The 72,089-nt window shown below is 44.0% G+C and overlaps 2 protein-coding genes across 2 annotated transcripts; both read left to right on the top strand.

Moving 5' to 3' along the window:
- Positions 1-13,711: 13,711 nt before the first annotated feature.
- LOC138074471 (protein BEX2-like) lies at positions 13,712-14,095 on the top strand. Its single transcript, XM_068966619.1, has one exon. It carries the CDS (start codon positions 13,712-13,714, stop codon positions 14,093-14,095), a length of 384 nt encoding a protein of 127 aa, XP_068822720.1.
- A 16,290-nt stretch (positions 14,096-30,385) lies between these two features.
- LRRC52 (leucine rich repeat containing 52) lies at positions 30,386-51,611 on the top strand. The gene is made up of 2 exons (XM_068962555.1): positions 30,386-31,007; positions 51,286-51,611. The coding sequence occupies exons 1-2, from the start codon at positions 30,386-30,388 to the stop codon at positions 51,609-51,611; spliced, it is 948 nt and encodes a 315-aa protein (XP_068818656.1).
- The last annotated feature ends 20,478 nt before the right edge of the window (positions 51,612-72,089 follow it).

The raw sequence follows: 72,089 nt of genomic DNA, 5'->3' as shown, positions 1-72,089 counted from the left end.
TCTGATAGACAGAGTGCCTGATGAACTATGGACAGAGGTTTGTGACATTGTACAGGAGATGGGAATCAAGACCATCCCCAAGAAAAAGAAATGTAAGAAATGCAAAATGGCTGTCTGGGGAGGCCTTACAAATAGCTGTGAAAAGAAGAGAAGTGAAAAGCAAAGGAGAAAAGGAAAGATATTCCCATTAGAATGCAGAGTTCCAAACAATAGCAAGGAGAGATAAGAAAGCCTTCCTTAGGGATCAATGCAAAGAAACAGAGGAAAACAATAAAATGGGAAAGACTTGAGATCTCTTCAAGAAAATTAGAGATGCCAAGGGAACATTTCATGCAAAGATGGGCTCAATAAAGGACAAAAATGGTATGGACCTAACAGAAACATAGGATATTAAGAAGAGGTAGCAAGAATACACAGAAGAACTGCACAAAAACAAATCTTCACGACCCAGATAATCACAATGGTGTGATCACTCACCTAGAGCCAGACATTCTGGAATGTGATGCTTAGAAAGCATCACTACGAACAAAGCTAGTGGAGGTAATGGAATTCCAGTTGAGCTGTTTCAAATCCTGAAAGATGATGCTGTGAAAGTGCTGCACTCAATATGCCAGCAAAGTTGGAGAACTCAGCAGAGGCCACAGGACTGGAAAAGGTCAGTTTTCTTTCCAGTCCCAAAGAAAGGCAATACCAAAGAATGCTCCAACCACCGCACAACTGCACTCATCTCACACACTAGTAAAGTAATGCTCAAAATTCTCCAAGCCAGGCTTCAGCAATACTTGAACTGTGAACTTCCAGATGTTCAAGCTGGTTTTAGAAAAGGTAGAGAAACAAGAGATCAAATTGCAAACATCCTCTGGATCATGGAAAAAGGAAGAGAGTTCCAGAAAAACATCTATTTCTGCTTCATTGACTATGCCAAAGCCTTTGACTGTGTGGGTCACAGTAAACTGTGGAAAATTCTGAAGGAGATGGGAATACCAGACCACCTGACCTGCCTCTTGAGAAACCTGTATGCAGGTCAGGAAGCAACAGTTAGAACTGGACATGGAACGGCAGACTGGTTCCAAATAGGAAAAGGAGTATGTCAAGGCTGTATATTGTACCCTGCTTATTTAACTTATATGCAGACTACATCATGGGAAATGCTGGACTGAATGAAGTACAATCTGGAATCAAGATTGCTGGGAGAAATATCAATAACCTCAGATGTGCAGATGACACCATCCTTATGGCAGAAAGTGAAGAAGAACTAAAGAGACTCTTGATGTAAGTGAAAGAGGAGAGTGAAGAAGTTGGCTTAAAGCTCAATATTCAGAAAACTAAGATCATGACATCCAGGCCCATCACTTCATGGCAAATAGATGGGGAAAGAGTGGCTGACTTTATTTTTCTGGGCTCCAAAATCACTGCAGATTGTGATTGCAGCCATGAAATTAAAAGATGCTTACTCCTTGGAAGGAAAGTTATGACCAACCTAGATAGCATATTAAAAAGCAGAGACATTACTTTGTCAACAAAGGCCTGTCTAGTCAACGCTATTGTTTTTCCACTGGCCATGTATGGATGTGAGAGTTGGACTATAAAGAAAGCTGAGTGCCGAAGAATTGATGCTTTTGAACTGTGGTGTTGGAGAAGACTCTTGAGAGTCCTTTGGACTGCAAGGAGATCCAACCAGTCCATCCTAAAGGAGATCAGTCCTGGGTGTTCATTGGAAGGACTGATGTTGAAGCTGAAACTCCAATACTTTGGCTACCTGATGTGAAGAGCTGACTCATTTGAAAAGACCCTGATGCTGGGAAAGATTGAGGGCAGGAGGAGAAGGGGACGACAGAGGATGAGATGCTTCGATGGCATCACCGACTCAATGGACATGGGTTTGGGTGGACTCTGGGAGTTGGTGATGGACAGGGAAGCCTGGTGTGCTGTGATTCATGGGGTCGCAAAGAGTCGGACACGACTGAGTGACTGAACTGAACTGAGGCACAGCATTTAGCTTACCCTGACAAATACACTAAGTATCTACCCTGTCAAAGTAAACTGATTTTTAGATAACTAGTGAATTCCTTGGAATGATATGTTTTATGTGAAAATATATTTTATACAACTGCTGGCAATTTCAGAAAAAAGGCTATAAGAACAAATAAGTAAAATTTTATGTATTCTCTAACTCATACAACATTGAGAGACTCATATGTTACTTTACCAATATCTACCTCTTTGGGGCTCCTGGCAAAACTCCTGGGATTTGTGCTCTTAATTAAACATGGTATAGTACAATGGAAAGTGCCTTGTATTTGTAATAGGAAGACCAATATTCCAGCTTCTGAGATGCTACTGATCAGTCATGTGGCCTCAGAAAGCATTTTACCCTTTTGATGTCATTTTTTTTAATCTATAAAGGAGGGATACTAGTACCAATCTTCAAGGGTAGAGGATTACACTGTGAGGATTATGTAAAGCAATATTTGTGTGGTAGATTGCTGTAATCTCACCAGTGCTTTTCCCTTCCCTGTATCTATACCTTTTGCCAGATGACTCTATTAATACAGCTCCTCCAACAAAAGGAGTGAAGTGCATTTCCCCATACTTGACACTGAGTTCAGCCACGTGACTTCCTTTCACCAGTATCGGAAACCTAGCACGCTTCTGCCTACTCTTATGCTTCTTGCGTCAGCTCTTCCATCACCATGAGAACACACCTGGGTTAGCTCGAAGGAAGGAGGAGAAGTGGATCAGATCTGAGTTATCCAAGTCTTCACAGCGGAGGCCATTCTAGGTCAACTGACAGCCAGCTCATCTCTGGCTATATGACCAGTATAGCCGGACAAGATCAGCAGAGCCGCCTAGCAAACCTCCAGACACGTGAGCCGTAAATACTTATGGTTGTATGCCACTGAGATGTCACATTTGTTTGTTACACAGCATCATTGTGGCAGCAAGTAACCAACAGAGTGTGAAATTAGGCTCCTACAAACTGTAAACTACTGCACAGATGAAAATTATTTAAGTTCATGGGAGAAACCATATATACGGGGCTTCCCCAGTGGCTCAGCAGTAAGGAATCTGCCTGCAGTGTAAGAGCTGCAGAAGATGCGGGTTCTATCCCTGGATTGGTATGATCCCCTGGAGGGCATAGCAACCCACTCCAGTATTCTTGCCTGGAGAATTTCATGGACAGAGGAGCCTGGCCGGCTATAGTCCAAAGGGTTGCACAGAGTTGGACACAACTGAAGTGATTTAGTATGCACAGCACATATATAAATACACATATATATATATATATGTGGAGTCCTGCCCCAAAGCCACAGGTGTGAGACCTTGTACCAAGGCCACAGAAGCTGAGTCCAGAACCAAGGTCACCTCCAAAGTTGACTGAGCCCTTTGTAACTGTTGCCAAAAGCCCCCTGACCATCACCAGCAGGCTTTCTGACCCCAAATTAGGCAAAAATGCCCACTCCAGTAGGCACCCTATAGCGCCCATAAAGTGAAGTGAAGTCACTCAGTCGTGTCCGACTCTTTGCGACCCCGTGGACTGTAGCCTACCAGGTTCCTCTGCCCGTGGGATTTTCCAGGCAAGAATATTGGAGCCCTAACCAATCACCTAATGCTACCCTTCCAGCAGGAATTTTCTTTGTCTCAGGGTTATAAAAATTGGCTACTAACCCATGAAAAGCATCAACTCTCCCCGGTCTGTGAGAAAGTCGGCCCACTGTGCTTGCAGCGTCCTATAACAGAGATAATAGTATTCTTTGTTCTAAATAAACTCACTCCCTTCTGAAATGCTATGTCTGGAAATTGTTTTCCAACTCGAGTTTGGACTGCCCCAACATATATATATATTTAATATGTATACATATATGTCTCCAAGGACTCCCTTGGTCTATGAGATATTAGAGCCTGTGAAGAAATCTCACTGAGTCCTGATTCAGAGTCGTGAGATCAAAGTCTGAGTAGGGCAGAACCTTGAAAGTGAAAGTGTTAACCACTCAGCTGTGTCTCGCTCCTTGTCACCCCATGGACTGTAGCCTACCAGGCTCCTCTGTCCATGAAATGCTCCAGACAAGAATACTGGAATGGTTTGCCATTTCCTTCTTGAGGGGATCTTCCTGAATCAAGGATTGAACCTAGGTCTCTTGCACTGCAGGCAGATTCTTTACCCTCTGAGCCACCAGGGAAGACAGAACCTTGAAAATGGTCTAATCTACCCTCTGCCTGTGTATCTAGCCTCCTGTTTTCTCAGCCACATTGATTCTCTTTTGTACATACTACAAGCAGGTTTGTTACTTCTAGCACTTTTATGCTCTAGCAGTTACAAAAAGTTCACCTTTAAATCTTGCCCTCTCTCTAGCAGTCCCTGTGTTAGACAAGCCAGGAGGCTGGGTCCAGTTCCATTCTTCTCAGTTCACCATTTCTCTGCCTTGGCCTCTGTTGGTTATGCTCTGATCATGCTGTGAGTTACAATTTTTTCAGATGCCTTCGACATGCAGCCACTTTACAGACTAGAAGCTGCTAATGCTGTTTCATTTATCGTGTTTTCCAGCATATTGCATTAATCTTAAATATCCAGCTTAATGCACACAAGAACACCCTCTCTTAATATAGGAGGGCTGGTCTACAAAAGCCCATAAAATAAGCATCCTCCTAGCTTCCAAAGGAATGAAAAACCACAAGAATAAATTGGAAGAGAAACCAAGCAAGCTGTTTTTTATTTTCTAGAGGAAGGAAGAAATTATTCAGCCTGACTCAGGCCTCTTTCAGGCACCTCACACATTATTATCGCTGAACATTTGTTATTATTTTTTATTATTTTCTCTTAACAATCAGGTAATCTGAGATGGACCTTTTCTTCCCTAAAAGGAATAAGGAATATTTCCAGGTCTATTTCTGCATCCTAAATGGTATCTTTACCTTACCAGCTGAAGGATCATTTTTTTCCTCTGAGAAGAAGGCAGGAGGCAGAGTGCCTGTCTAGAAAGTGACAAATCAGACATGACATACATACAGACCCATTACTTCTGTCATATTTCTCCTCTTAACTTTTCTCAGCAATTAAGGTTTCCATGAGCCTCCCACTCCTTTTCAAATCCTGCTCGTGAGGCAGTTGTAATTAAATCCCTTGATTTCCCAATGCTTTTTTATAAAGTAACTTTATATTAGAAAAGTTCTCTTTTAAATTTCCCCAAACACCCTTTCCTGACTCAGACTGTGATGGGCAACAAAAACCTCTTCCTCCTTCTCTTTCATGTCTAAATTCAGGTCAAGCATTGTCTCCTCCAGGAAGTCTTCCTTGATAACCTAACCCAGCCTCATTTTAATGCTCTTTCTCTGGACTCCCATGCCCCCTATACTTGCCACTATCATAATATTTACTACACTGTCTTACAGTCTTCAATGTCCTTATTGTCTCCCACACTTTGCATTCATGGAGCTAGTTTTGGCAGTAGAATTCTAGAGTAGGAACACTGACCAGTTGTTTATCAACCCTCACAGCAACTGTTCTGTTCCCCTCTGAAAGTATTCTCAATGTGGTAAGCCTAAACCCAGCATTGCCTTTGTTTCTGCCTTATTTGCATCACAGCGAGAATAAGATTATGATGCTTTACCTGGAAATGAGCTTCATGGGATCTTCTGAAATCATCATATTAACAAATAAACTTTGGGACCACATTTGTACTGGGCTCTGTGGTGGGCGATCGGGGGAAGGTAATGTATGGATGTGAGAGTTGGACTGTGAAGAAAACTGAGCACTGAAGAATTGATGCTTTTGAACTGTGGTGTTGGAGAAGACTCTTGAGAGTCCCTTGGACTGCAAGGAGATCCAACCAGTCCATTCTAAAGGAGATCAGTCCTGGGTGTTCTTTGGAGGGAATGATGCTAAAGCTGAAACTCTAGTACTTTGGCCACCTCATGCGAAGAGTTGACTCATTGGAAAAGATTCTGATGCTGGGAGGGATTGGGGGCGGGAGGAGGAGGGGACAACCGAGGATGAGATGGCTGGATGGCATCACTGACTCAATGAACGTGAATTTGAGTGAACTCCGGGAGGTGGTGATGGACAGGGAGGCCTGGTGTGCTGCGATTCATGGGGTCGCAAAGAGTCGGACACGACTGAGCGATTGAACTGAACTGAGTTGAATAAGGAAATACAAAACTAGGTCTCAGACAACCAGAAATATATTATCTACTTGGAGATATAAGTATATGTATATAAAACACTAATTAACATGAGGGTAAATGAGTGCCAAACAAGTCACATAGATACAATAGCTAAGGGAGAAATTCAGATAGAAGGAGATTACTGGAATAAGGGGGGCTTCCCTGGTGGCTCAGTGGTAAAGAATTCGCCTGCCAAGCAGGAGACACAGGTTCGATCCCTGGGTTGGGAAGATCGCCTGGAGAAGGAAATGGCAACCCACTCCAGTATTCTTGCCAAGGAAATCCCATGGACATAGGAGCCTGGCAGGCTACAGCCCATTGGGTCACAAGAGTCAGATACAACTTAGCAACTAAACAACAACGACTGGGAAGGGAGGAAAGTTGGAAGTGTTTTCAACGCAGCTTTACAAAAGAAGCTATAATTGGGTCTTGAAGGAACAGCATAAATGCAGGCACAGGGGTGGAATCTGCACTGTTTAGATTTAGACAATAATAAATAGACTTTTTTGGCTAGTATAAAGGCCTTGTGATGAGGAACAATGCGAAATTAGGTTCCAAAGCCAGATCATATTATTTTCATTTTTCCCCCACTAAAAGAACTGTCCAAGTCACCTACTTTTAAGAGGCCCCATCAAATCCATGTCCTGAACAGGAAATGTGTATTTAGCAGGCTGCACATTATTACATAACTCAGCCACCGCCAATGACTCTTCAAGAGCACCATGTTAACTCTTGGTTAACCAAAAGCTATTTTTCTAGTCTATGCTGTACCTAATTCAACCAACCAGCAGAGATTGCACACCCACTAAGTTCTACTTTCTGAACTGAACTCCCTAAACCACTAAAAACTGAAGGAGAAAGAATTCCTAACTTCAAAGAACATACTTTTGTCTTATTTTTCTTTTTCCATACTTGTCTATCTTCCACCATTTCTTACGGATAGTATTCTTTTAGGCATTTCATCAAATTTCAGACCTACTGCAGCCCTTCCCTGTTAAACACATTGTAATTACACTGGTAGATTTTAAAAGAGAGGAAGGAAGGAAACAAGAAATGCTTTGGTTTTGGAAATGAAATGGTTACATTCAGAGAGCCTTCTTTATGATGCTAAATCTATGGCTATTCCCTCCTCAGCGGTTAAGAATTGGCTCTATCTGCCAGAAAACTGTTTTTGCATCTCTCTCTGATGAGAAATAAGACATCTCTTTTGTTGTCTAAATGAAGAATTGAAATTGTGGCCAGGCCAAGATAACAGTGTCCAGCTCATCCTTCTGAGCTTAGCTTCTTCTAGCCCCTGAGCCAGCTCCAAGGCAGCATAGCATGCCTGGAAAACCCTCCTTTTCACCGCGCCAAGCCATGTGTCTCTTATCATTTCAGGAATTCCTCAAATTCCACCCTCTCTGTGGTCCTTAAGACTTCAAGAATGACCAAGTGCTTCCCATCAACAGAAACTGCCTATTCATGCAAGCCATTGGCCACTTTCCCTGACTGATCACCACTCCAATCCCAGCCCTTCCCACCTCATCCCTAAACATATGTGCCCTTGAACTGGCCTTACTAGAAACAGCCTACATTTGAACTCATCTGTGGCATCATGAAACCTTTCTGTGGGTCTAAGTAGTCCTAGGTTTGTTTGGATGTAGGGAGCTAGCCCTGTGGGGGTTTGTTTTCAAAAGGCATTCGGAGAAGACTACACCAAACAAGCAAGCACCCATTCACACAGTATTTTCTTATAAAACTAGAAAAAAATAGCCTTTCTATAGTATTTATAAAATGCTTTCATATCTATGACCTTAGTTTTTGCTTCAACCTAACTCTTCAAGTTAGGATGTATCTTATCATCTCTTAATAAGGAAATGGGAGTTAAAAGAGGTTAAGAAGAGAAAAAAAGAGGTTTAAAAAAAAAGAAAAAAAGAGGTTAAGTTATTTGCCTTTAATCAAGTAGTAAATGGTTCTAGGAAAACTATTTGGGACTAATATCATCTAGACCCTTCACCTGACACCATAAAGCAAAATAAATCTCAGATGGATTAAAGAATTAAACATAAAAAAGTAAAACTATTAACAAAAAGATAAAATGTAGTTGAAGATTTGCCTAATCTCTGGATGAAGAAAGATTTTTCAGGCATAAAAACACTGGAAGAGATGGCAAAAAGAAAAAATTTAATACATCAGTCGACATAAAAATGTAAAACTTTTACTTGTCAAAAAATCAAATAAAAAAGCAAATAACAATCTGAGGGGAAATGGTCAGGCTATTGTGGCACAACCTTGCTCAGTCTCAGCTGGAGCCACCTCAAAGTCCAGGAGGGACTTCCTGGTGGTCCAGTGCTTAAGAATCTGCCTGCCAATGCAGGGGATATGAGTTCAATCCCTGGTGCAGGAAGAGCCCGAACTAAGCCCAAAACCACAACTAGTGAGCCCACGGGCTGCAACTACTGAAATCCGCGTACCCTGGAGCCTGTGCGCCACAAAAAAGAAGGCACCACAGTGAGAAGCCTGCACATTACAACCAGAGAGTAGCCCCAGCTCTCCACAACTAGAGAAAGACTCTGGAGCAGTGGAGATCCAGCACAGTACAAAATTTAATTAATTTAAAAAAAAAAGAACACAAGAATGTTGACACAAATGCTGAGGCCAGTTCCCAAAGAAGTAATAGCTGGACGCCAGGTCTCTCATGAAGGGAAGATGTGAGTAGCACATCCACACGGAAAAAAGACTGGCCATGCACTGAAATGTTGACAGTAGTTATGGAATTGCACATTATTTTTGTTTTCTTCTTTATCTTTTCCATATTTTCCATAATTTGGCAAAAAAAAAAACCCACAATAATCAGGGGGAAGAAAAGGTGTTATATTCAGGAAAATACGGCTTTTTGTTTTAAAATGAGGATCATCAAGGGATTTCTGTTTTCCTTGATCTCTTGTTCTTATCGCCACACATCTTTTGAAGGTGATAGTCTAATATATCCATAGTTTGCCTGGAGACGTTTGTGTCAGGACACGACCAAGCTTTAAATTACACACGTATACACATAGCAGTGTCTTCGGTTCACTGTCTGAGGTCTTTGTTTCCTTCAAGGTTTATATGAAGTTCCAATTTCTATCTTGAAACAACTGCCTTGGGAGGAAGATAAAGAACTTGGGGTTGAGGAGCAAAGGAGTTCACGATTACAGTCTGCTGTACGCAGGGCTGGGGCAGGGGTTCCCAGCACTAGCACCGCGTATCTGGGGTAAGTTATATCATCGCCACCCTACAAAAACCAAGGTTCAGAGTCCAGTCTATAGCCACACATCTAGCGACAGCTGAAGATGGGATTCACTCCAGGTCTGGCCCCAAATCTTTGCTCATTCATCTATGCCTCACTCCCTTCAATCAAGGTATATCTGCATCCTGCAGCTCAGCAAATCTAGGGGAGCTGAGCATTGGAAATGCCTTGGCAGGCAATTTGGAATTTTGTTGAGAGTGGGCTGAGAGTCAAGGGATTGTCTTCTAAGAATGACCACAAACAAGGTGCCAGATGACTTTGGACAAATCTGTCTTCCTGCCCATAGAAGGAGTAGTTGGAAATAGTAGTTGCAAGAAGGCTTTCCTGTTCCTCACCTCTGGCTCCCTTAACACTCATTTATCTATGTGTGAGTGGTGTGTCAGCAAGCCAAGGCTACTCATCGAGCTGCAGGGGAAAACAGAGGGCTTGAAACAGTTCCCTGTGAGTGCCTCACGAAAAACTGCCAACGAAGTCAACCACATGCCAGCAAAAGAATAGCAACAATCCAGATGCCAATGGACGGAGGACTGGTTAAATAAGTGATGTTATAGCCGTACAATGGAATGCAATGCAAATATGAAAAGGAATTGGGGGAGTTATCTGGCACCATCTATGCTGGGCTTCCAGAATGCCAGACTCATGTTTTTCTCCTTTCTCCGTAGTTATCCCATTTCAGTCTCTGTAGCTGGTGTAGCTGGCCTCCCCTCTTCCCAACCTCTGAATATTAGGGCAACCCAAGAATCAGTTTCAGCTTTCTCTTTACATTCTCTGAATTCAATCCCTGATGGCTATCTGGGCCCAAAGTTTAAAATATCTAATGACACCCAAATTTCTATCTCCAGCCCTAACCTAAGCTGTGCCCCCCAGACTCATACATCCTACCGGGACAGGAAACAGCCACCCTGAATATAGCCCTCCTAAGCCAGAAAATGGCAGTCCCCACCTTACTGGCCCCTTTACCCCCGTGCCCCTCATTTTAGTAAATGGAGAACGTTCACCCAGTCGCTCAGGTCACTTTGATTGCTTTCTCTCACACCTCGTATTCCGCAGGCTCTACTCTCAAAATATAAATCTACTATTACCACCCTAGCCCAAGCCACTGTCACCTGCTTCCTGATTACAGCAACAGCCACCTGGTCTTCATCAATTCCACTCCTGCCCCTTGACAGTCTGTTCACCACACAGAAGGCAGAGGATCTTTTTAAAGCATACCAGCTATTCTCCCACCCCCCAGCCACCCAGTGGATTGACATATCCCTTAGGGCCTCGTGGGCTGCGTCCCTGATGGCCTCTGTGACCCTTTTGGCCGTCACACCCCCATCTCACTCTGTCCCAGCCGCAGCAGCCTCCTCCTGTCCCTCTAACAAGCTAGACACAAGTTCATCCTCTTCCTCTGTATATTTCTGCCCACCTGGCAAACTTGGCATGCTTATGCCTCTCTTTTATGTCATCTCCCCAGACTGGCCTTCTTACCTAAAAGAGACCCTAGCAAGTCTATCCTTACACTGCTTTTATTTTCCTTCACGGCACTTCTCCCTACCTGACCTCATATTACATAATTACTGTTTGCTTGTGCATCTTCTGGTATTGTCAATAGAATGTCAAGGAGACTGGAGAGCTTGTCGTGCTTTTGTACTGCTATATATTCAGGGCCTAGAACAGTCTGCACCTCAGAAGACTCTCAAAGTTATGTCTAAATAATTAATGAATGTGTATGCGTGCCCGGCTACAGTCCAAAGGGCGGCAAGAGGCAGATATGACTGAGCGACTAAGCACGCACATGCTGTGACAGGACAATCTCTAACATGTACGTTACATAAAGCCAAGTGAGGATAACACCCAGAGTACTTCTAGAAGGACACACAAATTGTAAAAGATGGTTGTCTCTGTGAATGAAGACTGAAGGTCAAGAGTAGAAAGGAAATGCATTTTTCACTGATAATTATTGGACTGTCTGAATTATTTCCCATGTGCATTAACTACCTTCTCAATGAAAAAAAGGAAAATCCTCTTGTGTCCGGCCACTTATTGCGCTAACTGGACACATTTTTTGATAGGACACCGCAGCCTCCCTTGTTGTCCTACCAGGGTCCTCAGACACCTCCAGTTCACCGTGATTTCTCCAAATGGACCACCACACCCTCCAAGTTTCGTTTTAGTTTAGTTTTGTTTTGCAGGGGGAGGTTCCCTGACACAAGACCAGAGACCAGAATGTGATCTCACACACATACACTATTCTGACGGGCCCCACTCTCCTCCCAGGGACTCTCAGAGCTCTGCTGTGTGCAAATTACACATCCCCTGCTCTCCCAGTGGCTCCTGGCTGTCCCACACCTCGAGACTGCCAATTCTAGACCGCACCAGCCTCAGAATCACATGTTGTCAGCTTGGACCACACTACTTGTAAAGGACAGCTGGGATGCGTCTTTCAGTAGGAAGGGAAGGGGCTGTTTCCTGCCCTGATGCTTGTCCCCAGCCTAGGTCCACAGAACCTGAGACCCGAGCCCATAGTGCCTGTATTTCTCAGATGATCAACCAAAGCCTAGAGTGTGGCACTTGCCCAAGATTTCATGGTGAGTTAATGAAGCACCAGGACTAAATTCAGGTCCCAAATTCCCAGTTCTAAGCTCTTTCCAGTCAGATTGCCATCAGGGTGGATCCCAATTAGACTACCCCTCAGCTCCACGCTTGGCTTTTAGGGGAATTGAAAGATGGGGAGGGAGGAGAGCACGGCCTCATCCAGAGCAGCTCCAGGAGGCTCTGAAGGAGCACTGGCCTCTTATGGATTTTACCAGGGCTGGGGGCCAGCTCCTGAACACACTTAGGCCTTATAGGGACGTGTTAGTAATGTCCTCTGACCTCAGCCTCCTTCACAGACCACAATACACAAGTAGTATCCCTTTCAGTCTCCAAAATCAGGTAGACTTTAAGTTGACTGCAGAAACCTCTTACCTTTAAAGAGAGAAAGAAAATAAAGTATTGCAAAAGCAGAGGGTGTTAAACAAAACTGCTCTTTCTCCTGGTAATGCCTAATCAAAGAAGAATGTTTAAGAAAACACCAAAGACATGGGATTCCATTTGTAATGGGTTTATCCATCAGAGATTACACCCTCACACATGCTCTCATGGTCAAAATAAGTGATAAGCTTTGGGGGTTGCAGGTCTGCTAGGGAAAGAGTCAAGAAGCAGCTTCAGGTGTAGGCTTCATGTAATGCTCCCAAGAAAGTTAGTCGTCAGGAGTTTCCCATCCAGTGCGGGGGGTGGTGATCTCAAACAACCCAGGGTCGTGTGCAAAGAGATCACCTGCATTTTGTGTGCTCTGTGAGACTGTGCTGAAAGTCTATAGCCACCCAGCCTCCTAACACACACTTGGCCTGCTTATTTGGTCCCCTAGCCTTGCCTGCTAATCTTGCTGTGCTCAGAACCACAGATTATCTGAGCATCTTCTCTCTGGGGGATGGCCTTAGCTGAGCAGTTCTTCTGGAATTCTTTTGAGACTTGTTCTAACCTCTAAGTGTTAAACAGCTACTAATGACAAACTAAATTCTAATGTACCAGCAAACTAGTAATTATTACTGCAATTGCTATTTCTTTGGGGGAACTTACATTATTGTATTTTTATATATTGCTATAGTACATTTTATCAATAACTAATAATAGTTCTAAAGTCAAACAAAGATAATAGCTACTACCTTTTCTGAACACTGTCCTATATGTCAGGTACCCTATTAACTACATGGCTGAATACCTCAAAACGGCTGTAGGAATGGCTAAAGTATAGTTATGCCCATTGTACAGATAACAAAACTGGCAAGCAGTTCAGTGAGCTGCCAATCACACAGCTAAGCTGTATCTGCTTGACTCCAAATTTCATGTTTTAACCACCACGTTATATGACCTCCCATTACTAAGCATTTATAAGACACTATTAGCATCACAGAGCAAGTGATTCTTTGGTGACCTCTAAGTTTGACCTTTCTACCCATTAACCAAAGAAGTATCAGTGAACTGTAGTTTTAGCTTCCTGCTACTGCTGCCAATATGAAAAGATGATTTCCTTCCACAGGACACATCATATGCAGCACCGCAGAAAAGACCAGGGTCACAGTCACTTCAAAAATCTTTATGGATCAGCTCCCCGCTGCCCTGAGCTCAGCGGGCTGGCATCGGGCCTGCAGCAAGCAGAGTAAGTCTGTGGGTCTACGCGTCAAGTGTTGCAGCAACTCACTTTGCAGCAGGAGTTGGGAGGAGGAGGAGACAGCAAGGATAGGCTCAGGAACAATGATGCCCAAAGAGAAACAAGTGCTGAAAAATCTCACCATGGAAAATGCCAATGAAGAAAATGAAAAAAAGGATGAAAAAGAGCAAGATGCTAATAAAGGAGAGCCTTTGGCCCTCTCCTTGGGAGCTGGTGAATATTGTATACCTAGAGGAAATCACAGATGGTTCTGTGTTAGGCAGCCCATTCTACATTATAGATGGGACATGACTCAGAGGCTTGGAAAGCCACGGGCAAGGATGAAAGAAGAGAATATAGAAAGGATTGGGGAAGAGATGAGACAACTCATGCAAAAGCTGAGGGAAAAGCAGTTGAGTCACAGTTTGCGGGCAGTTAGCACTGACGCCCCTCACCATGAACATAATGATTTTTGCCTTATGCCTTAAATCCTGATGTTAACAGGGAGACACGCTTGCTTCCTAAACTTACATGTTCATGATGTACCTTTGGCATAAACCTTTTGATGCCACTCATTTCTGGTGGGTCTCAGATTACCAGCTTCTAGCTGAATGTTTTGACCCAGTCTGTAAGATGTTGTTAACAGGATAATTTTACCGTTTCATGGCAAGATGCTCACAGCAGGATCTTCTATGACCCACCTCCCAGAATATTGGAAATAAAAGCGAAAAGAAACAAATGGGACCTAATTAAAATTAAAATCTTCTGTACAACAAAGGAAACTATAAGCAAGGTGAAAAGACAGCCTTCAGAATGGGAGAAAATAATAGCAAATGAAGCAACTGACAAAGAGTTAATCTCAAAAATGTATAAGCAACCCCTGCAGCTCAATTCTAGAAAAATAAATGACCCAATCAAAAAATGGGCCAAAGAACTAAACAGACATTTCTCCAAAGAAGACATACAGATGGCTAACAAACACATGAAAAGATGCTCAACATCACTCATGATCAGAGAAATGCAAATCAAAACCACAATGAGGTACCGTTTCATGCCAGGCAGAGTGGGGCTGCTATCCAAAAGTCTACAAGCAGGAAATGCTGCAGAGGGGTGTGGAGAAAAGGGAACCCTCTTACACTGTTGGTGCAAATGCAAACTAGTACAGCCACTATGGAGAACAGTGTGGAGATTCCTTAAAAAACTGGAAATAGAACTGCCATACGACCCAGCAATCCCACTGCTGGGCATACACATCAAAGAAACCAGAACTGAAAGAGACACGTGTACCCCAATGTTCATCACAGCATTGTTTATAATAGCCAGGACATGGAAGCAACCTAGATGTCCATCAGCAGATGAATGGGTAAGAAAGCTGTGGTACTTATACACAATGGAGTATTACTCAGCCACTAAAAAGAATACATTTGAATCAGTCCTAAGGAGGTGGATGAAACTGGAGCCTATTATACAGAGTGAAGTAAGCCAGAAAGAAAAACACCAATACAGTATACTAATGCATATATATGGAATTCAGAAAGATGGTAATGATAACCCTGCATGCAAGACAGCAAAAGAGACACAGATGTATAGAACAGTCTTTTGGACTCTGTGGGAGAGGGCGAGGGTGGGATGATTTGGGAGAATGGTATTGAAACATGCATATTATGCATGCATATTATGTGAAATGAATCGCCAATCCAGGTTCGATGCATGAGACAGGATGCTCAGGGCTGGTGCACTGGGATGACCCAGAGGGATGGTACGGGGAGGGAGGTGGAAAGGGAGTTCAGGATGGGGAACACGTGTACACCCATGGCGGATTCATGTTGATGAATGGCAAAACCAATACAATATTGTAAAGTAATTAGCCTCCAATTAAAATAAATAAATTTGTATTAAAAAAGATTTTAAAAAATCTTTATGACATCATAATGCTGCATATGAATTTCAATGCTATTTAATTAAATCCTAAATTTAAACCTAAATCCAGCAGCGCAGTATCGTGAACTTAGTTTCCTTCAACAAGTGTTGGGCGTTACACGAATATACAAATATTTACGCAATGAACAGGTCCCTGGGTCCCAAGGAGCTCACAATCCAGTGGGGAAATGCATAATTATGGTGCATTGTGATGAGAATTGTCATAAAGTGCAAAATTCAAGAAACTCTAGGGTAATTGCATCTGGAGGAATCCAAAGAGGTCTAGCATGTAAGCTAGAAGGAGGAAATTTGAACTGGGTTTTGAAGAGTGAACAGGAACTTGCAAAGCCAAGAGCATACGCAAAAAAGAGCCCAAAGAGTTAATAATGTAAAGAGACCAGGGAGCACTGTGTCAGCGGTTGCCAGCAAGCACCTAAGGGTCTAGCGGTAACAAACGAGCTTAGGAAGGAGGTTGGCTCAGATCCTAGAAGGTCTGGACTCACACGTGTCAGGAAGATTGACCGTCACCTGCCCACAGGACAATGGTGAGCCGTTAAAAGTTTCTGAGCAGAGGAGTAGAGCAATTAGAACAGTGTCCTGACCAAGAAGGATCACTCTGGAGGCTTTGTGGCCAACAGATTAATAGGTATCTGGGTCTGAGTAGATTTGATGGTCCTGAATATTTAATTAAATGAATTTCCTAAACACAAAAAGTATGATACATTTTAATGTGTTTTTGTCTCTCTCTCTCTCTCTATGGCAACTAATCTTAATTATCTTAGAACTCCTAGGTCAGGAAGATATCTCACCTGTTTATCTTCAGAGGGAACAAACCAAGGGTTTACTCTGAGTATTAAATGTCCATTTTTATAGGTTTAGGATTTAATTAAATAGCATTGAAATTCATATGCAGGTTATTGAAAGTGAAAGTACCTGGAAATGATAGAGGGGAAAATATTTAAAAGTTGCCACATTGAAACAGTATTATTAAAAGAACAGAAAACTCTTGTTAAAAACCAACTCATTGTACCCTGGTGTCTTAATCTGTTCGGGTTGCTATAAAAAAAATTTGCTACAGACCGAGTGTCTTACAATAGGGATTTATTGCTCACGTTCTAAAGGCTGGAAGTCCATGATTAAGATGCTAGAATATGTGAACAAGGGCCCTCTTCCAGGCTTCAAGCTTCTTACACCCACACATGGTGGGAGGGGCCTCTTTTATAAGGTGTTAATTCCACTCATGAGGGCTCCACCCACATTACCTAATCGCCTCCCAAAGACCCTGCCTCCTATCATAATCACATTGATCCTTAGGCTTTAACCATAGCACCCGGATTGCTTTTGGTACATGTAAATTCATGTCCTTTGGGATCTTACAGCATCTTTCCCCATTAGAAAGAAAATCTGTGAAGGAAATATGATCCAACCTCTACCTGCCAGTCCCTCCACACCTGCTCCCACTCACCCCTTCTCCCCCACCACATCCAGGGGCATACACCCAACACACGTTATAATCCCATCCACCACTGTGATTTAGCTGAATCCAAAAGTTTAAAGAAGTCATCCCAAAGCAAAATAAATTGTGGTAATCATCCAGGACAGCAGACAGGTGGAAGAGGAAGAAATCTCAGTAGCGTCTAGCAAAAAGAGTGGAGCCTGCATCCCAGGTGACTCTGTGGTAAAGAGCCTGCCTGCCAATGCAGGAGACGCAGACGATGGGGGAAAGATCCCCCGGAGGAGGAAATGACAACCCATTCCAGTGTTCTTGCCTGGAGAAGTCCATGGACAGAGAAACCTGGTGGGCTGTAGCCCATGGGACTGCAAAAAGTAGGACACAACTGAGCAACTGAACACTGCATTATGTATAGCAGGATATGTAACCGATTGTCATCAGTTCATTCAGGAATCAGCGCAAGTGGCACCTGCCCAGCTCTGGCCCAGGCACTGGAAATGCTAAGAGGAACAGCTGTCTATCTCTTGTGATGCGTACTGCAATTCCATAATGGCTTAAGCATTCAGAGGGAAGCTGAGGCTCAGAGACGCCAATGCACTTCAAGACCAAGGATCCCAGCTTGGGAGTGGAAGGCAGGGGTGGCGGCAACAAGGCAAAAGACCGGAGTGAAAGCTGCACGCTGAGCCACTAAGTCTGAGCACAATGTCAGAACACAAATCACAGAAGGAGCTCCCAGGCAAGGGGCCAGATTTACACACAGGGACCCCAGACGAGGGGAAAGAGCTCTGTCTAAGCAAGAAGCCACACAAACCATTATGTTCCCCAAAGACCAACTTCACACTAAAAGCACGTATAGATGAGTAGGTGATAGATAGACAGACAGACAGATAGATAGGCAGATAAATTGAAAAGGACTGAGTTCTTAGCTGCAGTCAAGAGGTTTAGGAGTCAGTGGGTATAGTGGTAAACTATGCAGCCTCTGGAAACACAATGACCTCAGATCCCATCTGGACTACCTAATAGCTGCAAGCAGGTTACTTAATCTTGCCATGTGTTAACAGTACTTATCTCAAGGACTTGTGAGAATTACAAGAAATAATGCATTTCCTGTGCCTCATATAGTTCCTGGCACTCAGTGAGAATCAATAAAAGTGAGTTAGGCCACTTCAAATTCAACAGGCCCAAAAATGAAATCATTGGTTGTTTTTACAACCAGTTCCTTCTGCACCTGGATTCACCAAAATCAGGAGTCATTCTCAATTCCATTTCTCAAAACTTTCCCCTTTCTCCACCATCTTCTTCAACACAGCCAACATGTTCAATGAATTTCTATGTTCAGTGAATATGTTCATATTTCTGTGATGCCAAGTGCCATAGAAAATCTTTAACTGAGCAGAGAATCCCTTATGAGGAAGGTACTGTCATCATGTCCATTTTGCGTTTGGGGAAATTGAGACTTAGGTTAAGAAACTTGTCCATGCTCATACAGCTGGCTCCATTAGACTAATTTCAAAACCCATATGCTTAAACATTGCACTGTATTGCTGGAACCAGAAACAGCAGATTCCAGTTTCTGAGAAAAACATCTCAGGCAAACATCTTACTGTTCAGGCCATGTGCTCTTCGGGACGTGTGCAAGCCTTAAAACGACCTTGCTTGGTAAAGATTCACCCATATTTCTCCGAGGCAGCTTGAGGACCTGAATCTGTCCGCTTTGTACTGGTCGTGGGCATTCCATTTCTTCTGTTGTATGCAAAATGAATGTTCACAACTATCTGAAAAAGCTACTAAAATTCCCCTCCCTTAATCTCTGTAGCAGCTAGCGGTGGCTGCCTGGTGCTGGAGCGGTGAGCAGCTGAGAAGAGCTACCCCACGTCCAAGGTCAGTAGCGGCTGTGAGGAGCTACCCCAGGTCCAAGGTAAGAGAAACCCCAGCAAGACAGAAGGTGTTGAGAGACAGCATCAGAGGGCAGACAGACTGAAGCCACAATCACAGACAACTAGCCAATCTGATCACATGGACCACAGCCTTGTCTAGCTCAATGAAACTAAGCCATGCCCTGTGGGGCAACCCAAGACAGATGGGTCATGGTGGAGAGGTCTGACAGAATGTGGTCCACTGGAGAAGGGAATGGCAAACCACTTCAGTATTCTTGCCTTGAGAACCCGATGAACAGTATGAAAAGGCAAAATGATAGGACGCTAAAAGATGAACTCCCCAGGTCATTAGGTGCCCAATATGCTACTGGAGGTCAGTGGAGAAATAACTCCAGAAAGAATGAAGGGATGGAGCCAAAGCAAAAACAACACCCAATTGTGGATGTGACTGGTGATAGAAGCAAGGTCCGATGCTGTAAAGAGCAATATTGCATAGGAACCTGGAATGTTAGATCCATGAATCAAGGCAAGTTAGAAGGGGTCAAATAGATGGCAACAGTGAATGTCAACATCCTAGGAATCAGCAAACTAAAATGGACTGGAATGGGTGAATTTAATTCAGATGACCATTATATCTACTACTGTGGGCAAGAATCCCTTAGAAGAAATGGAACAGCCATCATGGTCAACAAAAGAGTCCAAAATGCAGTGCTTGGATGCAATCTCAAAAATGACAGAATGATCTCTGTTCATTTCCAAGGCAAACCATTCAATATCACGGTAATTCAAGTCTATGCCCCAACCAGTAAATGCTGAAGAAGCTGAAGTTGAACGGTTTTATGAAGACCTACAAGACCTTTTAGAACTACCACCAAAAAGAGATGTCCTTTTCATTATAGGGGACTGGAATGCAAAAGTAGGAAGTCAAGAAACACCCAGAGTAACAGGCAACTTTGGCCTTGGAATACGGAATGAAGCAGGGAAAGGCTAATAGAGTTTTGTCAAGAGAACACACTGGTCATACCAAACACCCTCTTCCAACAACACAAGAGAAGACTCTACACATGGACATCACCAGATGGCTAACACTGAAATCAGATTGTTTATATTCTTTGCAATCGAAGTTAGAGAAGCTCTATACAGTCAGTAAAAGCAAGATCAGGAGCAGACTGTGGCTCAGATCATGAACTCCTTATTGTCAAATTCAGACTTAAACTGAAAAAATTAGGGAAAACAACTAGACCATTCAGGTATGACCTAAATCAAATCCCTTATGACTATACAGTGGAAGTGAGAAATAGATTTAAGGGACTAGATCTGATAGAGTGCCTGATGAACTATGGACAGGGGTTCGTGACATTGTCCAGGAGACAGGAAATACAGACCATCTCCAAGAAAAAGAAATGTAAAAAAAGCAAAACGGCTGTCCGAGGAGGCCTTACAAATAGCTGTGAAAAGAAGAAAAGAGTAAAGCAAAGGAGAAAAGGAAAGATATACCCATTTGAATGCAGAGTTCCAAAGAATAGCAAGGAGGGATAAGACAGCCTTCCTCAGTGATCAGTGTAAAGAAATAGAGGAAAACAACAGAATGGGAAAGACTTGAGATCTCTTCAAGAAAATTAGAGATACCAAGGGAACATTTCATGCAAAGATGGGCTCAAAAAAGGACAAAAATGGTATGGACCAAACAGAAGCAGAAGATATTAAGAAGAGGTAGCAAGAATACACAGAAGAACTGTACAAAAAATCTTCAAGACCCAGATAATCATGAGGTGTGATCACTTACCTAGAGCCAGACATCCTGGAATGTGAACTCAAGTGGACCTTAGGAAGCATCACTATGAACAAAGCTAGTGGAGGTGATGGAATTCCAGTTGAGCTGTTTCAAATCCTGAAAGATGATGCTGTGAAAGTGCTGCACTCAATAAGCCAGCAAATTTGGAAAACTCAGCAGTGGCCACAGGAATGGAAAAGGTCGATTTTCATTCCAGTCCCAAAGAAAGGCAATGTCAAAGAATGCTCAAACTACCACACAATTGAACTCATCTCACATGCTAGTAAAGTAGTGCTCAAAATTCTCCAAGCTAGGCTTCAGCAATACGTGAACCATGAACTTCCTGATGTTGAAGCTGGTTTTAGAAAAGGCAGAGGATCCAGAGATCAAATTGCCAACATTCGCTGGATCATCGAAAAGAGAATTCTAGAAAAACATCTATTTCTGCTTCATTGACTATGCCAAAGCCTTTGACTGTGTGAATCACAATAAACTGTGGAAAATTCTGAAAGAGATGGAAATACCAGACCACCTGACCTGCCTCTTGAGAAATCTGTGTGCAAGTCAGGAAGCAACAGTTAGAACTGGACATCAAACAACAGACTGGTTCCAAATAAGACAAGGAGTACGTCAAGGCTGTGTATTGTCACCCTGCTTATTTAACTTATATGCAGAGTACATCATGAGAATCACTGGGCTGGATGAAGCATAAGCTGGAATCAAGATTGCTGGGAGAAACATCAATAACTTCAGATGTGCAGATGACACCACCCTTATGGCAGAAAGTGAAGAAGAACTAAAAAGCCTCTTGATGAAAGTGAAAGAGGAGAGTGAAGAAGTTGGCTTAAAGCTCAACCTTCAGAAAACTAAGATCATGGCATCTGGTCCCATACTTCATGGCAAATAGATGGGGAAACAGTGGCTGACTTTATTTTTCTGGGCTCCAAAATCACTGCAGATGGTGATTGCAGCCATGAAATTAAAAAACACTCATAGGAAGGAGAGTTATGACCAACCTAGATAGCATATTGAAAAGCAGAGGCATTACTTTGCCAACAAAGGTTCGTCTAGTCAAGGCTATGGTTTTTCCAGTGTTCATGTATGGATGTGAGCGTTGGACTGTGAAGAAAGCTGAGCGCTGAAGAATTGATGCTTTTGAACTGTGGTGTTGGAGAAGACTCTTGAGAGTCCCTTGGACTGCAAGGAGGTCCAACCAGTCCATCCAAAAGGAGATCAGTCCTGGGTGTTCATTGGAAGGACTGATGTTGAAGCTGAAACTCCAATACTTTGATCACCTGATGCAAAGAGCTGACTCAATTGAAAAGACCTTGATGCTGGGAAAGGCTGAGGGCAGGAGGAGAAGGGGACGACCGAGGATAAGATGGCTGGATGGCATCACCGACTCAATGGACATGAGTTTGGGTAAACTCCGAGAGCTGGTGATGGACATGGAGACCTGGCGTGCTGAGTCCGTGGGGTTGCAAAGAGTCAGACACGACTGAAGGACTGAACTGAACTGAACTGTATTGCCTCCCACCCAGCCAGTCCCTAGATAAGCCCCATGGATTCTCCTTGTTTAGTTCCTCTTGGATCTATTTCTTGACACTGCCCTACAGCCACAGTGTGCTCTGCTGAAGCCCAGGTAGTGCTGTGGGTTTTAGGAATGGAGGCATGGGAATGTTTAAATGCCAGCTGATGGAGACATTGACCAATGCTGAGTCTCTGAGCCTGAGAAAGGGTGTTGCTGAGCCAGAAGCAGCCCCCGTGGAAAGGGTGGGCAGGGCACCGAGGCCAGGGAGGAGAAGAGTACATTATGTGTGAGGTACACGGGGCCTGAAGTGAGGGGGTGGGAGTGGAAATGAAAAGAAAGCCTGGATGCGACAGACATTACCTCACCAGCATAAATACTCCTGAGGCTAGAACATGGTTTAATAATTCTGTTACTAGGGCAACAGCAAAAGAATCTATCTCAGAAGGAACCCAGCGTGGACTGTTTCTGCACAGGAGTGTGGCAGCTCTAAGCTGAGAAAACAGAGATGAAGGCTAGTGGCCTGATGACACAGCAGAATGTATGGCCTAGGATTTTCTCATAGGCATTTTCCTGACCTTTCATTCCTCTACAGTTGGGAAGATACATGTGAAGCAAGCTCTCCAGGAAGGAAGATAGCAAGGTCATGATGCAGAGGCTATTTAAGCCCCATAACAGACTAGAGACTCTGCTCCTGAAACTTAGATTAATCCCCACCACAAAGGGAGGGCCATGCCTTGCCTACATCTGCTGTTTCGGTAAAACTGAGCATGACCCCGTGGGGCTCCGCTCATAGAAGCCTTTCTGTGTCCCCCATTCCTTGTTTGTAGGGGACAGACTCCAGGCTCCATGACCTTCCCTGACTCCAAAGGGCATCAAACAGTTGCCAATAAGGAAAAGGAAGGGCTGCAGAGGCAAGAGAGAAGTAGGCGAGAAACAATAGTGCAGCCTTAGGGCAGGGTCCTGGTTCCCCCTCAAGGGACACACATAACAGTGTCTTCTGAGCTCTTTATAGAACTAAAACCCCCCCAATAAATGGAAGATGTCAGCATTCTTCACGCCAGAGAAGACCACCTGAGGCCAGATTAAAAGGAGTACGGGCCCTGCACACATCCTGATCTTATCAGAAAACCTGCCCTTGACCTATTACTATAAAGTGAAGTGAAGTGAAGTGGCTCAGTCGTGTCCGACTCTGCGACCCCATAGACTGTAGCTTACCAGGCTCCTCTGTCCATGGGATTTTCCAGGTAACAGTACGGGAGTGGATTGCCATTTCCTTCTCCAGGGGATCTTCTCAACCCAGGGCTTGAACCCAGGTCTCCCGCATTGTAGACAGACGCTTTACCGTCTGAGCCACCAGGGAAGTCCTCACCAAATCCTCCCAGGTTGGGACACACAGCTTTTAGGGCAGGAGCCCACTGTGTCCCCCTTTGACTGGCAAAGCAATAAAGCTTTGCTACTTCACCCGATACTCTCTCTCTGAGGTTCATTTTGGCACCGGTGCACACAGGCCAAGCTTTTGGCATCAACAAAAGCTCTCATGGAAAAGAGCTCAGGCCTGGCAATGGAGGCAAAAGCAGTTATCACAAAGTTAGCCTGCTACTCAGCTATTTACTTCCTATGAATTGGTATCACTGGGACTACGGCCAGGCCTTAAAGGTCATCTTTTTCAGTCTGTCCAGGAAGTGAAATGCTAGGAGGACCCTGCCCATGGGAGTGGGTCTGTGAGCTCCGAAAGGAAGTACTAATGCTCCTTGCAAGGCTCCCAGTATAGTCGGCTTTCTTCCTATGAGCTCCCTGCTTCTCCCCCTCCCCTTTATGATCTGCCCTTGCAGAAACAGCATGATGAGATACTCATGACATTCCACTTAGCTCTGACAAGAACTTACAGCCTTTGAAAAATACTAGGAAAGCTTTGAGACTTAGAGACATTCTTGCCAGCCTCACTCAGGTTGAGTGCCATGCTTTTCAATTTCCAGGCCAAATACCAAGTCGATCACTCTACACAACATCAGGTAGAAAAGTTGGTAGCACTTGTGCTCAAAGTTTTTACCTCCCATATTACAGATTTTCTTGAAAATCTGTCCACAAGGAATGCTGAAAAAGAAATAGGACTCCATTTCCTTCAGTCCTCCTCCTGACTTCCCATGAGCCTATGGGAAGTGTAGATTAAGAAGCCACTAAAGGCTTTCACTGTATTAGAATTTCAGTGTCGTTGAGTCACTAGGCTGTGTCTGACTCTTCTGCAGCCCCATGGAATGTGGCCTGCCAGGTTCTTCCGTCCATGAGATTTCCCAGGCAAGAATACTGAAGTGAGTTGCTATTTCCTTCTCTGCTAGTTTCTTGGGATCTTCCCAACCCAGGGATCAAACCCAAGTCTCCTGCATTGGCAGGTGGATTCTTTACTTCTGAGCCACCAGGGAAGCCCACTAGAATTTCAGCATAAAATAGTAAAAAAGCAGGCAAGGAGGTAGGGTTAGCCACACTTGATTATGAAGAGAGATTTCAGCTAGAGTAGTTTTGTACTATCAGAGGCTTCGAAAAGTATTCATTGCCCAGTGGTTTGTAGCATGTTCCACATTATATTCAAAGGAATTCCTTCTCATGAGAATAGCTATATGGGGAATTCAATTCACCTCAGGAGTTGATGAGTCAGCTGCTGCAGGCTTTGTCACTCATTTTTTGAGTAAGCCTAGGCAAGCTTTTCTCCCCTTTTAGCATATTTGCCTGAGGAAAAAAAATGTATACAAAACAATCTCAATCTTTCGTATAAGAATTTAAAGTGAAAAGTCATAGCCTTCTGAAAGACAAGAAACCCCGAAGCATATATAAATTCTATGGCAATAGTGGTTTTGATATTGTCCGAAGTCAAGGTACCATTTGGCGCTAGGAGGTGACAATTTATTCCATGGAGTCAGTAAAAACAATCATGACTATTTTGAGACATTTGTTCATGATGTAACTGTACGTTTAGTAATTAAGGGCTTGCACTCAGGAGTAAAACTTTCTGAAACAAATTCCGCCTCCATCACTCACCACCTCTGTGACCTTAGACAAATGCTACCTCCTAGAGCTTCTTTCTGGAGAAGGAAACGGCAACCCACTCCAGTACTCTTGCCTAGAAAATCCCACGGAAGGAGGAGCTTGGTGCAAGCTACTGTCCATGGGGTCCCAAAGAGTCGGGCACGACTGAGCAGAAAAAGAGAGAGAAGGAGAGAGCTTCTTTGTCTTCATCTATAAGATGTGGGTCATGCTGTGTGACTCACTGGGTTGCTGGGAGGATCACGTGCTTGACACAAGGGGATAGTGAATGGTAGATACTGTGTTATATTAAATCACATGCAATCTTTCTAAGAACCCCGGAAAAGCAATATTTGTCATCCCTATTTTACCAAAAAGGAAACTAATACCCCTAGAAACTAAGGTATTTGCACAAAGTCATTCAATGAAGAGTCTTCTCATCTCAGAACTCACACTATACTACATACAGTTGTCTCTCCCATGCTGAAATCTACAAAAAGATCCCTTATTTTCCTCCCATATCAATGGGCTCAGGCAAATCACAATGTGAGTTTCAGGCATAAGGACTATCACACAAGACTAGCCTTGGGCAACAGTGTATAGATTTGTTACAAGCTGAAAATGTGATCTTATCCCTCCCAAAACAGTATGCAATTCTGAGGCTTCCCCTTGGATTCCTCTAGATAATGAATGCTGCAGAAGCGTGTAATGTGGTGAAAGCCTAAAAACAAAGGCATCCCTGGGGAACACAGCAATTGGAGTGATTTTCTCTGGCCTGGACTCTGTAAGGGTCCAAGGTTCCTGAGTGGGAACTCAGGCATCCTGAAGGGAAAAGATAAATATAGTTCATACCAGCTGATGCTAAAAACAGACCCAAGGCTCATTATAGATAGGTAGGTGTACATATTTGACCCTTAGGCCCCAGGCTTCCCAGCTTATCTTGGGAGTTTTTTTTTTTTTCTTCTAGTCTGACTCATTAATTTTTTGTCTGCTTTCCATAGGATTTGCCCCAACCCTCATACCCACTGAGATGAACTTGCTGAAAAGGGCTCAGATGATGTCCTCAGTCTGGAGTGAATTGAATACCATCAGCAGCTCCTATAGAAATGTCCTTGAAATTTTGACATTCTTCAGACCTCAGCTCACTAAATTTCCTGCCCAGGAAGCAGGGCAAAATACTAACTTGTGTGCCCCTAGATCCTAAACCCATGCAAGTACAAAATTGAACACATGAGCAGTTTTACCTTAATGACATATGTATTATTTTCTGCTATTTTTCTCCTGAGCAAATTAATGTATGTCAAAGTTCAGCACTTGTACCCACGCCTCCAGGTGGAGTTATTTCCTGGCTACATGGACAGACTTTCTCACACTGTGCCGAGCGCTGGGCGGTTGCTTGAACCTCTGTCCCTAGTGTGTGAGTCTTAAAATTCTTAAGCATCTGTCCTCTTCCTGCACAGGCTTGGTCTTTATAGAATTTCACATTTGGAAGGGCCCTTAAGAGACCATCCTGTCTTATTTCACAGAAAGGAGATCAAGGTCCTGGGAGTCACATAGTCATACTGCTTCACAGTGAGAGAAATCCAAGTGCCTCGGCTGAGTCCACGTTTCTCTAGGTCACCCTGTTCTTTCCTTTTATAATTCCAAGGGCCTTTTGGAACGTGAGAGAGCTGTTTGGAGGCACATGGGCCCCTGAACACAATCGTTAAGCTGGGAAGTCAGTGTCTGTAACAGATACAGCTAACAATAGGAGCCCGACCAAGACCAGTTGCAGTGAGAGAGACTGTACTGGTACCAGGGCTTCTCAGTGTGGCCACCTGATATTCCACCTGTGCTACTGGAAGGATGGCCACTCCAGTCGCCTAGGGGCCAGAGGAGGGCTCATAAAATAGCTGTTCATACAAAGGACAACCTAGCTGCAGCGGAAGCTGCTAGAGTAGCTCACTGAGAAGAGCAAATTCTGTCTTTGCAGCCTCCTGACATCGAACCACATGGTGTGATTAAAAGGAATAGGAAGTCTTTTATCTTCGCCCCGAAATTCTTCCCTACTAGTTCACTGGGTGGTGCCTGAAACCTTTCCATTATGAAGGAGTTTGGAAGTCCTAAGGGAATATGGAAATGGCAACCCACTCCAGTGTTCTTGCCTGGAGAATCCCAGGGACGGGGGAGCTTGGTGGGCTGCCATCTATGGGGTCACACAGAGTCGGACACGACTGAAGTGACTTAGCAGCAGGAGCAGTAGCAGCAGGAGAAGGGAATATGGAAATTACCTTGTCACCTTTCTGAATATATAGATGAAAAAAATAAAGCTTCAGAGCCTTTACACTGTTCTACCCAGGGCAAACAGCCTCGTCCAGAATCTCTCGAAGCAGGATCCCTGAAAAAGTAGTTTAACAAGATGTTCCTTGAAAAAAGAATCTTTAAGTTTCTGAGATCAGGTAGTCTTGGAAAGACTACACTCTCAACTCCTTTGTCTCATTCAGGCATCCTCTATTTAACACTTATTTACGCAGTCTCAAAACAAAGCAAACAGTTTAGGGATCTGGTCTAAGCTGGCAATGCCGAAACTAGCCTGTGGATACTTAGACTTCAGGACCAAAACACACACAACTAGCTCAAGCCAAAAGACTATTCCTTGAGGTTAACCACTCATAAAACTTTGTTAAAAGGTCAGTATTCCAAAGAGAGACACAGCTGTTGTGTGTTGGTCAATAAACTGTTTTATTCATCCAAGTCTTTTCTAAGAGACAGCACTTGAATCACGTGGCCACACAGGTAAGCCTGAGCCAGAGGCGACCATCTTGAGAAAGTGAATCTACACAAGGGGGCTGAAATTCAACAGGACAACCAGGAGACCCTGGTTCCCTGAGAAAAAGGAGTCTCAAAAAGAGAAAGTCACTGAAGAAGAGGTGGACGTCCCTGAGTATGTCAGTCTTTGGACCCATTCACGTTGCTGCAAATGGCATTATTTCATTCTTCTTCATGACTGAGTCAGATTCTGCTGTACATATGTACACTTCTTCTGCTTCCATGAACTGGCTAGGGTAAATAGTGCTGCAATGAACACTGGACTGCCTGTTTTTCGAATTATGGTTTTCTCTGGATATATACCCAGGAGTGGAATTGCTGGATCTTATGGTAGCTTGGGAAACTGAGATTGATATATACACACTACTATATGTAAAATAGATAACTAATAAGGACCTGCTATATGGCACAGGGAACTCTACTCAGTACACTGTAATGACATATAGGGGAAAAGAATCTGAAAATGGTGGATATATGTGTTACACACTAATACACTGTGCAGCACAGCAGAAACTAACACAAAATTATAAATCAACTTTACTCCAATAAAAAGTTTTAAAATAAAAAAAGCATTGAGAAGATTTTTTTTTTAAAGAAAGAAAGAATAGATGGAACATCAATTAAAACACTCCACTCAATGAGCCTTGATAGGCCACTCAGCGGTCATCTCCCATTAAAAGGAAACACAACACACACAGCCCCAGCTGAAAAAAGCATCCCCACCACACACCACCATCAAGCTACACCTTTGCCCCAGCCCCCAAAAGAAACAACCACTTTGGAAATTAATTCTTCTCCGTAGACTTCATGTACTGAATTCCTCTCCTGGGCAATCACGTAAAATCTAGCCAGGATTTTTTTTTTTTTTTAATTATAAAGAGAGGGTGATGCTTCTATCAATAAACTCCTGCCTCAATTAGTACAATTATCATCTGGGTTATTATTTTAAGTGTTTGAAATTTCTGCTTCAATAAGGTCACTTTCAATTCAGTAAACACACCAAAGTCATCATCTTAATTCATGGCCAGTCACCCCGGAAATGCTGAGTAAGTAAACACAATCAAGCATTAGGTAACCAGCCACAGATCCACTTGAGTTTATTAATTTCTTTCTTGGCAGAGAAACAAGAAAAGGAAGCAGACCATCAGAGACATTCACGCATCATTCATTCAATAAATATTTATTACATACCAGGTGCCAGGCACTGTTCTAAGCTAAATATAGATTTCATTGCCTTATTAATATTCAAGCTATGTTATATATGAATGTTTTAGAGAATGAGATTCCTTCTTCTCCAAAATAAAAATTTTAATTCCTGAGATGCTTCCTTTGTTTCTGCCCAGTGTGCCTACTTCTGTAGAGTGGATGATACATCCTAACTCTTAAGCTTCAGGCTCTCCATCCCTCCCTTTTAAAGAGCCCCTACCATCACCCCTCAAGTAACTAATGGATATAAACTCACACTAGAGCATTAGTGACACCCTATTTTAGAATATAAATATAAATGGTAAGAAAAGTTTATATCATTACATTCAGATTTTTTTATACATTTGGGTGTTTCAGGGGGATTATTTATACTTGCTCAAAAGGCTTTTAATACTAGTACACATATATATTCCAAATGCAGACAGAATCGTATGCAAACTGGGAATACAGCCTTATCAGGGAACTTCCCTTGCCTCATTTCAAAGGAGTCCCCCTGCTTCCTGACCTTTCCCATTTTCTGACAACACCGCCAAAAATGGCACCTAGCCAAACTCAATACCCAGGGAAGAGACCCATGGTGAGAACTGACCTCAAACAGGTCACTTTTCACAGCAGTAAAAAAGGGAGTTGCATTGGAGATTTCTGTGATCCCGCTATGGCCTGTGGATTAGGGGATCCAATCCAGTCTAATCCACTGCATCTCCTTGGGGAGCTGATAGGGAGCTCCCCCCCTCCTCCCATGCTTCAGGCACCCACTCCCCCAAGGACAGCCAGCTTCCCAAGTTACACAAAACACCCCCACACAACCCAGAAGAGTCAGGACTCTCCCTCTCTCCCCCGGGCAGTCTCCGGAAGCTGCTGACATCACAAAGGTGTCAGCTGGCAACTTCATTGCCACGTGGCTCTCCCCTGGCTCCCCTTCACTTGCAAACGCAGGCAAGCAGGCAGGCTTCCAGCAGCAGTCTGGGAGTGAGCAACCAGCAGAGCCACCAAGCCGGGTGGTGGGGCACCCGGCCTGGCGTTTCAACTTCTGTTCAGTTCTCCTGTAATGGAAAATTGCTTTGCACAAAGCTAGAGTGTTACAGTTCTTTCCAGCGCCCTTCCCCCGCCCCACCCCGCCGCTCGCAGCCTTCTGATCAGAGGGATAGCGCCTGCTGGAAAGTGGAAGGAGGGTAGTCGCTGCGACTTACTATGTCCCTTGCTTCAGGCCCTGGGCCGGGGTGGTTACTCTTTTCCTTCGGAATGGTACTGGTATCGGGGTCAAAATGTCCAAATAATTGTCATTGTCAAGACCAAGAAGTGATCTGCACAGGGATCCAGTTAACTGAATACCCCTCTGACATACCCCTGAACACCCGGAGGCTGTACCTGAATGATAACAAGATCCGTTTCTTGCCAGCGATGAACTTAGGACTCCTCAGTGACCTTGTTTACTTGGACTGCCAGAAGAACAGGATTCAGGAGGTGATGGACTATACCTTTGTCGGGGTCTTCAGGCTCATCTACCTTGACCTCAGCTTCAACAATCTAACCTTCATCTCCCCATACAGTTTCTCCATGCTCAGCAACCTGCTGCAGCTGAATATCTCCAACAACCCTCACCTGTTATCACTTAACAAGTACACCTTTGCCAACACCAGCTCTTTGAGATACCTGGACCTCAGAAATACCGGCTTGCAGACCTTGGATGAAGCTGCCTTCCAAAACCTCATAACACTCCAGACTCTGTATCTGAGTGGAAACCCCTGGAAATGCAACTGCTTTTTCCTGGACTTCACCGTCTACTTAATAGTGTCCCATCTGAACTATCCAGGTGAGGGCTTGATTGCGTGTGGGGACGAGGATATGATGGCATAGGAGGGACTGGTTCCAGGAAAGGTGAAGTCGAGAGGTGGTTAGTGTGGGAGAGAAATCTGGGTAAAACTGATTGAAAGTATTCTTATTGCTCTGCAGAATCCTTGGGTTGACTGGAGAGGCAATAAGGATCAATAGAAAATGTTCTAGAATAGTTATCCAAAGGGCTGAGTTCTGCTCCCACACTCAGCCCTTACTACTCAGCTGCTGCTGGGGAAGTCTCACTTTCTCTGAGCCTCAGTTTCTTGATCCATAAAGTGGGGACAATAATATTACCAAACATACAGAGTGTCCTTTCAATATGAGATGATATGAGTGGAAATGATAATGTACTATAACTGCAAAGTGACAAAGTAATACAAAGACACTGAATTCCCTTGGTAAATTATTTTAATCTGTTTAATTCAGTGACGGACTTTTCCAGGATCTAAAAGTAAATGCAGTCATTCCTAACCAGGAGAAAAATCCAGTGGTAGGATACATAGAAAGGAAAGTTCGATAGAGATGGAGGAGGGACAGTTGAGCCACCTGGACATGAATGAGAGAGGGAGGAGAAGAGAAGGCTTTGATATCTCCTTTGTGTTCAGATGCTAACATGCAAGGAAGGAGAGAACAGCATGAATGAGTGGAGAATGGGCCACCAACGCCCATGTGTCAAGCAGAGAGATTCCGAACTCACAGGCAGACTCTCAAGTCTTACTTGGTAGAGTTCCAAGCCAGTTGCTGCCACTCTGTCCACTGTCCCCACGGCTCTGCCATGGTCCCTGGGGCACTCTGGTGCCTCATCCCTTCTTCTTTTCAGTGACTTTAGAGTCCCCTTCTCATTCTTCAATTCCCCACACCACCAATATCACATTGACCCAGGGAAGCCAGAGCTTTGGATAAGTGTGAAATAATGAGCCCCTCACAGAAAGCTTGGAGCCACTGATGTAATTAAACTCAATCAGAACCATGTCTTCTCTGCCTTCCCTGTGTGTGTGTTTTTGAAAATAATTTCATACACCAGCTTCACAAATGTCCCACTGAAGTTTCCACCCTTAAGTCCAAGTGGCAATATTCTAGAAAGATTCCTGACCAAAATGCCAAGCTTTAAGGGGCACTGAGGGAGAAGGAACTGGGTGATGAGAGCAAGTAAAAATGTGTCCTCCTGGCTTTCTAAGTGGGTCTGTTGCTAAATGTCTTCCAGGTAGGGGCTGGACTATGATGGGGCAAGTGATGCAAAACTGGGGCTCCCAGGATGTAAAGTTGAAGATGGCACCAAGAGAAAGTATCTCCTTCAATTTTGTGCCTGAGGCACCTGGCCCTGCTGCCAGGCACTTCAACTCGAATTGTGCGTGTCACTCAGTCATGTCCAACTCTGCAGCCCCATGGGGTGTAGCCCGCCAGGCTCCTCCGTCCCTGGGATTCTCTAGGCCAGAATGCTGGAGTGGGTTCCATTCCTTCTCCAGGGGATCCTCCTGACCCCAGGTTTCCTGCCTTGCAGGCAGACCCTTTACCATCTAAGCCAACTCAAGTTAGAATGAATCAAAACGAACAAGCTTGGCCAGACCATTTTCTTAACAGTACTGATCATAAAAGAACACAGGAGCAGTTTCTTGGGTCGCTTGCCTTGCCTCTCCAGAGATGATGTCTTCTGCTTTTCTCAAGACGGGTGCTGTGGTGGTTTCTAGAAAGCTCTCTAAAAGAAGGGCAATATTAATTATTCTCATACATTAAATGTGGTTCCCAGATGGGATTCTTCCTGTCAGTGTTCGTGTAACTAGCCTGTGGACCAGCATCGTCTTCTCTTGCTCCCTCCCCACCATTCATACACATTTTTCTTGAGCAGAAATTGCCAATTTGCCAGGAGGACCCCCTGCTGAAAAGTGTGAAGGAGCTTGGCTTCTCCCCAAGTCCCAAAGCCTTTCACTTCACCTCCTAGGTATCTCCCTTAATCAGAATTTTAGCTTTTAAAGTTGTATCTTCTCAGAATTTTCAGACTAACTACTTTGGACTCTAACTGAATTCAATCCAGGATTGAACAGGATTATAAACTGAATCTGTTTCACTACATGTTTTCAAAAACATCAGAAGCTGGTGTCTATCTTGTCAAGCTCATAAGCTTCTCATGAATGAAGAGTCTGTCCTTTGAGGTAGACAAATCTTTCATCCACTCTCCAGTGGAAGTCTCCGACCCAGCACACACACACACACACACACACACATGCAAACTGCAAATCTGCTCATCTCACTCTGCTGTTTGGTTAGATCACTTCATGCAGAAATATAGTCCTACTGCCCCAATTCACTATTATTATTTCTTAAAGGTATCAGTGAACCCCAGGCCAGGCATAGAAGAATTTAGCTTTGTATCAGGTTTTGCAGCTACTGAAGTTTTTAACATATGCAGTTTCATTTTCTTTTCTTTGAGTTTCATACCAGCTCTTAGATTTTGTGCCCTAAAACTATGGAAAGAGACTAGAATAGGTATTTTTGACCCTATCCATGGTTGAGAAGATAGATTGGTTCACCCAAAGTCACACAGCTACTAAATGTCAGGAAAGTGGTTTGAACTTCCTGATTTCAAATTCAAGTCTTTTTCTATATGACTGCTATCTCTTAAGTCCTCAAATTATATAACTACAATCCAATAAGTCACTTTAGTTATAAATAAATAAGCCATGCCATAAGCATACGGCCACAGCACCTAAATTTCACCTTCATGTCTTGTCTACATTTGGAACTCACACAAGATCACTTTCATGGGATAAGCAGCCCAAGCCATCATAGATTCATTACAATATGCCTGCACTTCCCTTCCAATCCAAGGTTTCACCCCAATCTACCCAAACTCTAAAAGAATAAACCTGACTTCAGGGTTTGCTCTCCTTTGCACCTTATTCAGTCTGGTTCTCCCTTCCCATGCACACACACACACATACACACACACACACGTGCAAACACATACATTCATGCGCGTATGCAAACACAAAACTGTATCTACACAAACCTGCATACATGTATATACATACTCTCTCAACCACATATTACATATGCATGACACACACACACGTATAAAAATGCACAGATACACACCAACACATGAACAAACACAGACACATAGAGTTGAAAACACACACAGTAGAATTCACTGGATGCTCCACTCGTCCTTTAGCCAGACCTCAACGTAATGGAAGACATTTATTTATGTGACTCTCATATGATGATTCATGGCTCTCTTAGGTGAAAGTATCTTTGCTGTTTACAAACACTCTAGTTGAACTCTCGACTTTTAGCCCACCTATTACACCACATTTTCTATCAAAATGGTAATCTTTGACATGCTCTTGAATGGTATCACATCTCTTCCCCAGGTGCCCAAATTTTAGGATATAGGAAAAATTTCTATGAAATAAGCTGGATGACCTGGTTGTTTATAAAGGAGAATCAAACTTAAAGATGGGTTTCATTTTAGACGCCGAGAGAATACCAAACCTTACTGTTGGAGATTTTGCCTGCAGTACAGTATTGAGGTCACTATGACAGCAGAATTACAGTATGTGGACCATTTGACGGAGAAGGCCATGGCACCCCACTCCAGTATTCTTGCCTGGAAAATCCCATGGACGGAGGAGCCTGGTGGGCTGTAGTCCATGGGGTCGCTGAGAGTCAGGCACAACTGAGCGACTTCACTTTCACTTCTCACTTTCATGCATTGGAGAAGGAAATGGCAACCCACTCCTGTGTTCTTGCCTGGAGAATCCCAGGGACGGGGGAGCCTGGTGGGCCGCCATCTGTGGGGTTGCACAGAGTCAGACATGACTGAAGTGACTTATTAAAAAGACCATTTGAAGAGCATGGCAGTGAAGCAAGGAGCTTCCATGCTACCACTCAGCTCATCCTTTCATTCATTTAAATATTTATTATGTCCCAAACAAGTGCTCACGGAGATAACTAGCCAAAAAGCCTGGAACTATGTACAGAGACTTGTGTGACTATGAGCCACCTGCACATATGCGTCCCATGGTCCAATGGGACACCAGAACTAAAATCACTGGACAGAGCAGGACAAAGAAGGCAAGCATGTGCCTTTTAGGGTAGAACAAGCGCTTGGGACAGTCTCAGCTGCAGGTGGTGAAGGATGGCCACAGTGCAGGCAGGAAAGCCCACTGTTAAGAGCTCTGGTTCTGGAGCAAAACAGACCTGGAATCATAATCCTAGCCCTGCCACTTAGTATCTGTAAGAAATCAGATAATTCATTTAACCTCTCTGCACTTCAATTTCCTCATCTTTCAGACAGGTCTAATAATAGACCCAACTGCCCGGGGATGGTACAAGGATGAAATGAGAACATTTATGAACTTCCATTAGCATTAAGACTGGCACAGCATAAACCTTCAATAAATGAATGGTAGGCAGATGTAGGACAGGTGCAAGGTATGGAGAGAGTACCAGTTATCAGTCAGGTGGCCAATGGGACAAGCAGTGGACTTCAGCAAGGCTCGGTGGTATTGGAGAAGAGTGTGCCTTGTCCAGGAGACATGCCTGTACAGAGGCATGCGGGCATATAAATAGGCTATGAGAAAGTGGGCAGCAGGTTTCAGGACACTCATCCCTGAGAAAATGGGATGGAGGGAATCCTGGAGGGAGTTGGATACTGGATGACTTATGAATGCAGGAATTCAGACCCAGGGGGCGGAGAGGGGGACAGAATCTCAAATAAAGGCATGGTCTCAACTGGACCATGAGACTCAGGGCTGGACCCGCATCAGTAAAGGGATTCTTCCTGAGTCATCTGAGTCTAGAACTGAAGTTCTACCTTAAAGACAAGCCCACTTCCAGGAACAGGTATGGACATGCAGGCATCTTTCAAGGGATGAAGTCAAGGAGGTCAGTTCCAACCTCCAAGGGGTAGACATGGCCTTGGGAGAAAGAAGTCACCTTCATGGTGTATTTTTGTCATCTGAAGAGTATTGAATAGAACTTTTGTCCCAGGCTTTCCCCATCCACTGCCTACCATGAGGCTACCATTAGCCATTAGAGATCCTTCTGGATCCCCCAAAGTGCCCCAATCCTGAAAAGGATTGTGAGAGATACATAAATTCCTGGGCAGAATAATACAAGTGCTCCTTGATGCCTTCGAACTGTGGTGCTGGAGAAGGCTCCTGAAAGTCCCTTGGACATCAAGGAGATCAAACCAGTCAATCTTAAGGGAGATCAGCTCTGAACATTCACTGGAAGGACTGATGCTGAAGATAAAACTCCATTATTTTGGTCATCTCATGTGAATAGACAACTCATTGGAAAAGTCCTTGATGCTGGGAAAGATCAAGGGCAGAAGGAAAAGAGGGCATCAGGGGATGACATGGCTGGATGGCATCACAGATGCAAAGAACATGAACTTGGGCAAACTCCAGGAGATGGTGAAGGACAGGGAGGCCTGGCGGGTTGCAGTTCATGTGGTCGCAAAGAGTCAGACACACCTGGGCGACTGAACAACAACAAGCTTTTATCAACTTTCACATCAGAGGAAAGAGCAATTTTTTAGGAAATACAATTAACTAAGATTAACTCTGAAACAGTGGGGAACCTTGAAGGAAGCCAAGATCCAGAAAAGACATGGAGTGGTCTTAAAAGATATGAGGGTAAGAATATGTTCTCCCCCTATGTCGTACTGCAGCTTGCCCCCTCAGAGGAACCATAGAGGAGGTTGCATGTTTCATTCACCTTGCTTCATCACAAGGCTACAGCTAGTAGGAGCATTGAAACTTTCCCTTACTGACCAGAGATTTAGTGCTGTTATCAAAAGTCTTCATTAAAGGAAACCCTCAATGATAAACTCACCAGATGCACTGGAAACTGCCCAATTCTCAAAGAGTTCATGTATTCACTTTCCAAAGACAAAAATCATAGCAGAAACAGAAGTGAGTTGAAGTGTGCTTGTTCCCCGGATGCTCTGATCAATACAGAGTTAAAACAGATTCACAGATTCCATTTTCTTTTTGGCTCAAGTCAGCAAATAGAAAGACTAAGTCCTGGCCAGAAGTGTAATTTTCCAGTCATTAATGCTATTTGAAGGTGAGCATGGAAATTGAGCTCTTCCCAGGATAGAGCTCCCCAGTAGGACAGAGTTGAATGCCTCTGAAGATGCTCTCAAAAACTCATGCAGCTCTAAGCTCCTGGACAGAACAAGTCTGGCTTCCTACATCCCCGCACCCTGCCTGCACACCCTCAAAGCATAGTCTAGCGCTGTCCAGCAAAAGTTTCTGCAGCAGCAGAAATGGTCTAAGTCTGTCCAACACAGTATCCACTAGTCACATGTGGCAATTAAACTCTTGAAATAAGGTTAGTGGAACTGAGGACCAAATTTTAAATTTTATGTCATTTCAATTCATTTAAGTAGCCATATTTATGACTGGTCAGGGACGCCTTTAATATAAGATGCTTAAGCTGGAACTTTAGAATTTAGCCTCCTCTCAGGTAAGTGACTATAAAGCCCAGCCCAGGATGGAGATCTTCTAACATCCAAGTTAAGTGTCTCCCCCCATGCCATGATAATTCCTTACTATCAGGTACATCACAGTCCATTCAACTCTGAAACAGTTATTGTATGTTTATTATATGCTTAACATTGTTTTTTGATGTTGGGGTGCTTTATCACAGGGAAAGAAGTCATGAATCCTGTCTTTAATGAGACAAATCTAGGGATACAAGAGAGGGAAAATGCGGTCGAAAGCCAGGAGTTCTGATCTCAATCATGTCAATGTATGATGTGGGTGGCAAGTCATTTTCTCTCTGAGTGTCACTTGTCTCTGAAATAAGGAAACAGGAGTAGACACTCCATAAGAATCCTTGGACCTAAATAGAAAGATAAGATGCACTTAGATGTAGGAAGAGGAAAGCAGTGGTCAGCAGACAGGGTCCCAGATGGGCAAGTACACAATGGGTTAGTGTTGAGGCGCAGATGTTCCTAGAGATGAGTCCTGTGGCCACACAATTAGGAAATGCAATCTGTAACTTCTGCATTCTCCCACCTCCTGTCTTAAACACCCTCTACTGGCTAGAACAATGCCTCCACCCTCCAGGGACTCAGTGCCTTGAATTTTCCTCCCATGCCTGGACTGCTCCACCAGCCGTTCTCAAACGCTGATGAGCATAAGAAGCCCAGGCTCCCTGTCCAGAGACGATGACCCCGTGAGCTGTGGGGCGGGGTCTACGAGAAGCCCGATGGCAGTGACCTGGGCTCTAGCTCTGCAGTGGCTGCTTCAGCCAGTGAATAACTTGATTTACACTGAGACGTTGGGGGCTTCCCTGATGGCTCAGATGGTAAAGCGTCTGCCTGCAACCCAGAAGACCCAGGTTTGACCCCTGGATTGGGAAGATCCCCTGGAGAAGGAAATGGCAACCCACTGCAGTATTCTTGCCTGGAAAATCCCATAGAGGAACCTGGGGGGCTACAGTCCATGGGGTCTTAAAGAGTCAGACACGACTAGGCGACTGGCACACTGGATGAGATGTTGGTGGCTAATAATGTTTTGATATGTCTCCCTCAAGGGGCATTTGCAATGCGACAGGGAACAAACAGAACCAGAGAGAAAGCAGAAAGTGACAGGCTACTAGCATAGACATGGGGGCAAGTTTCAGGACAGAAGGTCTGTCTGTGTCAGCCCTTAAATTATAGTCCGTGGGCAGTCCTGTTTAGTCCAATGGTGGGGTCCACAAGTCAAAAAGAGGAGTCTAGGCAGGAGTGCCACCAAGGCAGGGGGATAAAGCCACTTGGGGACATCTGCAGGAAGCAGATGGGCTGGGTCATGCACTGCTTCAGGTCTCAGTCATTTAGAGGGCATTTTGAACGGAGAACATCTTAGTTTCATTCTGAGGCTATTTTATCCTGTATTCCAGGCTGCTGTAATAGGATAATGGCCCCATTTCAACCCGCCAAGTACAAAGTCATCTACAACTGTGCCAAAACTTAGATTTTCAGAATGAATTCAGGTCTTCACACCCTTCCACTATTAATGCTAACCCATCTCCTCCATCAGGGAGATTACAATAAAGACCAGACACCAAACGCGGGAACAGCTGGGCAGCAGACATTCCAAGGCTGTCAGCTGCTGTGCTACCACGTCTCTCCCACCTTACCCTGGCCTTGTGGCTCCCTTCTGCTGAGAGCCGGAGAAGCAGCCTCCCGAGGGCAATGAAGCAGCTGAGAGGGCTGCGACTGGGTCAGTCATCCCTAAACGATCCAGAAAATTTGAGAAGTGATGGAGGTGGCAGGCTTGTTCAGTTTGGGAAGGACCTGTGTGATTCTCATACACTCTCTAACTCAGCGCAGTTGGAATCCCTGAGAGTGGGTGATCTGAAGCCCCGTCAAACTCAGAAATGCCAGACCTCTATGCATGGCCCCTCTGGTCACCCAACACCATTCAGGCGCCTGGAAGGAGACAGGACAAGGCCGCCAAAGCAGCCAACCTCAGTTTCTTCATCTCTAGAGATGAAGAATTCCCCAACCTGAAAGAAATCCAACAAAGTGTGGATGCGGCTAGAAAAGAGAAATGGGGCGTTGGCCATCTAGGGCCTTTGAATGATTTTCTAGGGAACATGCAATGTATCCTGAGAAGTTTTGGAAGGCAGGCAAGATGAATACAGAGCTAGGAGGCTCCTGTGGGCATTCAGACAAGAGAGGATGGCAGTCTACTGCAGAGGCATGAATGAAGAGGTACAGATAGAAGAAACTGTTCAGAAGGCAGACACAACAGGACCCGGGAGTGAGCCAGACCTTCTCAGGGTCCCCTGTCCTCCCTTTGTGACTCCGGGCACCATTCTAAGCAATTAACAGGTCTGTGTTCTTTAACACTTGTATTCCCTGATAGGGAGGTCTACGAGATCAGAGAGCAGGTCTGAATCTTCAGACACAGAGAAAGTTCTCAAAAAATATTTGAGTGAATAAAAAGTCAATGAGATGTGGGAAATAAAGGGAAGGAAAAAATCAAGTGTAATTCCCCAGGCTTTGGCTTGGACAACTGTGGGGGCTCCACTGAGAAAGTGAAGTGAGTGAAGTCGCTCAGTCGTGTCCGACTCTTTGTGACCACATGGACACCAGGCTCCTCTGTCCATGGGATTTTCTAGGCAAGAGTACTGGAGTGGGTTCCACTGAGAGAAGAAAGTAGTAAAGGGGCTTGGGGAGAAGCCAAGTCCCATCTTGGATGTGTTGAGCGGGAGCTCTCTGTGAGACAGGAGGCTTTTGGATGTTTTGACCTGAAATTCAGAATAGAGAATAAAATATATGTTTGGGAATCGTCAGCTCACTGGTGATCATGAAAACCAAACAAAGGATGCTTAGAATGAGAGGATCACAGGGTAAGAACAGAAGATTTGGGGAATGCCAACATATCAAAGGATAAATTAAGAAGTGCAGAAAACTGAATAAAATGAGGGGATCGGCAAAGAAAATATGACAGAGTGGTGTGGGCTTTCTAAACAAAGGTAAGAGCAAATGCAAAGACCCTAGGGCGGAATAAGTTCGATGTAGTAGAAGGTTAGTATGGCTGAAAAAGAGTGTAGCCAAGGTAAGAGATGAGGATGAAAGTCAAAGGCCAGATCATATAGGGCCTGGAGGTCATGGAGAAGCTTTTGATTTTATTCCAGATGTGACAGGAAGTTATGAAAGGGTTTTAAGTGGAGGAGTGACACGATCTATGATGTACAGCTGCCTCCCCCCGCTAGATGGAGAGCTGGGAAAGCAGGGACCTGAGTTAAGAGGCTGCCTCAGTTTTCAGGCGGCGGGGAACAGTGGCTTGGCCCCAGGTAATGGTCCAGAGAAGGTAAGAATCGGGGTATACTGTGAAGGTCAGACTAACAGGACTGGCTCATGGCTTGAATTATGGGATGTGAGAGGCAGCAAGAAGGACTCCCAAGTCTCTGCCTGGGCGACTGGTGAATGGTGTTGCCCTTCCACCACTGAGCTTTTCTAAATTGCCTCTTATCCATGAGGATGATAACGGTCCACTATCTGAATTTTTCCAAGAAGATGGGTAGTTATTCACAAGGTCCTGCTCTAGGCCAAACTGAGAGCCAACTAGGGTTTACAAATTAGCTTCCCAGAACTGCCTGGTACCATCCCCCATGTCTGATATGCAGTTGGCTCCCCTCCCCCCATCATAGCCTGCTACAGAAAGTCAGTAGCAGGGGTTCCCCATGGGAGGGCTTAAGTCTTTGGCTTCTTTTCCAGAGGACTTTACACTTTAAGCCTTATTTTATCAGTGAAGTGAAGTTCCTGCTGACAGAATTCTGGGCACTGAGAAGCACATGAGAAATGTTATGAAGAAAAGGGGTCTTTCTACCTGTAAACTTTGCTCGTCTACAACTGCTTATACAAAAGACCAGTCCTGTAGTCGAAGCAACTTTAAAGCACAGGAATAATCAGGCTGAACTTGCTAGACTTCAAAGTTTGTTCCTGTAGTGTTCCAATGGTCTATGAATCAGGCTTAAACTTTACCAAAATATGAACTCTTCATGCAAGGGAAAAAATTGTTTTAAGAACTATACTGCCCAAGCCCAAATCATCCAAAGCCAAGGATGCTTTAGACCAGGAGTCAGCACACACTTTCTACCTACGGCTGATTCTTGTTGATGTTTGACAGAAAACAACAAAATCTGTAAAGCAATTATCCTTCAATTAAAAAATCCAAAGGAAAAAAAAGGACAAATAAATACTTTCAGCTTTGTGGGTCTTTGTTGTGACTACTCACTCTGTCTCGGTAGCATGAACACAGCCATAGAAAATGCATGAATGAATGGTCATGGCTGTGTTCCAATAAAACTTTATTTATCAATACAAAACATGCCACAGGATGGATTTGGCCCACAGATTGTAGTTTGCTGGAGCCTGGCTTGCATCAAGGGAAGACATCTGGGTGATGAGAGAAAGGAGCTCTAGGGAGGCAAAAGTAGGGGCCAATGTCGGGACTAGAAATACTCAGAGGACCACGCATGAGGGTCTAAGAAGGGGCCTTGTTGGCCAGTTGGCTTTGGTTGTGCTGGGCTGCCATATGGTGAAATCCAGACTCCCCTCTAGGGAGTCTTCTCTGAGCCAATCATAGGATGCTGCTGCTGCTGCTGCTTGGTCAATTCAGTCATGTCCAACTCTGTGCAGCCCTATGGACTGCCACCTGCCAGGCTCCTCTGTCCATGGATTCTCCAAGCAAGAGTACTAGAATGGGTTGCCGCGCCCTCTTCCTGGGGATCTTCCAGACTCAGGGATCAAACCCAGGTCTCCTGCATTGCACGCAGATTCTTTACTGCTGAGCCAGCAGGGAAGCCCCCCTCATAATACGGCAAAATATAATAGTGTTCCCTTCAAATTCCATCAGAAACAAGTCCTGCACAGCAAAGCCAAAAACATGAGTTCTAAAGAACTGTTGTATGAGAATCCAGCTGAGCTATTTCAAATCCTTAAAGACGATGCTATTAAAGTGTTGCACTCAATATGCCAGCATATTTGGAAAACTCAGCACTGGCCACAGGACAAGAAAAGGTCAGTTTTTATTCCAATCCCAAGGAAAGGCAATGCCAAAGAATGCTCAAACGATTGCACTCATTTCAGATGTTAGCAACGTAATGCTCAAAATTCTCCAAGCTAGGCTTCAACACTATGTGAACTGAGAAATTCCAGATCTTCAAGCTGGATTTAGAAAAGGCAGAGGAACCAGAGATCAAATTGCCAACATCTGTTGGATCATAGAAAAAGCAAGAGAGTTCCAGAAAACCATCTACCTGTGCTTCATTGACTATGCTAAAGCCTTTAACTGCATGGATCACAACAAACTATGGAAAATTCTTCAAGAGATGGGAATACCAGACCGTCTTGAGAAATCTGTATGCAGGTCAGGAAGCAACAGTTAGAACTGGACATGGAACAATAGACTGGTTCCAAATTGGGAGAGGAGTATGTCAAGGCTGTATATTGTCACCTTGCTTATTTAACTTACAGGCAGAGTACATCATGCAAAATGTTGGACTGGATGAAGTACAAGCTGAAATCAAGATTATAGGGAGAAATATCAATAACCTCAGATATTTTGATGACACCACCCTTATGGCAGAAAGCAAAGAGGAACTAGAGAGCCCCCTGATGAAAGTGAAAGAGGAGAGTGAAAAAGCCAGCTTAAAATTCAGCTTTGAAAAAACGAAGATCATGGCATCTGGTCCCATCACCTCATGGCATATAAATTGGTAAACAATGGAAAGAGTGAGAGACTTTATTTTCTTGGGCTCCAAAATCACTGGGATGGTGATTGCAGCTATGAAATTAAAAGATGCTTACTCCTTGGAAGAAAAGCTATGACAAACCTAGACAGTGTATTAAAAAGCAGAGGCATTACTTTACAGGCAAAGGTCTGTATAGTCAGAGAGATGGTTTTTCCAGTACGGATGGATGTATGGATGTGAGAGTTAGACCACAAGGAAAGCTGAGTGCTGAAGAATTGATGCTTTTGAATTGTGGTGTTGGAGAAGACTCTTGAGAGTCCCTTGGACTGCAAGGAGATCAAACCAGTCAATCCTAAGGGAAATCAGTCCTGAATATTCACTGGAAGGACTGATGCTAAAGCTGAAGCTCCAGTACCTTGGCTGCCTGATATGAAAAACTGACTCATTGGAAAAGACCCTGATACTGGGAAAAGTTGAAGGCAGGAAAAGAAGGGGACGACAGAGGATGAGATGGTTGAACGGCATCTTGAGTTGATGGACATGAGTTTGAGCAAGCTCCAGGAGTTGGTGACGGACAGGGCAGCCTGGCATGCTGCAGTCCATGGGGTCACAAAGAGTTGGACATGACTGAGCAGCTGAACTGAACTGTATGAGATTAGGCCAATAAGCCACACATTTTCTCCTGTATGCATTCAACAGATATTTATCAAGGCTCTATTGGAGAAGGAAATGGCAACCCACTCCAGTGTTCTTGCCTGGAGAATCCCAGGGACGGCAGAACCTGGTAGGCTGCTGTCTATGGGGTCGCACAGAGTCAGACACGACTGAAGTGACTTAGCAGCAGCAGCAGCAGCAGCATCAAGGCTCTATTGTGTGCTAGCACTAGGGATATACAGGTGAACAAATAGGGTCTCTGCTCTCAAACAGTTCTCAAGCAGTGATTGGAACAGTAGCTACCTTCTGACATCACGCCTGCAGCCCTTGTCTCCTCACCCCCATCTCCGTCTACACTTACCCTCATTTCCTTCTCCACTCTCAGAAGACAGTTGAAGGCTTACCCTTCATTTTGTCTTGGACACCATCTGTTCCTGCCTCCTCCAAGACTTCACATCCCTTAGCTCACTGAATTATCCCTAAATGTTCACAAGGTAAGCAGGGATTGATGTTAGCCTAGTGTAGAATAGTCCAAGATGGTATGAGGTTAGCTTGCCCATCTATGGCCTTCTATCACCCCAAGTTCTCTTCCTTCCGACTAAGCCTTATGTCAATAACATTTCCCCCAAGGGACATTAATAACAAAAAATATTTAATCCATGCAACAAACATACTTTGAGCTCTAGTGTGTGTTAAGCCGTACTCTGGATGTTGGGGACACAATAGTGAACACAAATCCATGTCTTCATGGAGTTCGTAATCTATCAGACAGAAGCAGACAGATATACACATGGCAAATCCACTTCCTCAATAAATACATCATTTAGCTGGACAAAAAAAGAAAAAGAAAAAGTACTGAACATCTAAAGATATTCAGGCAAACTAGGGCCTAATAAGGACAAATGGGGGAACTGGGCCTTTCTCTAGGTTCCAATTGGAAACTTTTACCAGAGTGCTTAGGCTGATAGAAACTGGCATTTGTTCTCCAAGGGGCAGTGTAACTGAAGTCTGCAAATTGCATCCTCTCCCATTACATGGCCATCACCTGGAGGCTGGCCTCCGCCACTTAGCCCAGGCAGCTCCTGAGCAAGACTGTCCAGGGAACTCAGAGCAGCCTGCTCATCTGGAGAGCCAAGCAGACTGCAGAACTGTGGTCACTTTTGTGGATTAAGAAAAAGAGCAGTTCCTCATGAAGCCACAGTTCAAGCTGGTTTTCTGAAGGAAGGCTTCCTCAGTTCCTCTGCTACCAGGTGTGGTTCTGGGTCCCTGAAACTTTTCCCTTCATGCGTTGATTTTGGCAGACAGGTTTTCCACTTGTGAGCAACGTGCCACGTGAGGAACTAAAGAAGCATGTGGCTTATGTTTCCTTAGGAACTATTTGCAGGGAGAATTTAAACATTAATGATACCTGTAATTGTACCTAGGCACTTTAAGTGGGGCAAATGCTCTGCACCTATGAAGTGGAGCTGAGGAAGGGATAATATGGGGGTTAGCCGCCTTCACTTGTTTGTAATGTGAATGAAAGCCCTGGGATTGTGCAGTGTGCAACATACACAACAGTGCCTGGTAGCCTTTGCTCAGAGGCAAGAGGATCAAGAAAGCCAGAAAAGGAGCAATTGATGAACAATTTATTCATTCAGTAGCCTGGGAATAATTAAAACTACTTAGTGTGTTCCCAAACATGAAACCCCCTCCCACCTCCCTCTTAAAGATTTTAAAATTTAATAAAAAAAAAATAAATAAAATAAAACTACTTAGTGGGGCACTTTCCTGGTGTCTCAAAAGGTGAAGAATCTGCCTGCAATGTGGGAGACCCAAGCTTGATCCCTGGATTGGGAAGATCCCCTGGAGAAGGGAATGGCAACGCATTCCAGTATTCTTGCCTGGAGAATTTCATGGACAGAGGAGCCTGGGAGGGTACAATCCATAAAGTCACAAAAAGTCAGACACGACTGAGTGACTAACACACACACCCAGCGCGGTGCTCAACAGTAGAGTTTTATTTCGTGAAGCACCTTGTATGACTCCTAGAACATATAAGACACTCCAAGATGAGCAGATAGGTCCATAAACTCTAAAGTCATCATACTAGACCAGGAGAAGAATGCATGACTAACAAGCTAAAGAAGAGATGAGCCAATAAGGACCCACTGTATAGCACATGGAACTCACCCTGATGTTACCTAACAGCCTGAAGGGGAAGGGAGTTTGGGGGAGAATGGATACATGTGTATGTCTAGCTGAGTTCCTTTGCTGTTCACCTGAGACTGTCACAATGTTGTTAATCGGCTATCCCCCAATACAAAGTGAAAAAAAAATTTTTTTTAAGAGAGGGAGATGAAATAATAGAGAGCTAGGATCATTTAAAAAGTGGGAGAAATGGAAAACAATAGTGAATCCAAATATATCAGTCTAACATTAAATGTTAATGGGCTGATTAAAATGCAGTTTACCAGATTGAATGAAGAACAAAGCCCAGCTGCATCCTGCTTACTAAAGGTACCTTAAATATAGGAACACAGAAAGATTAAAAGTAAAATGATGGGGAAAGATATGCAACACAGACACTAACCAAAAGAAAAGGGTAAATCTACCAGAAAGAGGTAACAGTCATATATGTATTTAAGAACATTGCTTCAAAATATGGAAGCAAAACTTGACAGAACTATTTGGAGAAGTAGACAAGTGCACAACCATAACATGATTTTAACATACTTCCCAGTAACTGCTGCTGCTGCTGCTAAGTCGCCTCAGTCATGTCTGACTCTGCGACCCCATAGACGGCAGCCCACCAGGCTCCACCGTCCCTGGGATTCTCCAGGCAAGAATACTGGACTGGGTGCTAGGCTAATAGTAATTGAGACAATAAATAAAGGTAACAAAAAGCCAAAAAAGATGAAAAGTCAATAGAGACGTAGACAGCCTGTATAAAAGCACACTTGTTGGCATACATAGAACAATGTATTCAACAAAGACAATGCATTTTTTCAGTGCACATGCAAAAATTACTAAAACTGACTCTATTATAAAGAAAATTCTTGATAAACTTCAAAGGACTGAAATCAGAAAAAGTATGCTTCTGACTACAGTAGAATTGAACTAGAACTGAATAATGAAACCAGTGCTAGAAAATCCCCAAATTTTAAAAAATCAAGTAATTCAAGGAATATTAGCTCTTATTAACGAGAATGATAATGATCAGACATGGTTTATGCCTTCAAGAGCTAAAAGTCTGTCTTGTAGGAGAGAAAAGATGATTTTGCAGGACTTCCGTAGAGGTCCAGTGGTTAAGACTTTTGCAGGGGTTGTAGTTTTGGTCCCTGCTCAGGGAGCTAAGATCCTACGTCCCTCTGGCCAAAAATCCAAAGCATGAAGCAGAAGCAATACTGTGGCAAGTTCAATAAAGACTTTAAAAATGGTCACATCAAAAAAATCTGTTTAAAAAATATGCTTTTTCAAATTTTCTTTCTTTTTTTTTTTTATGCTTTGCTTTTCTAGCAAATAACCACCAAGTAAGATAGAACGTGACAGGTGCAGTAAGAATGATACTAGCAGATGCAACAGAGCAGTCCACAGTGGGAGCAATCACAACGTGTCCTCTGAACTACCAGGATCAAGAGGCTGGGGAAGGGTTCCTGGAAGTAGATGCATTTACATCAGACCTTAAAGGACACGAAGGACTTGATGATGCAAAAACTGGAGGAAGAGATACTTGATGCAAAAAGAGCAGTGTAACAAAGCTAGCTGTAGGCAAGGGGGAGAGACAACCAAGGAGCACAGAGAGCTTAATGTGACTAGAATAAGGGTGAGTTACTGGGAGAACTGAGAAGTAAGGTGGGAATGGTGGGCAATGCTGAGAGCTCTGAACACCAGCCAGTCTGGGTGTTATCCTGAGCCCCGCGGGGGAGTCAGACAGGGATTTGAACTCTGGTGTGACTGGCAAGAGCCAAGCTTGCAGAAGGGGAATCTCGCAGGAGTGTGTGCCGCGGTCCAGAGCTGGGGAACTGGCAATGGTGGAGACAGACCTGCTGGGAGGTGAGGAGCGCTCACACCTTGCCGGTGACAGGCAATGCAGAGGGGAGAGAGAATGCAGCGGAGGAAAAACCCTCTCCACCGAACCACCCACATCCCTCACTTAAAAGCAGCCTAACAATGCATTAAAATCGCTGTCTAATTGCTCCTTTCAAGGTAATGCTCCAAAATGGGGAAATAACGCATTTAATGTTTAGTCTCATATCTGCCGCCCAAACCCTGATTTGAAAGCCTAATCTTTTCAAAAATAGAATGAGATAAACCCCTCTGCCCCCACCACTGGGCATACTCCAGACCCTCAGAGTCCCATGTCCTCCTTTCTCATACATCTTTCTTTGTATATTCCCATGTGGCGTCTCTGGCAGTTGGGCAGGTGATCTAAGCCCTGTCTTGCTAGAATTCCTAAAGATTGCAGGAGCCTTCCCTCACCTCACCAGCCTCCGCTTGGGCCTCCTGGAAAAGCCCCAGAGGTCCTTGAACCAGGCTGACTAGAGAGAGGTCTTGAGACATAATTGCGTTCCTAACCCTTTACAGCACCCTGAGATGGAAGCCCAAGGCCCCTTTCCTCTCCAGCTGGCCTGGGTCACCCACAGAGCCTCTGTCTCACACTCATTCTAGAGAGGAGCTTCTTCCTCTCCTTTCCTCTGTAATCTTTGCAAACAGTCGATGCGGCAGCCCCCTACTGGCTTCCTCCTCTGGTGACTAAAACTTCAACCAAGAGCGAGTCCTCAGTAGCATTACAAACATCAGGCCATCTTCCTGAAAGTAACCAACAAGTTCACTTAGGGGCACTGACCAGGAACCAGCGTTCACACAATGGTGTCCAGTTTGGAGAGGACTTAATGGTCAGCCTGGGCAGCTCGTTCCAGTCACCCAGAGCCAGCTGCCTCCCAGTAAGCTCACCTCTGTATTCCTTTCCCTATTTCTCCTGCTTCTAGCTACAGTCCAAACTGATTTCATCAAGGAAATCAGTGCCTTTACGTAGCCTGGGCTTCCCTTGTGGCTCAGCTGGTAAAGAATCTGACTGCAATGCAGGAGACCTGGGTTTGATTCCTGGGTTGGGAAAATCTTCTGAAAAAGAGAAAGGCTGCCCACGCCAGTATTCTGGCCTGGAGAATTGCATGGACTGTATAGTCCACGGGGTCCCAAAGAGTCGGACACAACTGAGTGACTTTCACTACTACCACTGCATAGCCTGGAGTTCCTGCCCTGTTGTGGGGGAAGCTTCTCCCCGCATTAGTCTCTCTCTGTGACTCCCACTTGGCTAAGTCCAGGTTTTTTGTCTCCTGTTCCCTGCTGAAATCATGCAATTTATCCAGAACCTTCAGGTTAGGAAACTTTTCTGAGTCTCAGTTTCCTGATGTGAAAAACAAGGATGAAAATGTGTGTCAACATTCTTGTAAGAATTAAATGAGATAGCATTTGCATATCACTTAGCATGTAGGCAGAACTTGGTAAATATCAGCTGCTACTATGATTCTGATCATAATTGTCTTAAGCCCTAATCTCAGCCCTGAATGGAAACTCATTTATCTAATGCTTGCTGGATATTTTCCCCCGGACACTGCACACAGGCACCTCAGCATCAGCATGGCAGAGTATATGGAGCTAGAAAAATGTAGGGCTGACAACAGAGCTCTGAGCAGCCTATGAAGCTCTTGTGTACAGTGTACTGTGTGCACTGCTGTGTACAGTAGCTCACCTGCTCACCTGTGCCGATTAAATCCTCTTTATTACCCTGAGAATAGATGTTATTCTTTATCAGTTCAGTTCAGTTGCTCAGTTGTGTCTGACTCTTTGCGACCCCATGGACTACAGCACGCCAGGCTTCCCTGTTCAATACCAACTCCTGGAGCTTACTCAGACTCATGTCCATTGAGTTGGTGATTCCATCCAACCATCTCATTCTCTGTCGTCCCCGTCTCCTCCCGCCCTCAATCTTTCCCAGCATCAGGGTCTTTTCTAATGAGTCAGTTCTTCATATCAGGTGGTCAAAGTATTAGAGTTTCAGCTTTAGCATCAGTCCTTCCAATGAATATTCAGGACTGATCTCCTTTAGGATTGACTGGTTGGATTTCCTTGCCGTCCAAGGGAATCTTCAAGAGTCTTCTCCAACACCATAGCTCAAAAGCATCAATTCTTTGGCATTCAGCTTTCTTTATAGTCCAACTCTCACACCCATACATGACTACTGAAAAAACCATAGCTTTGACTAGATGGACCTTTATAGGCAAAGTAATGTTTCTACTTTTCAATGTGCTGTCTAGGTTGATCATACATTTTCTTCCAAGAAGCAAGCGTCTTTTAATTTCATGGATACAGTTATTCTTTATAGGATGAGGCAATGGGATTCAAAGACAGTATCAGACATCCTGCTGAAGTTTCCAAAATTAGTGACAGTGGGTTTGAATTCTAGTTTGTCTGGCTCCATGACCCACTTTTCCTTCTATTCTATACTGAAGTCCACACTGCTTGGTGTGGGGAGGTGCTCAGAGAAGGAGCCAGGCAACTGAGTCAGCCACTAAAGAGGACTGAGACTCATGTTGATCATGAGCGATGCCAACAGCATCACAGAAGCAGAACTACTTCCCATATTGGCTGTCTGTTTGCCCTGAAGCTCGTTCCTGATTTCTCCAGGTTGAGGGTGTAGAGAACACACAGGAGGCATTTCCAGAGAATCCTGTCCTTCCTAAGTGGGGTGTGATGACCTTGGGTGGCCTTAGTGATCCCTGGCTGGGCTCAGGCACAGGAGAAGGGAAAGAGACAAGGTGGAGGGGAAGGTGAGGGTAAGATGAGGAAGGCGAGCAAGAGGTGCCAAGCACTGATGGAGCTCTGTAGAGTGTCAACACCCCATGACAATCTTGCTTAAGTTTCCGAGTTCCCAGCTCCTTCTGTGGTCTCCCATTCCTTGAAGAGCCTTAAAAAGCAAAGGTTATTTTCAGGAGGTGATGTGAATGCAGCTAGAAGTGAAGTTGCTCAGTCATGTCCGACTCTTTGCGATCCCATGGACTGTAGCCTATCAGGCTCCTCCGTCCATGGAATTTTCCAGGCAAGAGTACTGGAGTGGGTTACCTGAATGCAGCTAAGCCTGGGGCAGAAAGCAGTCCAGGTGCAGTCTCAGACCTTCCTATGCCCACAGATCACCTGGAGATATTGTTAAGATGCAGATTCTGATTCAAGAAGGCCTGGGCGTGCTGCCTAAGATTCCACATTTTTCACGGGGTCCCCGTCACGCCGGTACCGCTGGCCCCCAGGCCACGCTTGGAGTAGCCGGAGTCCAGACCATCACTCCAGGTCCCGGTCGGCCTCACAAGCCTAGGAGTTCTGTTTCAGCACTCTGCCTGCTGTGTGTTTCCTCCTAGATGAACAAAATGCCACTTGCGTGGAGCCGACGGAGCTGGCAGGATGGCCCATCACGAGGGTGGGGAACCCGCTCCGGTACATGTGCGTCACGAGCCTAGACCTCCAGGACTATATCTTCCTGCTGCTCATCAGCTTCTGCATCTTCTGCGCAGGCACCGTGGCCGCCTGGCTGACCGGCGTGTGTGCCGTGCTCTACCAGAACGCGTGCCGCCAGTCCAGCGAGGACGAGGTGGAGAACGAGGACAAGCAGAGGGTGGAAGTCAGCAGGCGGATTTTTCGCAGCAGGGTGGACTCGGGCCCTGATGGGTTCCCTCAGCTGATTTAGTTGCAGAGGCTGATGCTGCTGTCTGATGCAACTTTCCCAGGCTCCTGCCTTCCGTCTTGCCCTCCGCTTCCCACCCCTCAGCGCTATCTTAGAAATGAAAGCCTACTATTATGGTAAAGTACTATTAAGGTAAAATCAATAAAATGTTTGGTGGTCATTTCACAGGTTGGTCTTCTTCTGCTCAACCAACCCCAGCACGATTTCTCAAGCTCAGAAGGATGGGGTAGAACAAAGTCTAGCGACGCGGTTGTAGGCATCTAAACATTGAGGAAACCCACCCTGAAAATGGGCCATATTGTGTCTGAAGAGCAGCTTACTCTGCCCCTAAATTAAGTGCTGGGGGGAGGCATCTGAGAAATACAAGATTTAAAAGATTTGTCCTGGAAGAGCAACAAGTTGGTTCAGAGGAGTAGTCAACATTAATGTGAATCAAAGGGAGAGAAACACAAGAGAAAATGACAAGAACAAACAGGAATGGAATCAGTCTATGGGCTCTGTTCACACTTCACCTTGTAATATCACAACAGCCCTACTTTACAGTGGCTCTAGTTTACCCAAATGGTCAGCGGCACAGCCTCCCAAAGTCTACATTTTTTCCTTTAAGAGAAGCTGCCTTTCCAAGAAATGTTTAGCAGCATTACCAAAGGTCCATAGTGCCAGCCTTGTCACAGTGAAGGAGAGTTACAGAGGCAGCCGCCACTGCGGAGGCCTTACCGTGTGCCGGGCATCATCACACATCTAATGGGAGTAAGCCTCATAGCAGCTCGGTCGGTTGGCCATTGTTACCTCATTTTCATGACGCTCAGAGAGGCTAAGTAACCAGCTCACATAGATGACAAGAAGCAGCACAGTTGCTGAGCCCAGACTGCCTGACCCAAAGCCCGCGCTCTGTGCACTGTGGCCTCCTGACCCTGATGAAGCGACAAAACAGCCAAGTGTGCGCCCACCTGGTCCTGCTCTAGGCGCTGCTTAGAAGACGGGAAAGAGCAGAAGTCAGGGGTGGCTCAACCCAAACACTCATGCTTTCCCTTTCTCCCTTCCCAGACTGAATTAAGACTCAGATCAAAGCCCCACCCGTGGAGCTACCTGTCCCAAAGCCCCCAACAAGCCTTGCCTTTCTCTACACTTACTCTGCAAATTCATGCGATTCCCTTGAATTTTTGTGGTGCCATGCCCCCCAAATTGTTGTTGTCGTTGTTCAGTTTCTAAGTTGTGTCCGACTCTGCGACCCCATGAACTGAAGCATGCAAGGCTTCCCTGTCCTTCACTAACTCCCTGAGTTTGCTCAAACTCATGTCCACTGCATCAGTGATGCCATCCAGCCATCTCATCCTCTGTCACTTCCTTTTCCTCCTGCCCTCAATCTTTCCCAGCATCAGGGTCTTTTCCAATGAGTTGTCCCTTCGCATCAGGTGGCCAAAGTATTGGAGATTCAGCTTCAGCATCAGTCCTTCCAATGAATATTCATGACTGATTTCCTTTAGGATGGACTGGTTGGATCTCCTTGCAGACCAAGGGACTCTCAAGAGTCTTCTCCAATGCCACAGTTCAAAAGCATCAATTCCTCAGTGCTCAGATTTCTTTATAGTCCAACTCTCACATCCATACATGACTACTGGAAAAATGATAGCTTTGACTAGATGGACCTTTGTCAGCAAAGTAATGTCGCTGCTTTTTAATATGCTGTCTAGATTGGCCATACCTTTTCTTCCAAGTTGCAAGTGTCTTTTAATTTCATGGCTGCGGTCACCATCTGCAGTGATTTTGGAGCCCAAGAAAATAAAGTCTCTCACTGTTTCCATTGTTTTCCCACCTATTTGCCATGAAGTGATGGGACCAGATGCCATGATCTTAGTTTTCTGAATGTTGAGTTTTAAGGCAACTTACACTCTCCTCTTCCAAGAAACCAACATTGGAATACTGCTATTAATTAAACTTCAAGCTTATTGGATTCCCCAGTGTCCTTTTTCTGTTCCAGGATCCAATCAAGGACACCACATTTATATTTAGGATATTCTTAAAAACAACAATATATCTAACATTTATTGGGCATTTCTATATGTCAAGAATTGCTCTGCATGTTTCATTTAATTAAACACTAAATGTATCAACTCATTTAATTGTCAACATAACCATTGTGATGTGGATATTGTCATTATTTGTATCCCCTTTAGATAAGGAAATTGGGGCTTAACTAGCTCAAAATTTTGAAGTAAGACAAGAAGTCAAACCAGCTCTGTGTGACTATAGACTGTTTTCCCCAAACTACTGATCAACACAAGCTCTCAAGAATTTAAACTACCAGGAAAGTATTGGCAAAAGAAATCTGAAATGCAGATTTACACAGTAGTTCTTCCCCTAAGAAACCCTGGATCTTTACACAGACACACACACATATACACAAATGGGCCCAGCATCTACTCTGACTGGCCCTGAGGATCCCACAGGGAACAGACAGAATCAAGACTCTCAGGGAGATTATAGTCTAGTTTGGCAGAAACACAAGTAAGCAAGTGATTTCCAGCCAGAGTGGTAAGTGAAGTGTAAGCACGGCGTGGCTCAATCGGTAAAGAATCCACCCGGGTTTGACCCCTGGGTTGGGAAAATGCCCTGGAGAAGGAAATGGCAACCCACTCCACTATCCTTGCCTGGAAAATCTCATGGACCGAGGATGGGGGAGCCTGGTGAGCTGCAGTCCATTGGGTCACAAAGAGTCAGGCACGACTGAGTGACTAACTCTTAATCTGGCCAAGGGACCCAGGGGAAGGGCACCTCACACAGTAAGTAGCAGGGAGTCTTGAAAGTCTTCACTGAGGAAGAGACATCTAAGCTGAGACTTGGCTGAGTGCAAAGTGGCAAAGAATATATGTGTGGGCGAGCGGGACTTCTAAGTAACAAGAACTGTGTGTGCAAACATCCAGAAGTGGGAAAGAACCTGGCGCATCATTGTAGCTAGAATATAGAGTTGAAGAGGGGAGGAAGACAGGAGAGATCACAGGAGAGAGAGATGCAAGGCCAGGCACCACAGTCTTTATGCCACCTTTTGTTACCCAGGGTTATGGTAGGTTCTGCTGCAGTATCAGAGAAGGCAATGGCACCCCACTCCAGTACTCTACCTGGAAAATCCCATGGACGGAGGAGCCTGGTGGGCTGCAGTCCATGGGGTCACTAAGAGTTGGGCACGACTGAGCGACTTCACTTTCACTTTTCACTTTCATGCATTGGAGAAGGAAATGGCAACCCACTCCAGTGTTCTTTCCTGGAGAATCCCAGGGACGGGGGAGCCTGGTGGGCTACCATCTATGGGGTCGCACAGAGTTGGACACGACTGAAGCAACTTAGCAGCAGCAGCTGCAGTATCAGATAAAACCCAAAGTTTCCTTAGCTTAGCATAACAAAGACCCTTCTCACTCCTGTAAGGTCTGCTGTGGGAAGGGCAGCCCTCATCCACCCTTCAGCTCCAGCATCTAGAACACAGGCCTGGAGTGATGCGACAGGCACATAGCTCTTAACTGCCCACACCTGGAAATGACAGATCATTTTCAACTCACATTTCTTATGGCCCCAACCTCATGAGAAGCAAATACAGTCTGTGTGCCAGGAACGCAAAATCCGATGGTAGACAAAGGTTTGTGTCTAGCTCACCACAATAAGGAATTTGAACTGTCCCCTGGAGACCCCAAGGTCCACTCAAGAGTTTTTAGCATGAGAATCACGTGGTCTAATTTGTGTTTTAGAAAGCTCACTCTGGCTATAAGGTGAAAGAGCCTAGAGGGAGGCACAAGAACACACAGTCTAACACACTGCAGAACTCCAGGGGGGACCAAAGGGTGATGAAGCAAGGGCTTTGACAGTGGAAACAGAGAAGTAGATAAATTTCAGTTATATCAGAGATGGAGTGGACAGAATTCTGTGAATGACTGGACAGGGAAGATAGGGAAAGAATGGGTGGGCAGAGGATTCGAAGAGGGTGGAAGGAGTTAAGGAGGGTGCCCAAACTTCTGATCTAGACAGCCAGAAGGCTGGTAGCACCAGTCAGTGAGACAGAAAGAACCATGGAGGTGACCTGGATATAAAAACTGGCCAAGCAATAAGACGTGGGGGTGGGACAGGGCACGTGTGAAGGCATGGTTGGGTGGAGGGAGGGAGATCGAAGGTGAAGTACTTGTGCTCTATAGCGGAAAGTCAATAGTGCTTAAAACTGAAAAATGAAATAGAAGCCATCTAAGCATAATCTTTAGAGATATCAAAAAAATCAGTCAAAAGAGTTTCAAGTGTCTGGGGAAGGGGAGAGCATGGGAGAAATCATGGAAGATGGCTGTTTTTCATAAATTTTGTAGAGCTACAACCGTAAATAAACTATGTGCTTCTATATTTGATTAAAATGGTTGTTATTGATTTATTTTTTTAATACTAGCTCATCTAGAGTGTTGCTATCTCAAGAGGTTCTTTAGCGCCCTTTTCTATCCATGGGGATATCCATGTGATTTAAAAGGGCAATGTGCCTGCAAAGGGAATGTCCCTACTCCATGGCAGATTTCTCCATTCACAATGTGCCCCTGAGACTGAGTCCCAGAAAAATCAGAGAGGGCTTTCTACAGGAGGCCATGTTTAGCCTAGATCTTTAAAAGTCATGGGATTTCATGGAGGAAGGGGCATTTCAGATGAATGGTAAGGGTGAAAGCATGGAGGTATGACAAAGAGAGATGTGTTCAGGGAATGATTTTAGTTCTTTTTGGCATTCTGGACGACACTGAAATAACTCTAGGATGGGCTTCTATGCTGGTTTAGATGGTAAAGAATCTGCCTGCAATGCAGGAGACCTGGGTTCAATCCCGGGTTAGGAAGATCCCCTGGAGAAGGAAATGGCAACCCACTCCAGTATTCTTGCCTGGGAAATCCCATGCACAAAGGAGCCTAGTGGGCTACAGTCCATGGGGTCACAAAGAGTTGGACACGACTGAGTAACTAAGCATGCTGTATGGAAACAGAAGATCAATCAGGATCAGTCAGGTAGTGCAATGATGTTTGTGCACTGTTTCGGCAAATCAGGCCCATGGACCACCTGTAACAGGGACCTAAGGATGCTTCAGTGCTTCTAAATCCTCAAGAGGGGTGAGGCAGTAATCTACACTATAATATGTTCTCTCAGTAAATCCTATACATCCTAAAATTTGAGAAACATCAGTCAAGCACAAGGAAATAAACTCCCGAAGTAGTGACTGAATGGGAAGGAGAAAATGGTCACTAGACCCAGGACCTCGTAGACTGCAAGTGCCTCTTGGATCTCGAACTGGTCTCAGTCATCATGTCAGGGTAAGTGGCTCTATGGGCTACAAAGAAATGCAGATGCTGGCGGCAGGGGACAACACTCAACAGCTCCTGCCCACCACCTACTGCCATTCCTGCCTCACTAAAAGGGATCCTTGTAGTGATATGTTGGGAGAAGTACTAACTTCCAGGCTCAGCTTTTCCATTGCATGTGTGATCTTAAGAAGTTGTTTATGGGAAAAAACAAAAACAAAAACCTGCTTCTTCACTTGGGTCTCAGTTTCCCCAACTGTAAAATGAGGTGGTTAATCTAGATTACCTCAAAGGCCATCTCAAATATAAACATCTGAAAACAACTATAGATAATATCCAGAATATTCAAGGACCTCCTGCAAATCAAAAAGAAAAACAGCAAGAACCCCAATAAAAATACTGGCTGAGAATATGAACGGGCAACTTAAAGGAGGAAAAGAAAGCTCACTAGCATACAAAGAAGTGCTCACATTCATTAGTATTCAAAGAAATGCAAATTAAAACAATAGATGTTACTTTACACTTGTTAGATTGGCAAAAAAAAAAAAAAATTGAAAGCTGGATCTTGTCACATGTTGGCAGGGATGTAGGAAGGAAGTAGAGATGGGTACAGTCAGCCAGGAGAGCAATCCAGCATCACTTAAGTCAAACTGAGTGTGTGCTTACCCTACCACCCAACAGGTCCACTCAGTCCTGGGTAGATCTCCTGCAGAAATGATTACACAGCCTACAGTGGAGCACACGTGAAGACATCTGTTGCAGTGTTATTGGTAGCAGCATCGAGTTGGAAGAGTGACTAGGTAAAATGTATAGAGTGCTACAGAATGGTTATAAGCAATTAACTCGATGTTCATATGGCAGCATGAGTGGATCTCAGAAACACAACGCTGAGCGAACAAAGGGGGAAACATAATGAGAATTTTTATGATTCCCCCAAATCTTGAAATCCCCTAGTAAAATCTAAAGTCCTTACACTGTCCTGCAAAGCCGCACGTGACCTGCCTCCCTGCCTCCAGCTCTCTGTCTTCCTCACCGACATCACCTTCTACCACTGACCCACTACTCACTCTGCCCCAGCCTCACTGGCTGCCTGCTATAGATACATACCAGGCACTGAGGCTGCAACAGACCCTTTGCACCGGCTGTTCTTCTGCCTGGAGTTGTAAGCCTTCAGAATCCTCTACAGACACACACACACACACACACACACACACACACACACACGGTCCCCCTTGCCCAACTCTATTTTTACCTTAGATAAGAATGAAATGTAATGATAAGTAAATTTTATAGTCATCTTAAAGGTCGTAAATGCTGTCATCCCACCCCTATATTTACCACTAGAACATGAGTTCTGTGAGGGCAGGAACTCTTGCCTGTTTTTCTTTTTTTTTCCTGACATCTCTTAAGACCTAGAACAAAGCCTATCAAAAAAGAGGCACTTCTAAACTTTGCTTGGATAAGTAAATGAAAGGTGAGTGGGAATGAGGGTGTGTGCATGCTAAATAACTTCATTCATGTCCAACTCTTTGCAACTGTAGCCTGCCAGACTCCCCTATCCATGGAATTTTCCAGGCAAGAATACTGGAGTGGGTTGCCATGCTCTCCTCCAAGGAATCTTCCCGACCCAGGGATTGAACCTGAGTTTCTTACGTCTCCTGCATTGGCAGGAAGGTTCTTTACCACTAGCACCACTGGGAAGCCTGAGACTGAGGGTAAAAATTATATTTAATTAAAAAAAAGGAGAAGGGCTGAGAACAGGAAAATGATGGTGAGGTTCAATTTATTGAGAGATACGAGTAATTTAACTTGTGTGCCTGAGATTTACAAAGGGGGATAACTGTGGATCAGTGTCTCATCTGCCTCCCAGTGCCCACCCACTCCACCCCAGCCCATCTGTTGGAGATCCTCTTCCTGCCAGGTCTTTGCACAATGAGCCAACCAAACCCTAGCTGTGGGAAGAACCCTCTGTTTCATCTACAAGAGCTGCTGCCTCTGAGATTTCAAGACCACAACAGGGCTGAGGGCATGTTCTGGCAACATTGTACATGACTCCACCCAGCATCTCACACTTCCTCAAACACAGGGCCCACCTGAGCAGGAGAGGTCTGGACACAGAAGAGCATCTAATAACCAACTCACAAAGCCTTTCCTCAACTTTGAAGGAAATTATTCCCCCATTGGATGAATAAGAAAACTAACATTGAAAAAGGTTAGCACTTGGTCCAAAAGGTCAACAAAAAGTCTACAAATAATAAATGCTGAAGAGGGTGTGGAGAAAAAGGAAGCCTCCTACACTGTTGGTGGGAATGTAAGTTGGTGCAGCCACTATGGAGAGAAGTGTGGAGGCTCCTCAAAAATTAAAAATAGAGCTACCGTGTGATCCAGCAATGCCACTCCTGGGCATGTGCCTGGAGTAAACTGTAATGCAGAAAGATACACGCACCCCAATGTTCACAGCCATGTTTTACAACAGCCAAAACATGGAAGCAACCTAAATGTCCGTTGAAAGAAACGGATGAAGATGCAGTGCATACATACAATGGAATACTTGATGCTGTCGCTCAGTCATTCAGTCGTCTCCAACTCTTTGCAACCCCATGGACGGTAGGTCACCAGGACTCAACTATGTCCTCTGACCTCCACTGTCTCCCAGAGTTTGCTCAGACTCATGTCCATTGAGTCGGTGATGCTATCTAACCTTCTTATCATCTGCCGCCCCCTGTCCTTTTGCCTCAGTCTTTCTCAGCATCAATGTCTTTTCCAATGAGTCAGCTCTTCACATCAGGTGGCCAAAGTATTGGAGCTTCAGCTTCAGCATGAGTCCTTCCAATGAATATTCACGGTTGATTTCCTTAAGATTGACTGGTTTGATCTCCTTGCAGTCCAAGGGACTCTCAAGAGTCTTCTCCCAGGACCACAATTTGAAAACATAAATTTTTTGGTGCTCAACCTTCTTTATGGTCCAACTCTCACATCCATGCATGACTACTGTATAGCTTTGACTATACAGATCTTTGTCAGCAAAGTGATGTCTTTGCTTTTTAATATGTTGTTTCAGTAAAAAAAAAAAAAAAAAGAGAGAGAGAGAGAGAATGAAATAATGCCATTTGTATCAACATGGATATACCTAGAGGTTATCATACTAAGTGAAGTAATCCAGATAAAGACATATCATATGATATCACTTATATGAAGAATCTGAAAAAAAAAAAGATTCAAATGAACTTTTATACAAAGTAGAAATACACTCACAGACTTAGAAAATAAACTGATGGTTACCAAAGGGGAAAGGTGTAGGGGCCAGGGATAAATTAGGAGTCTGGGATTAACACATATCTGCCACTCTATATGGAGTTTCCCCAATGGCTCAATGGTAAAGAATCTGCCTGTAGTGCGGGAGACACAGGTTTGATCCCTGGGTTTAGAAGATCCCTTGGAGGAGGGCACAGCAATTCTCTCCTGTATTTTTGCCTGGAGAACCCCATGGACAGAGGAGCCTGGTGGGCTACAATCCATAAGGGTGCAAAGAGCTGGACATGACCAAAGCGACTGAGCATGCATGCATATAAAACAGATATCCAACAAAGACCTGCAGTGTGGCACAAGGAACTATACTCAGTATTTTGTAATAACCTATAAGGGAAAAGAATCTGAAAAAGAATACATATACATATTATATATGCATACACACGTAACTAAATCACTGTGCTATACACCTGAAGCTAACATGCCACTGTAAATCAACTATACTGCAATTTTAAAAAAAAGAGTTAATGGCAAAAAATTTAATTAATTAAATCAAATTTAAAATGTTAACATGGTCCTATGGTACTATTTCACCTGGTCAACACCTGGCAGTGCTGGGATTTCAGCCAGTCTGTCTTCCTGATGCTGTGCGTTGTGTTTTCTCTACCGGGTTAGCTTCCTTCTCTGTACAAAGAAGATTCCTATGTTAGGGAAATTAACAAACTTAATTTTTCCAGTTTGATTTTTCATGCTTTTACTGTCATCTCCTCCCTGTGGCTAACCACTTTTCATCTCTAGGATTCAAATTCAAAACCTGTGGATTGGATACAGGCCATCTAAAAGCTAATGTTAGAAAATAGGGGCAAATGGATCACCTATTACTACTAAGACTTTAAAAGGATTATCCATTCCTTGCAAGCAGCCAGATGGTAGATACGGTATACAGGCCATCAGCTCTGGCAATAATAGTTCTGATACTTCTGAGGGGTAAGAAAGGAAGCACTGAGAATATGGGACAATCTGAAGGCAACGCTAAGTGCAGTTAGATTAGGAAAGGGTGCAGGCTGATTGGCTTCTTAACCAGGCCAATTATTCAGGACAAGAGATTAATGTCTAAGAACAATACAGTCTGATTTATGACTTGGGGTTTTTTGGTCTCCATCGACTCATTTAAATGACACTGAGCTCATTCCCAAAGAGAAAAGTGGATAAAAACTGGTTTAATCCTTTGATCTGGTCTCCCTCAGAAGTCGTCCATGGCTTGCAGCTCTTTTTCTTCAGTGAACTTAACACATGGTATGCACGTGCGCATTCTCAGTCACGTCAGTCACGTCTGACTCTGCAACCCTGTGGACTGAAGCCCACCAGGCTCCTCTGTCCATGGGATTCTCCAGGCGAGAATACTGGGGTGGGTTGCCGTGCCCTCCTCCAGGGGATCCTCCTGACTCAGGATGCATGCACGTGGCAGGAGCTCCATAAAGCCCCTGAGACGTGGTCTCACTGAAGCTCACACTGCAACAACTTTACACTGAAGCACTGGAACCCTGCAAGTCTCCTACTAAGAAGCCCCTTGGGGATTACCAGTTTCCGGTAAAAATCTATTTAGGCAGATCTTGGCAGTCCCTCAACCGCACCCAGCAAACAAGTAAAAAGAAATTCACCATAATGAATTTCCTCATGAGCTACATGAACCTTGAACCCATTATAATCCCTGTCATTCTCATTTTCCCTCAAGTTAAAATGGGCATTAAACTCCATTTGTGGCTCTAAAACTCAGAGATTCTTTACATAAAGGACCTAAAATCCCAAATCACAAACACAAAAACAGCAGTAGAAGAGATATCAGAGCTCTTGTCCACATCCTTTATTTTTATTAATGAAGAAATTGAAGCCTAAAGAGATGAAAGGACTAATTGAAGCTCATATTCCTGGTGGTTCCTCCCTTACCTCTCAGCAGTACTATTGGCATCAAGTAATATTAGTCCCATTTGATGGTGTCAGGTCCCATCTGAAAGTTCCCATACGTGGGTGCTATGGTGGTTCATTCTGTCCCTGACATTCCCTTTTTTCTAAGGCCTACATTGTACCAGGGGGAAAAAATGAATGGGGTTTAGTCCAAAAGAATTCCAGAAGCAGAGAATTTTGGTTTCTCTTTGGAACAGTTTTATTTAAGCTCAGAAGAACTTTTTAAACCATTGTTTGGAGAATAAAACAAAACTATGCCCTCAGACCTTGAATCCCAGACAGAGAGTCACATAAGCAAACAATAACATCATAAGATGCATTCTACGCACATTAAAATATGAGTAAGTGTTTTTATATCATAAAAGAGAAAACAACTCTCAGCCTGGAGAGGCCGGGGAGTGCTTCAGCAACGACAGGACATCTCAGCTGGGATTTCAAGGACAGGGGTCAGGGCCAGAACATTGCACACAGAGAGAAGCATGTGCTAAGTCCTCAAGGTAGGTGAGGGCATGACATGTTCAAGGTTGTGGAAGTGGAGAACACTATAGTGTTCAATATAGACAAAGAGAAGAGTAATGCTAAATAAAGTGGGAGAGACAGAAAAAGCCAGATCACACAGGCCCCCAAGGGAATTGGGACTTTATCCTTAAAGCTATAGCAAGTCCTTAAAGAGTTTTAAGCGAAAGAGAGAAACAGCCAAGTTCAAGTTTCTTTAAATGACTCTGGCTGTAGTTGTAGTGCTGCAAACACATTATTAATAGAAGGGGAAAGGAGCAATACAGGAAGACAGCTGGGTCTATTGCAAGAGTCCAGGTGACAGAAGATCATGGTTTGGTAGGGACAGGGATGGGGTAAGGCGGAGATGGAGGGAAGTGGTTAATCAGAGAGGCCCTTAAGAGGTGAAGGCAAGGGAACCTGCAAATGGGTTGGATAAGCAAGGGAGGCAAAAGAAAGTAGCAAGGATGCATTCCAGAGTTCCATGTGTGCACATGGCTAGATGGTCTGCTCCTAGAGAGTACCCCTCACGAGGGTTGGGCTCTGTTACATTGAGATTTATGTCATTATAACAGGGATGTCATGTGGGCAGCTGCAATATGGGTCTGAGGCCCCAAGGCATCTGAGCTGGAAATGTTGAAAAAAATTCCTCAGAGAGTAATCAGCTAAAGCCTTGGTGCTGTTTGAGATCACCCAGCGAAACAAGCATAGAAGACAATGGAATCTAAGAAAGCCAACATTTGAACAAGTAAAGTGGCTGTAAAGAATGAGGTAGGAAGAAAATTTGGAAAATATTTTCTGACAAATTATCTTTTATCAGCTCTGCTTTTAAAAAGAAAAACTGTAAAAGCAGGCAAACTGCCACAGCCAAAGGGAAAGATAAAAACAAAAAAGCTCCACTATTCCATTTATATAGTTATTATTCCTTGGATTACCAAGAATTGCTTCAAAATTCTTACTTGGCAAGGTAGCTTTTTATTCTTTTACAAAGCCCATACCATGCTTCACTTTAGGTAAAGCATACTTCATCACCAATTGATTTGGGGGTTGGCCATATGACAATGGATGTGAGCAGATGTGATATAAATATCTAAGCAGAAACTTTAAATACACTTGTATCACTTGGCTCCAGCTTTTTTAAATTCCTGCCCCCTGCCATGAGAAGAGCACACTTCTTCAACAGGATCCGGAAATGAAAAGATACCTCCAATATGAAGTGTAGGCCAGCAAAGCAACAGTTAATTCAGCCCTCAGGGGACATGAGCAAGAAATAATGTATGTGATTTTTAACCATGGAGCTTTGCATTCTATTTGTTACTGCAGCAAAATCTGACTAATATACTTGCCCACAGTGAGATTTCTTTAAAACTAAATCTGATTATTTCCTATGGTAGAAGGAAGCAAACGTACTCTGTCTAAAACATATTATACAGCCAGCACTAATAAGCCATTTAGAGACATTCTCTCATTTTACTCCTTGAGACAATTATTTGCATCATTTTATACGAGCAAACTGAGACTCAGATAAGTTAATTATATTTCTCAGGACCACAAAACTAGCAAATAGTATAAAATGTCAATAGCAATAAAATTTCATTTAACTGATTCCAAAACCTATGCACTCTCCTATTAAAGGCTTTACTAGAAATCAAATGTAGATCTCCTACATGGGAAACAAGAAAAAAACCAGTGAACCATCAGATCAGAGTCAACTTTAGACTACATTCATATACATGGGTAGTTGTACTGCTGTTGAATAAGCCCAGAGTAAGCAGCAAGAGGACATTTGCAACTCTGGATCTGAAATATCACATTGCCACGACCTCCACCTTTCTCTCACCAGTTCTCACCTTTCTCAATAGTAGTTGAGAAAATCAGAGCTGTAAGGTGGAATTTAGTGCTCAAGTCACGTTGCACTGAAAATTGGAAATAAAAGTTGCTTTTTATCTCCATGTCTACAGCCATGTAAAACAGGTGACTTTTGTAATACCTCCCGGTGATCACCCCTTATGAATTCATCTTGGTTTTCTCATCTAATCCTTGCTGAATCTCGAGGCAGAATTAAATCTTTAACATATTAAGTAAGACAAGCAAGCTATAGTGATCACTTATCAGTATCCATTTTTCCATTGAAGAGTTATGTGCCTCACCCAGGATTTATCGTTGCCTCGTAGATCCCCTGATGAGACTTGGTGGGGGCAGATGGGGTGGTTTGTGTAGAGGGAAGGCAGAGGGTTGGAAGTTAGACAAGCCTGGGTTTCAGTTTGAGGGTTTACATCCGGCTCTACCTCCTCCTAACTTGTAACCTTGGGAACTTGACTTTATCTCCCTGAGCATCAGTCTCCTAGGTGCAAAGTGTGGATGAAAATGCTAATTCAGTAAGCTGTCTGAACAGAGAAAGACAAATACCAATTGATATCACTTATATGTGGAATCTAAAAAAATACCACCAAGTAGTGAATATAACAAAAAAGAAGCAGACCCACAGACACAGAGAAAAAACTAGTGGGGTGGAGGGGCCAGAATAGGGACGGGAGGGTGGGAGGCACACACTGTTGGGTGTAAGACAGGCTCAAGGAGCTATTGTACAAAATGGGGGAGAACAGCCAGTTTTTTTTTTTTAATAAAATAATTGTAAATTGAAAATAACCTTTTAAATGGCATAAAAACTTGTAATTTTTTAAATAAAATTTTTAAGTTGTTTGAGGGTCAAATGAGGTGGAATGTTCCCTTCTTCACTGTGGTTCACTGGCCTCTGCCTTGAACTGCAAACAGACTCAGTGGCCAGGATGAGAACCCTTTAAAAGCACAGGGGTTACACAGCGCAGTATATCCATTATCATTATCACAGGCACCAACGATGTCAAGCACCAAAGAGTGAACAGCCACTAACCCCAACGTTTTTCCAAGTCCTTTCCACACACTGTCTCTAATCGTCACAACCTTGAAGCAAAATCAATTATATTATACTCATCTTAGAGAGCAATCAGCTGAGAGGTTAAAAGGCGGGTTGGGCCTCCTGTCCCCCGGCTAGTCTCTCTCCCACTGATCACCCTCCTGCTCTCAGCTCCTAAGCTGTGCACCTCTCTTCATTGTTTTCCACGAGACCTCTGGGGAGAAAAAAACACGAACAAATTTCCCTAGCAGGACCGCTGTCAAAAAGTATTGATTGTAAGACTTGCACACTAAAAGCTGTAAATTATTACTGAGACAAATTAAAGATGATCTAAACAAGTGAGACATTCTGTATTCATGGATTAGAAGACTTAATATTGTTCAATTGGCAGTTGTCTTCCAAACTGATCAATAAGTTCCACAACACACACACACACAGAAATCCCAACAGGCTTTTGGCAGAAATTGACCAGCTAATATTTACACAGAAATACAAAGAGCCCAGCATAGCCAAAACAACTTGGGAAAAAGAACACAGTTGGGTGGCTTACACTTTCTAATTGCAAATTTTATCATTAAGCTACCATAATCAAGGCAGTGTGGTACTGACCATAAAGATAAACATAAATAAATGGGAAAGAAACTGAAAGTCCAGAAATAACCCCTCATATTTACAGTCAATTGATTTTCAACAGAGGCACCAAGGCAATTCAAAGGGGGAGAAATAACTTCTTTAAAATGATAATGGAGTAATTGGACACTTTCATGCTAAATGATTAGCTTAGATTCCTACTCACACCATACCTAAAAATTAATTCAAAATTAATCAAATGCCAAATGATTTAACTCAAATTAAATCAAAATTAATCAAACAGAGCTAAAACTATAAAAGTTTTAGAAGAAAACTTAAAATCTCCTAAAATCTAGGAGAAATACTTCATGATCTTTAGTATGCAAAAATTTCTTAGATAAGACACCGAAAGCACAATACCAAAAAAAAAAAAAAAAGATAAAGTGGACTTTAGCAAAATTAAACACTTTTGAGCTTCACACCATCAAGAAAGTAAGAAGACAAGCTACAGAATCAGAGAAAATGTTTATAAATCATATTTCCAATTAGGAACTTGTATCTAGAATGTATAAAGAACTATTACAACTAAATAATAAGTCAAACAAACCAACTTAAAAATTGGCAAAATATTTGAAGAGACATGTAGCCAAAGAAGATATATGAATGACAAACACTTGAAAAGATGCTCAATACCTTTAATCATGAGATAAATTCAAACTAAACCATAATGAGATACCATAGCACACTAAAATCAGAAACACTGTTAACGAGTGTTAGGAAAGATGAGGAGAAACTGTAACCTTCATGAATTTGGGGCGGAAATATAAAATGGTTCAGCCACTTTGGAACTCAGTTTGCAGTTTCTTAAAAAGCTAAACATAAATCTGCCATGTACTGTATGAACTCCACTCCAAGCGGTTTACCCAAGAGCAATGACAGCGTGTCCACGCTAACTGGACTAATGATCATAGCAGCATTAGTCATACTAGAAAGTGGACACAATCCAATGGCCATCAGCAGATGAATGGATAAATAAAATGTGGCACATCCATACAATGCAAGGCTATTTGGCAATGAAAAAGGAACAAATGATACCTGCTGCAGCATGGATGAAGCTCAGAAATATTTGCTAAGTGAAAAAGGCAAGACACAGAAGAACTGCACAGTGTAGACTCTTTCTACATGAAATGTCCAGAAAAGGCAAAACTACAGAGATGGAAGCAGATTTGTGGTTCCCCGAATCTGGGATGGGTGTAGAAACTGACTGTGAACAGGCACACAAGATCTTTTAGGGGTAATAAAAATGTTCTAAAGCTGAATTGTGGTAATGTTGCATAGCCCTGTAAATTTACTAAAACTCATTGAACAGATCAAGTTTATGTTATGTAAAGTATACTTCAACAAATCTGGGTGCTTTTAAAGTCTTAATTGCTTCCTCTGCAAAATCTCTCTGACAAGGTGAAGGAGGAAGCCTGGGGGAATCTGCTCCCTGGCCTTGCTCCTTTCTCTTCTCTAGGAAAAACACCTGAGCCCCTCTGCCTCAGTGCTGAGAGTTGTTTCCCCAGAAGCCCAGAGCAGCTGTGCCCAACTCCTCTACCTCGGTAACTCTTAACTGCCCCAATTCAGGCCTCTGGCAGCAAAGCTCACCTTGCAGAAATACTGTAAGAGTTATAAATACTTTAGGTCCTCAGGGAGCCCTGTCAGTTCTCTACTATGGCATCAGTGACCTAGGGCAAGGAAAATTCTATTTCTAGGCATACTGTCTGTGGGCAGCCTCCAGATAATAAACTGTCTCTTTCAGGGCATGGTTTGGATCCTTAAGACACATGCTCCCTTAAAAGCTGATTTCCCAAGCCAATTGCAGCCCACTCCAGAAAAACAGGATGAATGCATGAAATTTAAATGAAAGCCCATTCACCAAATGAGGGGCTGTGGAGTGCTTCCAGGTGGGACTAGTGGTAAAGTATCCACCTGCCAGTGCAGGAGACTTAAGAGAGGTAGGTTCGATCCCTGGATCCAGAAGATCCCCTGGAGGACAGCATGGCAACCCAAACCAGGACTCCTGCCTGGAGAATCCCATGGACCGAGGAGTCTGGCAGGCCACAGTCCACAGAGTCACAGAGTCGAACACGACTAAAGCAAGTTAGCACACACACACACACACACACACACACACACACACACGGGGTTGTGGACCTGGTTTTAGAGCCATGTAACCTTCTGCATAATAAAACTATAAAACACCCGGTAAGCTTTTCAAATGTATTAGTGGAGAAGAAAGTTCCTAAATGTATTATAACTGCCAATTAAAATATATATTGTTTTATCAAAGTAATATGAATTGGTAACAGAATAAACTCATAAAATCTCAAAAGAAAGAACCCCACCTGCTAAGCTTTTAAAAAATACTGTACCTGTGGGCCCCTCAAAGAGATTTATATTTAACTGGCCAAGAATATGACCTGAACATCAGTATTTTTAAAGCTCTCCAGTGATTCTGCTGTGCATCCAAGGCTGAGAGTCACCAGGTTCAGAAGAAGATGGGTGTCAAAACAAGGTTTTCCATTAGTTACTCATTGAAACCTTAAAATGCATTTCTCTCTGAATAAGCACCTTCTTCACATCTAGTAAGAGCAGCAACTGGATTGAGCCAGCTGAATAATGGACCCTGGGATGTTGTCACTTGTGGTATAGATGCTGCCTGTTCATCTCTGTTTATCCCAAATGAGTTCATGTTGAGTGTATTGATCTATACATCCTTAACCATGACACTTGAAAAAAGGGCTAATGCTACTAATGTAACTGGTGGAGAGAGGCTAAAAGAAAAAGACAGTCTTTATTCTCAGTATTCAAGGACTTTTCTTGACACCAGGGACCAAGAATAAAGCCAATCAGGACCTAGTGCAATACTAACACAATATTAAATATTAAAGGCAATCAAGCATTCACCTCAGACATGAGTGATCATGAGAATTTAGGACAGAGTTCCCTGCTGGTTTGAGCAGACAAAAAAAAAAAGCTTTGTGGATGAAGAAGAGCTCCAGCTGGCCTTGGGAGATGGACAGAATTTGAATTGGGGAAGTGAAAAAAAAGTAAAAATAATTACCAATAACAATAATTGCAACAGCATTTATCATAAGTCAGCACTCTCATTCATGCATCATTTTATATAAACCTCACAACTACCTAATGGTTCTCATTTTACAGGTGAGGAAATGGGGGATTAGAGGTTGAAACATTTTCCCAAGCTCAGTCAGCAAGCAGGACTTGGACCCATGCAACTTAACTTCAGAATCCAGGTGCCTGGGCCAAGGCAGGGAGACAGAAAGGAATCCCACCTTGCGTGATATTATGCAAGGAATCCACTAAGCTGAGAAGAGAAAACAACTTAACCATAGTGAGTCCGGGTCACCCATACAGCCCTCCCATCCAATGAACGAAAAGAAGGAAACCCGGATACTAAGCCAGCTACAAAGAGGAGACTTGAACAAAAAGCAAACAAAAACAGGGGGTTCCAGAGGGAAGGGATATATGAATACCTACGGCTGATTCATGATAATGTTTGACAGGAAACAACAAAATTCTGTAAAGCAATTATTCTTCAATTAAAAAATAAATAAAATTTTTAAAAATGGGATTTCCTTTTTTTAGGAGCCCAAGATGAGAAAAGCAACTGAATAGGTGAGCATGACTAGGGAAGCACAGGTCTGGAGATTTCTAAGGGGTGATGTTTCACCAGAGGCTGGGAGAAGTGCCGAGAACGGAAACTGGAAAGGAACCGCTAAGCATTAGTCTACGTTCTACCCATCTAGGACCCTGCAGGCGGAGAAGGCAACAGCACCCCACTCCAGCACTCTTGCCTGGAAAATCCCATGGATGGAGGAGCCTGGGGGGGCTGCAGTCCATGGGGTCGCAAAGTCGGACACGACTGAGTGACTTCCCTTTCACTTTTCACTTTCATGCATTGGAGAAGGAAATGGCAACCCACTCCAGCGTTCTTGCCTGGAGAATCCCAGGGACGGCGGAGCCTGGTGGGCTGCCGTCTATGGGGTCTCACAGAGCCGGACACGACTGAAGCGACTTAGCAGCAGCAGCAGCAGTAGGACCCTGCAGGAGCATGTGAAAGGCAGAAGAGCAGAGAAACTAGGAGGAAAAAGAACATACAGACAACATGAGAAGGTAAAGCAAATGGCTGAGCATGCCTACCTTGACTGAATTAAAGTTTTCAAAATGCCTAATTGTAATCAAAAGGTAATAGGTACCCAGTATGTTTTAATTAGGGGAAGATACCCATGTAAGTGTCAGTGAAAGGGACACAAAGTACCCAATCCCTGCCTGCAAGGAATGCACAGTCTTGTTAGAGAGTCGAGGAACAGTACTTATATATAATCTCGTCAAATCATCTGAACCCAATCAACAGAAACCTGAAAAAAAAAAAAAAAGAAAGGAGAGAGGAAGAGAGGAGAGAAGCAGAAGGAAACTGAAGACAAGAGAATAGGAAAAAGAAAGGAAGTGAGGGAGAAAAAGGGAGAGGAGGAAGGGAGAAAAAGGAAAAAAAGAAAGAAGGGCAGGAAGGAAGAAGAGCAAAGACATTCACACAGGGAATTCATTTGGGGTGATGTTCATCAAAGTGTGAATCGCATGCCATCCATGTCAGAATCACCCAAGGTGCTTCACAAGCAGACAGACCCTCACAAGTGGGATCTGGGAATCAGAAGCATCACAGGTCTCCCAGAGGAACCTTACTGCTAAATCTGCTAAATCGCTTCAGTGGTGTCCGACTCTGTGCGACCCCATAGATGGCAGCCCACCAGGGTCCCCCACCCCTGGGATTCTCCAGGCAAGAACACTGGAGTGTGTTGCCATTTCCTTCTCCAAGGCATAAAAGTGAAAACTGAAAGTGAAGTCGCTCAGTCGTGTCCAATTCTTTGCGATCCCATGGACTGCAGCCTACCAGGCTCCTCCGTCCATGGGATTTTCCAGGCAAGAGTACTGGAGTGGGGTGCCATTGCCTTCACACTCTGAAATCTGAGAGCCACTGGTCTGGGCTTCACCTCTGATTGGTCCACACACTCAGATCCCCTGCACCTGGCTGCTACATCTCCAGCTACCAAAGTACACAGAACAATCTCTTGCTTCAGAATGGTGGTCCTGAGGTGAGATGAAGTCCTGAGTCATCAGATTGAGATGAAAGTATATTCAGAGTAGAGCATGGACTTTGGAGGTATATTCCATTTCAAAGCCCAGTTCCACTTCTTCCTAGCCTTCCAGATCTTAGGCAAATTACTTAAACCCACTGAGCTTCAGGTTCCTCATCTGTAAAATCCTCACACGATTGTTGGGAGGGATAATTGCAGAACTCACATATCTCTCTTGGCTGCCTTTTACCTGCTGACTTTTAAGATAGGACATCCTAGAAGGATTCTTCAAACGGTAACCTTAGTTAGATATCAAAAATGGAATGCCTCTCCTGGCCACTACTAAGGTGAGGGGTGGGAGTGAGGAGAAATTACTCTTAAGTGTTCCATCTGTTTCAGGTCACTCATTCCTCAGGACATTCTCCTGACATGCATGGTCCCCAAAACCTTCACCTATAAAATTTCTCTCTGAGATACACACACACACACACATACACACACCCCATACTCTATTCTGGTATATTCATACTTTTCCTTCAACATCCTTCTCAAACATCACCTCTACATTTAAACCTCCCCAAATCCCACACCCCTGCCCTAGGCCTGCTCACAGAATCCAAACAAACTCCACAAGCATGATCTCACCCCATTATGATGACTAATCGTCTGTTCTCTTTCTTCTTTGGGTTCTCAAACAAGAAATACTATTAATCTTTAAAACTCTAACACTTAATATCAGGCCTGCATGCATGCTCACCCACTTCAGTCGGGTCCAACTCTTTGCAACCCTATGGACTGTAGCCTTCCAGGCTCCTCTGTCCATGGGATTCTCCAGGCAAGAATACTGGAGCAGGTTGCCAT

Source organism: Capricornis sumatraensis, chromosome 2, assembly GCF_032405125.1.
Source record: "Capricornis sumatraensis isolate serow.1 chromosome 2, serow.2, whole genome shotgun sequence".
NCBI classification, from domain to species: Eukaryota; Metazoa; Chordata; class Mammalia; order Artiodactyla; family Bovidae; genus Capricornis; species Capricornis sumatraensis.
This window is presented reverse-complemented; position numbering and strand designations above follow the sequence as displayed.

Coding starts and splice junctions, on each gene's coding strand:
- LOC138074471 (XM_068966619.1), top strand. CDS start 13,712: ATGATGCCCAAAGAGAAACAAGTGCTGAAAAATCTCACCATGGAAAAT.
- LRRC52 (XM_068962555.1), top strand. CDS start 30,386: ATGTCCCTTGCTTCAGGCCCTGGGCCGGGGTGGTTACTCTTTTCCTTC. Junction 31,008..51,285: donor GTCCCATCTGAACTATCCAG/GTGAGGGCTTGA, acceptor GTTTCCTCCTAG/ATGAACAAAATGCCACTTGC.